Source organism: Salvelinus sp. IW2-2015, unplaced genomic scaffold, assembly GCF_002910315.2.
Source record: "Salvelinus sp. IW2-2015 unplaced genomic scaffold, ASM291031v2 Un_scaffold16510, whole genome shotgun sequence".
NCBI lineage: Eukaryota > Metazoa > Chordata > Actinopteri > Salmoniformes > Salmonidae > Salvelinus > Salvelinus sp. IW2-2015.
Genome location: NW_019957620.1, coordinates 19,632 through 91,720, shown reverse-complemented (window position 1 = coordinate 91,720; position 72,089 = coordinate 19,632). Strand labels below are relative to the sequence as shown.

The 72,089-nt window shown below is 43.9% G+C and overlaps 3 protein-coding genes across 5 annotated transcripts; 1 reads left to right on the top strand and 2 right to left on the bottom strand.

Moving 5' to 3' along the window:
* Positions 1-15,316: 15,316 nt before the first annotated feature.
* LOC112080796 (synuclein-like) lies at positions 15,317-27,094 on the bottom strand. Of its 3 annotated transcripts, none has more exons than XM_024146706.2 (6): positions 26,697-27,094; positions 21,502-21,543; positions 21,223-21,350; positions 20,297-20,350; positions 17,480-17,518; positions 15,317-16,916 (listed from the first exon to the last, which is right to left on the bottom strand). In XM_024146706.2, the coding sequence occupies exons 1-5, from the start codon at positions 26,815-26,817 to the stop codon at positions 17,480-17,482; spliced, it is 384 nt and encodes a 127-aa protein (XP_024002474.1). In that variant the 5' UTR covers positions 26,818-27,094; the 3' UTR covers positions 15,317-16,916. The 3 variants fall into 3 exon arrangements, with proteins under 3 accessions (XP_024002474.1, XP_024002475.1, XP_024002476.1); XM_024146707.2 differs by having other exon boundaries at positions 20,321-20,350; XM_024146708.2 differs by lacking the exon at positions 20,297-20,350 and having other exon boundaries at positions 26,697-27,085.
* A 16,516-nt stretch (positions 27,095-43,610) lies between these two features.
* Positions 43,611-60,398, top strand: mmrn2a (multimerin 2a). Its single transcript, XM_024146705.1, has 8 exons — positions 43,611-44,044; positions 50,225-50,347; positions 50,585-50,691; positions 52,799-52,882; positions 53,514-53,741; positions 56,144-56,577; positions 56,742-58,257; positions 59,235-60,398. Exons 1-8 carry the CDS (start codon positions 43,629-43,631, stop codon positions 59,642-59,644), a joined length of 3,318 nt encoding a protein of 1,105 aa, XP_024002473.1. The 5' UTR covers positions 43,611-43,628; the 3' UTR covers positions 59,645-60,398.
* LOC112080798 (bone morphogenetic protein receptor type-1A) lies at positions 60,264-65,929 on the bottom strand. The gene is given in 7 exon segments (XM_024146710.2): positions 60,264-64,082; positions 64,388-64,518; positions 64,739-64,914; positions 65,185-65,482; positions 65,765-65,870; positions 65,872-65,901; positions 65,903-65,929. Coding segments are annotated over 7 exon segments (894 nt in total). The 3' UTR covers positions 60,264-63,956.
* Positions 65,930-72,089: the final 6,160 nt, after the last annotated feature.

Here is a 72,089-nt window from a genome sequence, read left to right as displayed (position 1 = left end):
TCATCCAAAAAGTCCCACTTTTGACTCATCGGTTCATAGAACATTCTTCCAGGAGTCTTGATGGTCATCCAGGTGCTTCCAGGTGCTTAATGGCAAACTTGAGTTKACTTTTTGAATGACATTGGTCACATTATGACAGGGGAGCAAGTTGGAGGGAAACTGGGTATCAAACTTTCAATTATACTTCAAAAATGGAATGAAACTTAGATCTCTAATCACCAAAACCAAGAGCTCTATTTCCCTCTCACCTACTCCTTCCTCTGTTTGGCGTAGTCGGCAGGAACAGGGACTGGAGCATGGGAATTGGTTTTACTGGTATGGRATCTTTTTTAGTATTTATGTATCAGTGCATTTAGTTTTGGTATGCGGCCCTGGTTGGCCTTGGGTTTTAGTGGAGCCTTAATGTTTTTTGGGGTGAGTGGGATGGCGGTGTGCTGACGGGCACTCGGCCGGCACTTTGTGCATTGAATGTTTTGCTCATCTTTATTTATTTTGCCAAGACCTTTATTTTTTCATGAAGAAAATAACATTTACAATTAATAGCAAAATCACAAGAATGGCTTCAGATCAAAGTCTACGTTGAGAACGAAGGGAGCAAGGGTCTTCAAATTAAAGACCCAGGCAGCCTCTCATTTTAACAATAAATTGTCGGTCCCACCTCTCCTGTGTTCGATGCCGATATAACGTAGGAATGAGTTCGAGTGGTTAGCTTCCAAAAAGTGGTCCGCAACAGGGTAGGTCGTTTTTGTACCTAAAGGTGCTACGATGCTCTGAGATTTGTACTCTTAATTGTCGTTTCGTTTTACCCACAATTTTTGCCACAAGGACAAGTTATAAGATAAATAACTGCCTTAGTGGAGCATGTGATAACACCTTTGATTGGGATCTGTTTCCCTGTTTGGGGGTGTTTTTGAAGKATCTACATTTGTAAGTGCCATTGCATTGAGCGCAGCCATTACACTTCCAATTTTTTWATTATTAAAGTGGCTAGAGATTGAGTCAGTACGTTGGCAGCAGCCACTCAATGTTCATGACGGCTGTTTAACAGTCTAATAGCCTTGAGATAGAAGCTGCTTTTCAGTCTCTCGGTCCCAGCTTTGATGCACCTGTACTGACCTCGCCTTCTGGATGATAGCGGGGTGAACAGGCAGTGGCTCGGGTGGTTGTTGTCCTTGATGATCTTTTTGGCCTTCCTGTGACATCGGGTGGTGTAGGTGTCCTGGAGAGTAAGTAGTTTGCCCCCGGTGATGCGTTGTGCAGACCTCACTATCCTCTGGAGAGTCTTACAGTTGTGGGCGGAGCAGTTGCCGTACCAGGCGGTGATACAGCCCGACAGGATGCTCTCGATTGTGCATCTGTAAAAGTTTATGAGTGTTTTTGGTGACAAGCCGAATTTCTTCAGCCCCCTGAGGTTGAAGAGGTGCTGCTGCGCCTCCTTCACCACGCTGTCTGTGTGGGTGGAGCATTTCAGTTTGGGTCTCGAGCTTAATGACGAGTTTGGAGGGTACTATGGTGTTAAATGCTGAGTTGTAGTCGATAAACAGCATTCTTACATAGGTATTCCTCTTGTCCAGATGGGTTAGGGCAGCGTGCAGTGTTATTGCGATTGCGTCGTCTGTGGACCTACTGGGGCGGTAAGCAAATTGGAGTGGGTCTAGGGTGTCAGGTAGGGTGGAGGTGATATGATCCTTGACTAGTCTCTCAAGAGTTTATTGTAAAAGGTGTTGTCAAGGTGTTGTCTATGACTCATTTACATAAACTTTCCTGTCCATGAGTACAACCAACCCACCCTTATCAGCAGGGTGGGTAAGGACTGACGTATCAKATTGTAAATCAAGCAAAACTTGTTTTTCATCCTTAGGTATAWTATGGAAAGATATGTTCTCATGTTTGTTCTTAAGGAGATTATTAAAAAGCATGAGCTGGCGCACACCCAGAGAACAGTTTTTAATGTACAGGTGCCAACATCTTTTGTGTAGAGATTACCAACCTCTTTTTCAACGTGCAATATGTCTCAATAGTGATTGCGATTGGCTGGAAGTTTACCTTTAAGTAATTTTGTGTCCAGTGGTTTAATTTATTTTGTATCAAATGGGAGGACACAATAAGGGGGGAAAGTGCCATTCAAGGGTTCCCCTTATTACGTACTGGTCAGCGAGCCTTGGAATGACGGGAGCAATTGTGGTTAAGAAAGTATGTATGGAAAACAGGAATTATTGTACAGTGTTTTTAGGCGTTGGCGCCCATATTCCACCTAGACCTGCTCTCCTTCTCCCTGGGCATGCCCTCCGTGAGTGTTGCTACACATTACCATTGTCTGAGTATGTCAATGAAATGTATAAACCTAGTGTTAACAGTTGTATGGAGCTCCTGGAGCTGAAGATGCTTATTGTTATTAACTATTAATTGGAGATTGTGCCTTTTTAATGTTACATGGGGGGATATACACAATCTACTCCTGTAGCCGTACTATGCCACTTATTTATACGTGAGGTCCTCGGGACTAAGCTAAACATAACGGGTTTGTTGCATCAAGGAGTAGAGCATGGGAATCGGACAATATCAGGATGCAACAACCAATTTATTTTCAGCGTCACAAGGCCCAATCTCCATAGGCTTACATAATTTCCATACATAATTTCCATACATCATTTCCATACATCTTCAGCTCCAGGAGCTTCGTACAACGGTCCTACAAGACAGACCTCAACAGATAGCAATATCTGATTTCACAAACAAATATCACTAGGTTTATACGTTTCATTCACATAAACACAATGTGTTGCAATGCTCACGGAGGGTGTGCCCAGGGAGAAAAGCAGGGCTTGGTGGAATATGGGCGCCAACGCCTAAACACATGTACAATCATTCCTATTGCTGATACATACTTTGTTAAAATCCCCATCACCACTCCTCTCCTCTCYTCCCAAGGCACGCTGACCAGCACACAGTAAGGGGATCAATTGAATGACAAACAGGAAGGCTTTTATACAAAAGGCCATGCCCTTAATTAACAATCACATACACCTAGCAGAGGCAGACAAGGTCGTGTTCAAAATAGGTTGACGGTTCTACCGTTACATATGCAGTAGGTTGATAATGATATCAAAGAAATGTCAGACATTTCAAACAGAAAGAACAAGAGCCCCAAGGTTGCCTTGTTAAATTATTTGAAAGGCCGCCAATTGGAGATTGAGGGATTTTTACAGCCATAACTCAGTACGACCCAAGTGATCGCAGTGAAATGTTGATCTGTGATGAGGTATTGAAAATTGTACTTTGATTTGCAAAGTTTTATATTACCTTCTTAAGGGCCATCCAGACCAAGGGCGATAACGGTAACTATATAATGATAAACTATAGACAACTATAAAATGTTGGCGAGCATCCACACTAGAGGACAAGACGTTTTTTTGTATTACCGTAACCTACACCTGTCAATCAACTGATCAACACATTTTACTGCATGCATGCATGCTGTACAGTGCCTACAGATTCATACCCCTTGACTTTTTCCACATTTTGTTGTTACAGCCTGAATTTAAAATTGGATAAACTTGAGATTGTCACTGGCCTACACACACAATACGCCATAATGTCAAAGTGGAATTGTTTTTCGAAATATTTACAAATTAATAAAAAGGTATGTATTCAACCCCTTTATGGCAAGCCCAAACAACAAGTTCAGGAGTAAAAATTTGCTTAACAAGTCAAATATGTTGCATGGACTCACTGTGTGCAATAGTGTTTAACATGATTTTTGAATGACTACCTCATCTTTGTACCCCACACATACAATTATCTGTAAGGTCCTTAATTTGGGCAGTGAATTTCAAACAGATTCAACCACAAAGACCAGGGAGGTTTTCCAATGCTTCGCAAGGGTCATCTATTGGTAGATGAGTAAACGTTTTTAAAAAGCAGACATTGAATATACAGTACCTTTGAGCATGGTGAAGTTATTAATTACACTTTGGATTGTGTGTCACTACAAAGATAAAGGCTTCCTTTCTAACCCAGTTGTCGGAGAGGAAGGAAACCGCTCAGGGATTTCAACATGAGGCCAATGGTGACTTTAAAACATTTACAGAGTTTAATGGCTGTGATGGGAGAAAACAGATGATGAATTTAATATTTTTTTATTTAACTAGGCAAGTCAGTTAAGAAAAAAATCTTATTTTCAATGACGGCCTAGGAACAGTGGGTTAACTGCCTTGTTCAGGGGCCGACCGACAGAGTTTTACCTTGTCAGCTCGGGGATTCAATCTTGGATCAACAACATTGTTACTCCACAATACTAACCTAATTGACAAAGTGAAAAGAAGGAAGCCTTCCTCTCCGGCAACTGAGTTGGGAAGGACACCTCTATCTTTGTAGTGACTGGGTATATTGATACACCATCCAAAGTGTAATAACTTCACCATTCTCAAAGGTATATTCAATGTCTGCTTTTTTTGTGTACCCATCTACCAATAGTTGCCCCTTGCGAGGTACTGGAAAACCTCCCTTGTCTTTGTGGTTGAATCTGTGTTTGAAATTCACTGCACAAATGAGGGACCTTACAATTATCTGTATGTGTGGGGTAGAGAGATGAGGTAGTCATTCAAAAATCATGTTAAACACTATTGCACACAGTGAGTCCATGCARCWTATTTGACTTGTTAAGCAAATTTTTACTCCTGAACTTATTTTGGCTTGCCATAACAGGGGTTGAATAGTTATTGACTGATCTATAGACTCAGCTTTTAATTTAACTCCACTTTGACATTATGGGGTATTGTGTAGGCCAGTGACAAAAAAAAAGAATCTACATTTTATAAATTTTAAATTTAGGCTGTAACGAAAATGTGGAGTCAAGGGGTGTGAATACTTTCTGAAGGTACTGTAACTTACATTTKTCTGACAAAACCATCAAGTGGAGTTGAAATTCGATGGAAAACCATTTAAATTGTATTTTTTTATTTAGTACACGGGAATTTAACTGCAAGAGTTATTATGTGCAGCACTTCATCAGTCTTTTATGTTATAGAAACACGTCTCTGGTGGGAAAATGTATATTGTTTTTTTGTATTTTTCAGAATATTCGCATGAAAATCTGTCGCCAATAGGATGGAAATCTAGATACTGTAGCCAGCCTGGCTCCTGGTAGCCTACTTTTCACAGTTTGCAGCAAGTTCGAATCCCAAGTGAGATATTGTTGTTTCCTTTGAAATGTATAATCACATTTATTGTGATAGATTTGCGAAGGGACGCCCAACCAAAACCGTGTTAATGAAGATTACAAATATATTTAATGAGGAGCTTCTTGGAGTCCCTCTTGCGCTCATGGGATACTTACTCAAACGTGTTCTCAGAGCAGAAAGGATTATGATTAGTTGCGTCAGGCAACCAATGAAAATGGAGAGGAGGCGGGAATACCAAACAGCAGGCAAGGAAGGCAGTGGACATGTCTTTAGACGGGTTTCGAAAACATTTGATGGAAATAAATAAGGAAGAGGAGCAAGCAGCAAGAAATAGTGAAGCATTGAGCATTTCCAGCCAATTGTGTCAAATAGGGTCATTAATCGAGGCTTTGATCAACACGTTGTACACTAGTGGCACCTGCTGATCAAAATCATTTAGAATAGCCAAATTAGAATTGATGACGTCACACGCCGCAACGCGTGCCCAGGGTAGCCTTTTTGTCTTCTACCGAAACCAATACTAAACCAAGCAGGTGGTAGTTCGACAACACGAAGTTTCAGACGTCATTGATCACGTGCTTCTAATGAAGTGATTCAAGCATAGGCACACTGCTTCGAAGTAAACTGCTTAGTGATTTCGACGCATGCCTCGGARCTCCGGTATCAAACGTAACATCACTAGCAAGAAAGCAAAACAAGGTACATTGGCCACGACTTGCACTTTTTTCAAAGAATGCACAATCTGTTGAAATGAAAAAAATATTTTGGTATCCACATATGTATGACTTTGGTATACAGTTGAAAAAAAAATCCTAAAATGGCCCGGACAATATAAGTAGTTCAAAATAATTCGATTTCAAGCAGGTGATTCTCCTTTGCTTTGGAATTATACTCACCTGTTGTGAGTTGAAGGTGTCTGCAATATAAAAACCAACAATGCTGGGCCAATCACAGCCAGATGTGATTCAGCCTGGATTCGAACCAGGGACTGTAGTGACACCTCTGGCACTGAGATGCAGTGCTGCTGCGCCACTCGGGAGCCCATATGACTCCTCTAAGAGCAGTTTGAGTTAACTGGGTCCCCTGCTGTTTGGATGTTAAATGGCGAGACAGAGGCATTGATGCGAGTAACCAGTCTTGTTCATTAAGTTGCAATACATCCGGGTATCTCAAGCACACCGGTAAAAACACTGGAGTTGCAGTAATTAACATTTACCAACAGATAGCATCACTGTGCCATCTTACACCCATTAGATCTTCCCTTTTATGAAATAGGACAGGAGCTGTCAATTCACTAACAAAACAAACCTAGTAATAATTTCCAACATGAACAGTTTAGTTTTTTTTCAGGTATCAACTTAACACATTTTGATAGTCTTCACTTTTCCCAATTTTTTTAATGTATATCTCTGTCTGTCAACAATCCCTAACGGCAAACCTACAGTTCAAGTCGAGCAGAACTGTACTGTGTTAACTTGATGTTGCTGCTCTAGGAGCATTTTAGGTAAACTAGCAGCGCTGCTGCTCAACTAACCCTGTTTTAGTCAATTTTCTTCCGCTTGGTGCCTAATGAATATGACCCAGGGCTCAGATCCAAACTAACGGCATTCAGATCTTACATGAGGGACATTTTGTACGAAACTCCATGCCACCACGCCCATGATAATGGGTAGACTGGCAGCACACACCCTTCTCATTGTTGGCCGCCACCACCAGGGGAGGAGCAGGGACACAGATTAGTACACTGCACAGCACTGAAAATTAACCAACATCTTTTTAATCTCTATAGCAGTAACTTGTTTTTATATATACTGAGTGTACAAAAAATTAAGGCCCTCCTCGGGCCTTATTGCTTAAGTATAACGTTCCTGTACCACATTTCTTATGTAGGCTACATTTTATATGCATTATTATGATCATCCACTTCATCAGATATGCGTTATTTGTATTTCTTTACAAAAAAGCTTGATGCAAGTAGGCCTCGAATCTGTGATTAAAGTGCATTGATGTTTACAAGTCAAGTGCTTTAGTGGTATGTGGCAACAGGAAAGCAATGATGGACGTAGTAGGCTACATGACAGCTATTTGACAAGTCCATGAGGCTCTTTTGACTTTTTTTTATTAATGATGTAGGATGAACTTATATGTTGTATATACCTCTATCTTTTCTCCTTAAAATGTATGTGAAACAGATAAGCAAAGATGTGGGATTTTGTCACGTATGTGAAAACGATCTTTGTCTAAACGTAACAGTGGGTGCGTTCKTAAATTTGCTCTGGCTATCTGCTCCGATTTCAGAGCACTTTCGTCTGTGCCAGAGTGCAGAATAACTGCACCMGTTGAATATGGCCGGTGTCAGTAAACGCCAGCAAAAACCCATAATTAAATTGTTGCCAGTAGCACAGTTGGTACACCAACGCTCTGGATAACATGAAAACAGCATAACCAGCTCTGCTAGGGCAAGGAAAAAAGGTCAGAGTGAGGTGTTCTCTCATTTATGTCTGGAAGTAGTTAGCGAGCTAGCTAACTTTAGCCACTTAGCTTGGGTGCTTGACTGCCGCTGAGGTCAGAACACTTGTACCAACCCTATCAACCCTAGTGGGGTGGCAGGTAGCCTAGTGGTTAGAGCGTTGGGCCAGTAACCGAAAGGTTGCAAGATTGAATCCCAGAGCTGAAGGTATGAATCTGTCTTCTGCCCCTGAACAAGGCAGTTAACACACTGTTCCTAGGCTGTCATTGGAAGTAAGAATTTGTTCTTAACTGACTTGCCTAGTTATAAAAGTTAAATAAAATACTCCTTGGCCAGARCGTCCAGTGTGCGCTCTGAACGCTATGAGAATGAAATGCTCTGAATTTAGGAATGGACAATCTGACAAAGCTCTGAATTTACAAACACCCAGAGCACTCTCTGGCACTCCAGAGTGAATTTACAAATGCACCCAATAGTAAGCAGCCTTTCAACGATGCGTTGAGCATGCAATATTGACACTATACTTGAGATAGACCAAGTGAGGGGGAACAAAAGTAAACCTTGAATTTGGAAGTTTAAATTAATCCCTCTGGTTGCAGTGTTGACCAATTTAAAGAAATACCATTGGTTTGTGAATAAAAAGTTTAAGATATTTCATAGGCTGATGTGGAATTTGTTACAGGAAATAATCACTGCCACCTGGTGTGTCACGCGCTGACCTTAGAGATCCTTTTTATGTCTCTATTTTGGTTTGGTCAGGGCGTGAGTTGGGGTGGGCATTCTATGTTTTGTGTTCTATGTTTTATATTTCTGTGTGTTTGGCCGGGTGTGGTTCTCAATCAGAGAGCTGTCTATCGTTGTCTCTGATTGAGAACCATACTTAGGTAGCCTTTTCCCACCTGTGTTTTGTGGGTAGTTGTTTTCTGTTTTGTGTCTGCACCAGACAGAACTGTTTCGGTTTCGTTCGTTCTCTTTGTTGTTTTTGTTATTCAGGTAATGTAATGGGATCAGCTACTGTAACATGTAGCCTTTGAATACGTGCAACTACGTCAACGATTTTAATTGGCTGATACTTAAACAAAAACAACATTTTTCTTTTGTTTGCAAGTATGGCTAGCATGTGTTGTGCTTATTTTACCATTGATATTTTCTAGGCTATTTTGAGAGCATCAGATACTGCTGGAATGTCTACAAATGGCATGTCCATCTTTTTCTTAGAAATTACACTGATCTTTCAAAACATTTATAAAGTATAAAAAGCCCTCAATTATGATTAGCAAAATGGTTTATAAGAATCTATATTAACCATCTTATGAATCATTATTACCTAATTTATAAATGTGTGAATAACTCGCTTACTAACATTTACAAATCTGGGAGTAATGATGAATAAACTACCTTCTAATCCATTATAAATGCATTATTACAATGTGTTATTATGAAGTACTAACAAAAAAGTTACCAGATTATGAAATGATAGGTGGATCATTCCACGAAATTAGTCCCTTTTGTGTAGTGTAACTTGGGGAATTATTTACTTTTATTTCACAATTTTAACATTCTATCATAACCCTTACAACAATGGACCATGGTACTATGGTACTTTCATTCATACATGGTTCTACTATGGTACTTTCACCCATAGCCTTGAAGTATGATGGTACTGTCATTGTACCTAAATATCCACACGGTATGGCATCATTTATACCATGGTATAGATCTTAATCATGGAAATGTACAATGGTTTAAGCTTTGAAGTGTGATGGTACTGCCATGCATCTAAATAATACCATGGTATTGCCTAGTTTATACCATGGTATAGATGTGGATCATGGAAATACCATGGTTTTTAATGCACAATTATGCTAAATGTTACCAAACATTATATGGTCCCATTTTATTAATTGTGTTACCATAGTTCAATGGCAGTATAATGCATTAAATAAATAAACACCCCAAGGTCAAAAGAGGTTGGTTGGTATTATATTGAAGAATTTATATACCAGTATGGGCAAGTTTCTGATAGTCTGAGGCAGGCTACTATTGTTGGTCCTAATTTGTAACATGGAAGAAAAAGGGACATTGTTGGTATGAAAAAGGTGTAATTAATAGTACCTTTTTTTGCTCATGTCTGGGTTCCCTGTGTTGCCTACTTGAAATGTGGGAGAATGTGCGATATATTGTAGCCTAATCTTTATAATTTTGTAATAATTTACAGCATTTATAGTCAAGGGGTGTTGTGCTTGTTTTCGGACAGCAGAGAGAGCCACTCGCTCTAGTGGTTGCTTCGCCCGCTTACGCTACAGTGGCTCTCGCGCTAGCCTGCCTAGTCGGTGAGTCAGTTGAATGAGAGTCATGCCAACTGAACTGAAGAGAGAAGCACCAGATGAACGAAATATTTTGGGCAAAGATGCAAACGTCGGCTAAAGTTAGCTCCAGTCAAGCTAGCCTGTCATGGCGACAGGACCAATGCACGTTCACACAGTGTAAACAAAGGGACACATTGTAACTTGCTGTTTTTAGGGATATTTTGATAATTACATGATAAATGTATCTGTGAGAAGATGATAATTAAAACCTTTTTACAAATATTTGTTTTATTATAACTATTTTTATAATTGTATAAGAGTAGCCAAGTCAGAGCCAACTGAGAACTGTATTGAAGAGATCCACCAGATAAACATCACTATTTTAAATATTCAAAGTTTCAGATCCTTCATTCTTCCTTCATTCTTCTCACCAGTGGCGGTTCTAGCTTGTATGGCTCCCTGGGTTTACCCCCCCCCCCCCCCTCTTCAGCGCCCCCCATCCCAAAAAAGCACCATTCTGCACTAACTGTAATTTTTATTCAGACATTGGAACTCAAATAAATGATCATAACATTTAAAACTATATAAATATACAAATATATACAAAATAAGACTCATAAATATAAAAAAGAAGTAACAAAGACAAATTGAAACAAATTTGTTGAATTGGCACTCGAGCATCAATACATTACCCATCCCCCAACACTGTCAACCAAGCATCAAGACTAAACCAATTCACCTTGGTGGTGTGCAGACTGGTTTTATATTATTCTTAACAATTTCGCACAAACCAGAAAAAAATGCAACTGTCTGTGAAACTATATTCACAGTTATGAATGAATTGTGGTTTATTTGGTAGCATTTCATAGCCTGACTGATTTTAATCATTGCGTTAGTACAAAGTTAGAGGTGCGCTATTTGATAGATTCCCCTACCTTGGGCTTTCAGTGGGGAGACCTGAGGTCAACCTACCCCCGCCACATCTCGTACTTCTGAGTGGGAGACCTTTCCAGGCAGTAGCCTGCCTACCTCACAAACTAGAATCAGGGCACCCACTCCGACAAGGTTAATTGACTATTTAGTATAGCCCACAAAGATCTACGCCACGGCACAACCCAAGGGGGGGCGCCAACCAGACAGGAAGATCACGTCAGTGACTCAACCCACTCAAGTGACGCACCCCTCCTAGGGACGGCATGAAAGAGCACCAGTAAGCCAGTGACTCAGCCCCTGTAATAGGTTAGAGGCAGAGAATCCCAGTGGAGAGAGGGGAACGGCCAGGCAGAGACAGCAAGAGCGGTTCGTTGCACCAGAGCCTTTCCGTTCACCTTCACACTCCTGGCCCAGACTACACTCAATCATATGACCCACGGGAAGAGATAAGTCTTCAGTAAAGACTTAAAGGTTGAGACCGAGTCTGTGTCTCTCACATGGGTAGGCAGACCATTCCATAAAAATGGACATCTGTAGGAGAAAGCCCTGCCTCCAGCTGTTTGCTTAGAAATTCTAGGGACAATTAGGAGGCCTGCGTCTTGTGATTGTAGCGTACGTGTAGGTAGGTATGGCAGGACCAACTCGGAAAGATAGGTAGGAGCAAGCCCATGTAACGCTTTGTAGGTTAACAGTAAAACCTTGAAATCAGCCCTTGCCTTAACAGGAAGCCAGTGTAGGGAGGCTAGCACTGGAGTAATATGATCAAATTTTTTGGTTTTAGTCAGGATTCTAGCAGCCGTATTTAGCACTAACTGAAGTTTATTTAGTGCWTTATCCGGGTAGCCGGAAAGTAGAGCATTGCAGTAGTCTAACCTAGAAGTAACAAAAGCATGGATTAATTTTTCTGCATCATTTTTGGACAGAAAATTTCTGATTTTTGCAATGTTACGTAGATGGAAAAAAGCTGTCCTTGAAACAGTCTTGATATGTTCGTCAAAAGAGAGATCAGGGTCCAGAGTAACGCCCGAGGTCCTTCACAGTTTTATTTGAGACGACTTTACAACCATCAAGATTAATTGTCAGATTCAACAGAAGATCTCTTTGTTTCTTGGGACCTAGAACAAGCATCTCTGTTTTGTCCGAGTTTAAAAGTAGAACGTTTTCAGCCATCCACTTCCTTATGTCTGAAACACAGGCTTCTAGCGAGGGCAATTTTGGGGCTTCACCATGTTTCATTGAAATGTACAGCTGTGTGTCATCCGCATAGCAGAAGAAAGTTAACTTTATGTTTTCGAATGACATCTCCAAGAGGTAAAATATATAGTGAAAACAAWAGTGGTCCTAAAACGGAACCTTGAGGAACACCGAAATGTACAGTTGATTTGTCAGAGGACAAACCATTCACAGAGACAAACTGATATCTTTCCGACAGATAAGATCTAAACCAGGCCAGAACTTGTCAGTGTAGACCAATTTGGAACAAAAATATCATGCAACATTCATTGATTTTGCTGAGTTACAGTTCATATAAGGAAATCGGTTAATTTAATTTAATTTGTTAGGCCCTAATCTATGGATTTCACGACTAGGCAGGGGCGCAGCCTTGGGTGGCCCTGGGAAGGCCCACCCACTGGGGAGCCTGGACCAGCCAATCAGAATTAGTTTTTCCCCACAAACGGGCTTCATTACAGACACAAATACACCTCTGCACCCCCTTTCCCCACTGACAATCCCGCAGGTGAAGAAGCCGGATGTGGAGGTCCTGGGCTGGTGTGGTTACAGGTAGTCTGCGGTTGTGAGGCCAGTTGGACGTATTTCCAAATTCTCAACAATGACGTTGGAGGCGGCTTATGGKAGAGAAATTAGCATTGAATTATCTGGCAACAGCTCTGGTGGACATTCCTGTAATCAGAATACCAATTGCATGCTCCCCCAACTGGCGTTGTGACAACTGCACATTTTAGTGGCCTTTTATTGTCCCCCAGCACAAGGTGCACCTGTGCAATGATCATGCTGTTTAATCAACTTATTGATATGCCAAACCTGTCGGGTGAATGGATTATCTTGACAAAGGATAAAATGCTCACTAACAGGGATGTAAACAAATGTGTGCACAAAATTGTAGAGAAAAAATATAATAATATTTTTGGAAAATTTKGGGAATCTTTATTTCAGTTCATGAAACCAGCACTTTACATGTTGCGTTTATATTTTTGTTCAGTGTAATTTTTGAAAATGTCATAAATAATAAAAAATATATATAATTAACGACAAATCTGGTGTTTCTATGTCAAACAGTTATGTTATATTTCAGTCTTCTGTGATGTATATAAAGTGTAATATTGGGACGTTAACTCAAAATTGAATACATTTCAACTCTATCTGACATGGTACAGGTCTTATTTTTTTAAACCCATAAGCATGTGAGATGTATACTTTTTCCCCCCAAGACTACCAAGAATCACTCTGTGACCCTGATTTAGCCCAGTGTAGTAAAAGGTTAAAACGAGAGTTAAGTTCACGTAACCTTAAAATGAGGGACAGTTTTTTTTTGCCTTCAAATGAATCACTAATCACTTTAAATAAATAATAATCAATAACTAGGCCTTTACAATGGTGGTGAAAACATGGAGAAATGTTGGGGTTAAGTGGGTTAAAATCTTCTTAGAATTCACGTTGGCATTTTATCAAGTATTTATTCATATTTAAAATGAAATGTAAAACATTTTCCATGTGGTCAATATTACTGGGAACCTCTTAATATATTTGTAAATCATTTATATTTAAAATATCAAAGGGACTTGTTATCAGAGATGACGGGCGGCATCGTACACACATCGAAATATAGTCAACAACTAATTCTAAAACACAGAGAAATATAGACATTTCAACGATTTAGACATGACCCTCCCCTGGACTAAATAAAAAAAATACTAAACCTTCCCCCAGACTGAAATCGAAAAAGCATGACCCTCCCCGAAATTCCTCCATGTACCACATTACGTGAATTCCCGAAAGGTCCCTAAGAATATGAACACTTTGCAATATAAAGCCAGTATGATGAAAGCGCATTAAAATGCCTCTCCAGTTTAATTTCCTTGGAGCCCAGTAAACCCTGATTTCCTGCCAGTGTCATGTTGGAACATGTAAATTATGTGCAAATGTTATCGACCAAGTGAACACACTCTACAATCTCTGGCTGTGAGAGATGTACATACTCTGTGGCCTGTTTATTAGGTACACCCACCTAGTACTGGGTTAGACCCCCCTTTGCCTACAGAACAGCCTGACTTCTTTGGGGCATGCATTCTACAAGGTGTCGGAAACGTTCGTTGCTCAATTTGTATCAAGGGACCTAACGTTTGCCAGGAAAACCTTCCCCACACCAGTACACCACCGCCACCAGCCTGTACCATTGACAACAGGCAGGATGGGTCCATGGACTGGGATTTGTCGTACCAGGCAATGTTTTTCCACTCAATTGTCCAGTGTTGGTGATCGGGTGACCACTGGAGCCGCTTCTTGCAACATTCTTGGTAAACTATCGTGCATGAAAAGCCCAGGAGGGCGGCCGTTTCTGAGATGCTGGATCCAGCGTGCCTGGCACCAACGATCACACCATGCTCAAAGTCACTTAGGTCACTTGTTTTGCCCATTCTAACGTTCTATCAAACAGTAACTGAATGCCTCGATGCCTGCTTTATATAGCAAGTCACGGCCACATAATTCACTGTAGGACATTTTTATGAACGGGGTGTTATATCTAATAAACTGTATAGTGTATGTTTGAATGTGAGTGCATCGTGTGTGTCCGTGCCTCCTTGTGTGTGCACGAGTGTGTCCATTCATCCATCCGTATGTGCATGTGTATGTACTGTATGACACGTGTTCGAGGTATGTGTTCATGCTTTGAGTGGTGAATGTGTGTTTGCTTCTTCTCCTATCCTTGGGGAATCACTCTGATGCAAATGGAAGTGCAGGACATGTGGCTTAAATAAGTAATAGCTCTGTGGCTGTTATTAACAAAAGCCAAGCGCTCTGCTTTCACCACTCAACACCAGGTGGCAGTTGGGAGAGCGTGTGACGATGTTCTTTCTATTGCTGCCACTGCTCCTTTGCTGTTGGTCTCTCTGCAGATCAGTACAGCAGCCAGCAAGTCAATAGAATAGCAGAATGGTCATCCAGTTTACACTGTATGGTATTATTTATAGAGGCAGTAATTATGCTCCACTGCACAGATGTGTGTGTGTGTGGGGGGGGGGGGGGGGCTGAGAATAATAAAGGAGGAGCCAAGAATATCAGGCATGAGAAAAAGTGTAAATAATTAAATGAGCAGTCTAGGTACGTTTGCCCCAATTTGGTATTGTCTCAGGAAATTATTATCCCATAGTCAAAGATAATAAAAAAACAGAAATAAAGTATTTTGGATTTAAACAATTTATTTCAGTTCAGTTGTACTGTTTATAAAAGAGTCTGCTTTGATACCAACATATATTTGCATTTCTGTGTGAATGTGTGTCAGTGTCACCTCTAATTCTTGKATAAATGTGTGATATGTGCATTTTAATTTGTGAGGTTGTTTTTAGTACCAATGAATGTGTGTCTGAGTGTGTGTCTGGTTGTTAGTAAGGCAACATGCAGTCTCGTTTCAGATGGCGTCAAAGGGTAAACACTGTAATGGTTTAAAAGACCTGTTTTAGCCAGGAGAGCAGACACAGGGGAGGGGCCAGGGCACATTGTTGAGTGACAGGAGGTGTGGCTTGTATGACTGAACAGTAAAAGCATGACGAATGGGTGGAGAGATTTGTTTCCTCTGAGACCAGATGTATGGGATGTCAAGCAGTGGAGGCTGGTGGGAGGCGCTATAGGAGGATGGGCTCATTGTAATGGCTGGAATGGAATAAATGGAATGACCTGAAACCACGTTTGACTCCGTTCCATATATTCCATTCCAGCCGTTACAATGAGCCCATCCTCCTATAGCGCCTCCCACCAGCCTCCACTGATGTCAAGGTATTTCACCTGTCGACTACTTGCATCCACTTCTGAGGTAGGCCTATATACTGAATCTGTTGGGCCCTTTACACTTTAATCTGATCACATGCAAAAACACCTCAACAGATCTTATTTATTGCCTTTCATTGCAACTAGTCAAACAAATTATAAAGGCCATTGCAAACTCCTGATGTAACCTTTCTCTCTTTGATAACTCTTTAATTGCAGACCCAGGTTTGAGGGGAAAGACAGCTGGAAACACCAGACAGTATCTTTTTGAGATACATAGTTCCCTGTATGTACTGCAGCCCCATTGAAGGTGTGAGACTGGGTAACGTGATAGGTCACGTGAATATGGGGAGTAAACAGACAATATGATACTGTTAACCCATAACTCCACTTTCACTCTGACCCCTGATCTGTCATAATAAGGGGATGTCAGGCATTAAGACACAAGGGGTTAAATATACACAGACTTCAAACACATATTAATCAACAGACCTGACTAAAGCATACACTGATATAAGTACATCATAAGTACATCTACAGTATAAGTACAGGTGTTGTGTTAGATGACAGCGTGAACACTACCAGTAAGTCTCACATTGCCGAACCTCATGGGGAGAAAAAAATATATTGTTCTTTCTCAACGTTGTGGTGTATATGCGTGTGTGTACTGTATGTGTGGTAAGGTGATCTTGAGTGGGCACAGAGGATGGTGGGTGAGGATGGTCACAGTGGTAAGGTGGGTAAATGTCGGGGATGAGGTATATGGACGGTAAAGGCATTAGGGTAGGAATGTGTAGAGTGTTTATGGTGAGGGTTGTTTTGGCTGGGGAGGATCTTTTCAAATTTTTTGTTTCCATCGAGTCACACAAAGAAAGCATCAGAGAGGAGACGCTGGGGGCAGTAAGGTTCCCCAGGACCCTATGAGGTGACGATGGGAGACGCAGGACAAGCAGCAGCTCTTCTAAAACAGAAGACGAGGGAGGCCGCTGCTGATCACTGAGGTCAGGACCAACACTCCTGAGAGAGAGAGAGAGAACATTTTAAATATTGTGAGTGAGAGAAGCAGAAGTAACAGATTTCTGCTGCAGATGTATTCATCAAAATGGACTAGCCAACATGTGCGTTTTGGCAGAGTAGTGGATTATCTGGCAGCTTTGGTGCCACCCTAATTTTCGGTCCCCATGTATTAAAAGGTGTGCTTTCAATTTATGAGAACATGTAGTTCCTGCATTAGGATATGGTTGACTGATACCCAGGTGTRAAAAATCCCCTAGCTCACATCTAGCCCCATACCTGTCACTGTATGTCCATTATGACTCTGTGCGCTGAGGCTTTTTGCCATGGCCCTTAAAGTTAAACGCTTTACCTTTACATATCAGTAGATCGCCTGCTGTTATTTGGACACAGCATCAAATGTCACAGCAATTTTAGGACTCCCTCAAGCACATCAAATTAACATATCGCTATTTCAAGAGGATATACCACCTTGCCCCCTGACTATACGTAAACATTTGCACATAAATATGTCAACGCACACACACAGAACCCACCCCTCTATACAAGTACAAACACACACTCACCTACTGTCCGGCCTGCTCAGCTCCCTGTGAGAAGTCACTCTGTGTGGCACAAACAAAGAAAGCGGATTAGCATCATCTCTACTACTACTACTTCTCCAGCCGCCCATGCTGCTACAGAGGAGGATGGCGATGACAACTTCCTCTGATGTAATCTCCAGCTGAGCATGTGAGTAATGGATTTGGAGGAGGGTTAAGCTGGAGAGAAAGAGAGATGTTAGTGTTTTCAAACCACGGTTCTGGTTAATCGACATGCACAGGCACCTCTTTAGTACGGTAGTTATGGCTTCAGTGGCAGACAATGCATTGAGATATCAGGGGCTCAGGCACTCAGGAGAAAAGATCTTTGATAGTTTCCTCAGTTGATTCATGCCCAACAATTACCATCGCAATCATCTCTGTATTAGGGTAGAAATTATCATTCTGACTCCCGGCATGGAATTAGSATATTAGTTTGGTGAATAGTCTGGAGTTTGATTGTGATTATTCATGGAAGTAGCAATATTCCCTGATTTGGTTATAGAAATGTTAATATGATGTTATTGCTGTGGGAATAATTATGAGCTCAATCACCAATATAATTATTCTTATGATTAGAATTGGTGGGTAATCATTCTAGCAAGAAGTTGCCGCAATCATGTCCTTACCACATTCTATAACAGTGACTGAAAATGTGATGAGGATGATTTGTGCCATATCATAGTATGTCTACGGTTGTTTACTTTGATCTTGCCTCTACTGTACTCTCCTACAAAAGGCTTTTTAGTGCCTTTGAAAATGAACATATAATAGAGCCGGGAGAGAGATGGAGCGATAGGAGATTGAAAAAGGAAGGGGGTTGATTGCCTGCTGCGGTGAGGAGCGATGGAGAGATTGTTAGGGCTGTGGATTTAATTACAGATGGATCTTGCTTTATATTACAAAGAGCCTGAGAGAAGAAAGGACACACACATGTGCACACACGCACACCGGCACACGTACACTCACGCATGCCTGCATGTTCACCGACACCCACAAACAAGAACAAAGAACATATTTCAATTGAGTGGAATTAAGTAATGCTATCAATATGCTGCTAACAAACAAAGATGTTGTCCCAGAGTACACTCCATCTGTCCTGCAGCCATAGAGCCCAACCTGCTGGGTCAGAGGCAGGAGAAGCATGTTAATGTAGCGGGGACACCGCCATCTTTACTGCACTACAAATGACCACAACATACTGGAGGGCAGCTTTTAAATGAACCTTCATCAATTTCATATTTGAAAGGGATCTATACTSTACCTTTTAAATTCATTTATATTCATAGCATTTTTTCAATGGTCTGTATTCTTTAGAATTCATTTTATGATTTGGGGCTTGTTTTTGCAAATTTTTTCTCAATGGGGCTGATTCAGATTTAGGAAATGTACTCTTTTCCTACACACTTCTCTTGTGTTTGATATTCAGACTCTGCAGGTGTGGCAAACCTTGCGCGCTCTGAATACATTTCATTCAATCGCTAAAAACCCACTTGCTGGCCAACAGATCTTCTCATTGAGTTTTCATTCAGTAGAGTTTTCAGTACATTTATCTTAAGCCATGATATGATGTACCTTTTTAAGTTAGAATTTTTTCGACACTCACTAGAATATATAGAGAGAAAGGGTTCCGGATATTAGAGATCATTGCTAGAAAGCCATCTAAATATATGCATATTCGTCTTAGTTTCAGCACCAATTGGTAGATAAAACAATACTAATTTTGTAGATTATTTAGGTTTAGGAAATTATTTTTGAATCATACAGGTTTGAAGAGCCTTTAAGCACGAAAGAAAGAAAACAGTAGTTTGATTCATTCTGAAAATGTCCACATTTAGTTTTTCAACCCATGGTAATGTAGGAAGAAGTGTACAAATGAAGGTAAACGAAACAATGTAATTAAATGGACTGATAATGTAGGCTATACCAACTGAAGGGAACTAACAGTAAATTGGCAGTTGAATATGTGGTTATTAGGCCTGCAGATGGTCGATACTGATAGTGGTTAATATTTAACATGATAATTAAGACATAGTAATAAAAAATAAAAAATAAATGACATTTGAGAGTGCCCATCTCTGCAAGGTAGAAGGCCATACAAATTCTGCATAATGGCAGAGCGTTTCTTAAACTTTACTGTGGGAAAGTTGATATCCTTCAGTTTTCTGCCATATGACAAGTGTCATTTGTATGTATAATTCCCTTATCCAAACGCATTACTCATTCACCTCTTATCAAGTTGTAAATTATAGTGCATGTAGAATGGTGTTATTTCTATCGGAAAAAAAGGAGATACTTTTTCCGCATGGACCCGGCAGGTTCGCTAGACCTTATTCATGGTTTCCTTGCGCGTAAAAATTCAGTCAAGGTCAGAATAGGGTGTAGCTGTAGACACACTGCATTTATTCCATCTCCACCCCAAACTAATAGCGTTTGAATAGCATGCTATTCTCATGCTTAAATTCAAGGTCAGAAAACGCATAGAGAGAAAAGTGCATGAAAAGGAAATTACGTTCCATATCCCCACGTTTCACGTGGGTTGGAATTCTACCCAGTGTGAACATACACTCACAGCTTGAGGAAATATTTACTCATTTGGAGCTGAGCAGTCGCACATCCATCTGTCCTCCTTCAAGCCAACCAGCACCCAAACACCACTGTAGCCTACCAGCCAGCATCTACCTTGACTGCTAATTACTGCATATGAAGTCATGGTGCTTCAATCATAAGGCAATAAAGGCAGCAAGCATCATGCAGAGCATTCATTCATTTGTTTGTGCTACTAAACTCTCCACCACACACCCCTTCCAAACCAGAACCAGCCACCTCAGTTACAGCTTCTTCCTGTCCCTGTTCCTGCCAGACACCCCAGTTATGGGTGGAAAGAGAAGAAACAATACAAGTTACCAACAACACTCACAGACCAGAAATGTCCAAGTAGGCTTTGATCCTTTAACTCAGCATTCCTTATAACTGACAAGAAATTTGCACACAAGTCAACTTCGAACAATCAGTGTTTTTGACCAGGATAAGATTGCTGATAGAAGTGTTGAACACTCCTCTCCTGGAATCCCAAGGCTGATCTCAACTCTGTTATAACTAGGGTTGCAAAGGGGAGGGTATAATACTGGAAACTTTTGAAGTTTACCAGTAAACTACCAGAATTTTGGGAACGTTCAAGGAATATGACATTTTATCAGATGACATCTAGTGGCCTTTTTGGGTACTTCAGAGCATTTTGTAAGTAACCATCTGTCTTATAAAACCCTACCAAACGTAACATATCATACTAATTTGGATGTCCCCGGATTTATATTTACTTTGTTATGTCTAGTCTATGAAACCAGGCTGTGGGGTCAAACTGGTGAGAGTTGTGAAAAAAGACAATAGTTAGAAGAGTGCCATTGTTGATTATATGCTTCTTTCATTCATTAGGCTATTTTCTCTTGAACCCTATGGTCTATCCACTTGAAACTCATGGACAATATGGACTCATATGTATAGAACATAAAAAGGAATACTATAAACTAATGCATTCTGTATACGTTATTCAAGTATAAATTACCAAAGTTACCATACATGACCTGTTAATTACCGATAGCTTTGCAACCCTAGTTATAACTGTATATGGCTTTAATTCAACCACCTCCAACCGACCAGCCCACAGTTCCCTGTAGAGGAGAGGAGTTTGTCATCTTCACAATATGAAAAGGCAGGATGTGACACACCTGGTTCACCAATCCGGAGTTCACCGCCACATTCTCCAACCCCTCCACTGTTTGCTGAGACAGCTCATTGGCCCCGGCGACCGTTGCGTCCCCGACAATATTGGCCTGGTCAGTCGTTCTCTGGGCCACTGGGAAAAGGGGACAGGGAGTTGTCATACTCTGTCCTTGGACCAATGTTTCTCCTCAGAATTTGGTACGTGAAAAAACCTGTGTGAGTCTGATCCCTGTATAGTTAGAAATGTAATGCAGTGTATTTTCTGTGGGTAGTGTTGCGCTTACCTGTGTTCACACCTGCTACCATCCCGTCCTTTGTCTTGTTCCCTGTAGAAGAGAGAAACAACCTTCTCAAAAGGAGGTAGATGATTTATGTTTAAATAGCGTTTCTCAAACTCAAAGCGTTTAACATTGGATGGGGGTAACTCACCCCTTCCACTATCAATGCAACCAAAATCATTTGGTAACATGGAATAGCTCAGTAAGGACACCAAGTGTTGTACAATATACTATACACTCCACTCCCGATTTATTTGGACAGTGAAGCTAAAACGTTTAATTTGGCTCTATACTCCAGCATTTTGGATTTGAGATCAAATGTTTCATATGAGGCAAGAGTACAGAATGTCACCTTTTATTTTAGGTTATGTTCATACAATACACAAAGTTTAGTATTTGGTCCCATATTCCTAGCACCCAATGACTACGTCAAGCTTGTGACTCTGCAAACTTGTTGGATGCATTTGCAGTTTGTTTTGTTTGTGTTTCAGATTATTTTGTGACCAAAATAGAAATKAATGGTAAGTAATGTATTGTGTCATTTTGTAGTCACTTTTATTGTAAATAAGAATAGAATATGTTTCTGATCACTTCTCCATGAATGCTACCATGATTATGGATAATCATGAAGGAAAGTCACAGAGGCACAAAGATCATACCTCCAAGACAAGCTAACCTCTCACTATTACCAATAACAGGGGAGGTTAGCATTTTATATCATACCTCCAAGACATGCTAACCTCTCACCATTACCAATAACAGGGGAGGTTAGCATTTTATATATACCTCCAAGAAATATGCTAACCTCTCACCATTACCAAAACAGGGGAGTTAGCATTTTATATCATACCTCCAAACAAGCTAACTTCCTCACCATTACCAATAACAGGGAAGGTTAGCATTTTATATCAATACCTCCAGACATGCTAACCTCTCACCATTACCAATAACAGGGGAGGTTAGCATTTTATATCATACCTCCAAGACATGCTAACCTCTCACCATTACCAAATAACAGGGGAGGTTAGCATTTTATATCATACCTCCAAGACATGCTAACCTCTCACCATTACCCAATAACAGGGGAGGTTAGCATTTTATATCATACCTCCAAGACATGCTAACCTCTCACCATTACCAATAACAGGGGAGGTTAGCATTTTCTGGCGTATGATATTTATGCCTCTGTAATTTTCTTACTCATCATATTAACAAAACATTATTCATATACACAAACTGTAAAGGAATCCAACAAGTTTGTAGAGTCACAAGCTTGATGTAATCATTGCGTGCTAGGAATTAATCCACATATACGTTCATTTGTACAAATACTTAAAACACCTTCAAATGGAGGGGAAGTGGAGTGGGGGATACCTAGTCAGTTGTACAGATGAATGCCTTCAACTGAAATGTGTCTTCCACATTTAACCCAACCCCTCTGAATCAGAGAGGTGCGGGGGACTGCCATAATCGACATTCACATCTTCGGCGCCCGGGGAACAGTGGGTTAACTGCCTTTCTCGGACTATATTCATAAAAATGCTTTCATTTCTAAATAACAAATATGTATGAAAATACCCTCAAATAAAAGGTGACATTCTGTACTGCCGACTCATGAAACATTTGATCTCAAATCCAAAATGAGTATAGAGCTAAATTAAAAGTTTTACCTTTACTGTCCAAATAAATATGTAGAGAAGTGTACAAGCCCGATCAACATCTACAGGCTTCCCTAACACTTCAATACTTAATGATTTGGGCACAGAAACAGTCTCCCTCTCTCATGGTTATTTTATAGGGCCAGATCCTTGGTGTCTGTTTAAAGACCAATGGGTTCTGCTCAGCTGGTCCAGTACTGTCTGTTCTCTCCCATTCTCTCTGGGCCCTTTGGAGCTCAGCCCATCTCTGCCTCACAAAGACTCCTTGAGGAAAGAAAAGGTCAGTCATTCCACCAGCCACAGAACTGTATGGGTCGAGTCCTGCTGGCCAGCCAAACCCACTCAACGTTCTCAAAACAACTGGCATGGAGCATTGGAGTGGATTTCTCCCTGCCTCCCTCCCTCCCTCCCTCCCTCCCTCCCTCCCTCCCACTCAAATCACCAACACAACAAGCCTTACTCTGTTCTCCCTTCTGACCCTTTGAGCCGGGAGACGTGTTTGAAAGTCCCTCCCAGTCCCCACACATAAACACATTTCTCTTGTCAAGCGTGTCATTGTTATTGTATTCCCTTCACGACAATGGGCTAATTTAGTACTGGCGACGTAGAAATTGCCATGGGCTAAAGTCCTCCTGTCCTATGTAGAACACAGACAAACACAGACAGACACAGGAGCCAGGCTATTGTATTGTCAATGCTGTAATCAATACAGAGGAGGTAATATCGCCAAGCAACTATCGACGTTGTAACATGGTCAGTTTTGTGAGGAATCGAACAATCTGTGGTTACAAATACTTCCTCTGCAGCTGAGATGGTAGATACTGATAGTATAAYACATGACTACACACCCACAAAACACAATGTTAGAGTGATTACGAGCAAAGATAACAACTGAAATACAGCACCTCATTGTCTCATAAGAACGTGATAGCATCTTTGATTTTGTATGTAGTAATCTCTGCACCCAGAACCAGATTTCACATGCACGCTGGMAAGCTAATTGTTGAGTCTGTCACAAGAGAGATATTTAGCATCACATGAACGCCACACTGCACAACAATTATGTGTTTAGGTTGTTCATTTGAGATTGGTTCCATTGCATCTCTCTCTGATTAATTTACACTGTCGTAGTCTAGATTTCCTGACATCCTGCTATTTTAAAATGACACTTCTGTCAGAGACAGAAAAGGAAGTGAGACCAGAGGGAGAGAGAACAAAATGGCTAAGTGAATGTGGTGCTGAATGGAGAGCGGCACAATCCAGACATAATGGGATGATTACATACATACGAAGGTAACTCTGACCTCTCATCTGTGATTTTACCTCCCTCTTTCTCCCGCCCCTCCTCACACTCACCATCCTGTAGCACTGGGCCTCGTGAGTCTGCCACACACCCAGGAGCATCAGGCACACACACACTCTAAGGATTAGCACTCAGTGTAGATAGAGAGGCAGCAGATCAGGGACAGGGGGGGATTTGAGACGGTTCTCCTCTTTAAAAAAAATCCTAATCCATTCTCTCTCATACCGTAGATGACTCAGACAGTAAAGTGCTTGATGGAGGCCTGGTGGGCCTTTGCTGTGTGTCAGTACGCTCAGCACGCTCCACTGCTCCGACAGCACTGTCTCAGGGCACTCCCTCTTTTCTTAGCCCCGCAGCTAGCTCCCCTGGTAGGGCACTGGGCTCTCTCTATGGGTGTATGGCTGTCTATGTATATCTGCTTGCCTTTCCGGAGTAGAATGCTGCCACTCTTTTAGCCGTCACTCCAATCTCTGCCACCCCCACCTCCTTCATCCCACCACCACCCCACAGTCTACTTATCAGTGCTATCTGTCTGTCAGGATCGCTCACTGAGAAGAGATACAGGCAGTGAAGGAGAGCCACTGTCTCAAGACTGACAGTTGTTTGATCATAGAAAGGCAGATCTGACTGTCCCAGCCACAGTAAGTCCAGTGATGTATTTGGATGGGTATACAGGGATTCACACTTTGACAGGGATGGGGGGATTGGTACGCTGCATTGGCTTTCAGACGAAGGGGAGAGAACGACAAAGATTCAAAAAAGGAGACAAAAATGAAGCTGATAAGATATGACTGAGCAGTAATGTTAGAGGTCAGATGATCTCTTTACAGCGCTGTGAAGATCAATAAACCAGTGAAATGTGATGGGCCCTGCCCTCTGTGGCCAAATGGCTCCACCAGGTCCTTCAGCAGAACAGGGTGGATCCCCTGTGGTGGGGATGATTTTTGATTAATGGATAAGGATGGATACAGCCACCTCCTCTGTCTTTGCTTATTGACAGCCAATGAATGAGAATCCCACTAACTGTAATTATTGGAATCTGAGAGTGCGCCACCCATTCATTCATTCTCTCGTTACCTCATTCTCATGATCTCTTTTTCATTTTCTCTCTCTTCCTTTCGCTTCTCCCCTCCTTTTACCGGAAATGAAACTAGGAATCAGATGACTCCCAAATGTTCCATTCATTTGTTTATCGTTTCCCTCTCTTCCCTTTCCTCTTCTCCAGGTTGTCATCGCTGTAACAGGGTCACATGGCATTAAAGCGGTGAGAGACAGGGTCATGTTTCAGCGTTCTGTATGAATCTGTGTATGATTCAGTGTTCTAATGTGCCAGTGTTCTCTCGATGTCTCAGTGTTCTGTATGTGTTAGTGGTGCTCAGGGCTGCTGAACTGGCCTGTGCTGGGTTGGGTGGGGTTGGGCTGACGGGGGGTTCTGACCATGGGGCGAGCTGCATTAGTCACGCTCCGAGACGCCCATGATAAATCTCACTGCTGCAGCAGGCAGACAGGCAGGCGGGTGGGTGGCATAGCAGATTCACAGACCCCTCCCTCTCACCCCGGTACCACCATATTGTACTATCACACATACAAGCTAACAAGCACATACACACCCATCTAAATATGTGAAAACACACATATCTGTTCAGCTTGATAACACTGAGCAATATTATAGTACAATCACCTCCCCTGCTCTAAAATGTGTGTGTGTCACATGTAGAGAGATAGGAGATTGCATATCATTTATATGACCATCAATATTATTGACAATATTTTGTTGGCCATTATCCACTACATAATGCATAGAGTACCTCAGCACTGCTCAACCAGACTTTTCCTCTTTAATTAGAACATCTTGTGCCTGAGGCATGTGCAAATAAATATATATCTTCCTCTACCTTTCTTCCTCCTTTTTCTGCTTTTCTCCATTCTCTTGCCCCTCTCCTTCGGTCCTTCGTCATCTTTCTCTTTTTCTTGTTCAAAATTCCCTCCCGCTCTCTACAGTATCTATGTTTCCAACACTAGTAAGATTTAGCACATGCACTGCCTGGATGTCGATCCCATTTTATTCAAACCTCGCAGACAGACTAGTGCACTCACCCATCAAAAAACAAGCACAGCAGGCAAGCGTCATAGGATCAAAATGTAAACCAGATTATCCCACATAAAAACTGTGATGTACTATTTTCAGCTAACCACCTCTGTCTATCCTCCACACCCTTTACCATCACTCCTGTACTCACCCACATACATGACTCCCTCCTTAGTTTTGGCAGCTGCCTCCTCCACCCCTGCCTTGGTCTTCTCCGCTGCTGCCACGACGCCCTCCTTGGCCATTGAGAATCCTTTCTTCAGTGCATCCATGCTGGTCTGCTGCTACGGGGCTGTGTCTTTTAGCTGGCTCTGGCTGCGTCTTGGAGCTGGTCGATTAAGCTGCTCGGTGTGCCTGTCTGCGTGTGCGTCTGTGTGTGTGTGAGCGTGCCTGTGAGTCTGTATCTCTGCGTGTTGGGTGTGTGAGTGTGCGAGCGTACGTGCATGCGCTGCTCTTATGAGAGAGCGGGGCTGGACTGATCTGTACTGTTGAGGCAGATTGGAACACCCTCAACAAGGAGAGTAGCTGAGCGAATGAGAGGGAGAGAGGGAGGGGAGAGAGATGGAGAGGCTGGGAGAGAGGGATGGAAAGAGATGGGAGAGAAGAGGTAGAAAAAGAGAGAGCAAGTGGGTGAGGAGCAGAAATGCAGAGATGGATTCCACAAGACGCTGCTGTATTTCTCAGTTATGCTCCCTACGCCATTTCTTCTGCTATCGTGCACACAGAGGCAAATACAAATAGGATTAGTTCAAGAATGGATTTATCTGTGTGTCAACCCTGGAATGACACCTTTTCCATTTTATTCAACACCAAAACTGTAGTTATTATGTGGATTATAATTAATGGTACTTTTTGTAGGGGTTGATAATTTTTTTTGTAAGGGAAAATCAAGTCTGACATTTCAAAGTGGAAATTCCAAATTTAAGAAGCCTTTTTAAACCTCTAGTAAACTACAAGTAAAAAATGTTCTGCATTGTAGGAATGTTCTCCTGCAACAGGGTGATCAAATTAAGATCCTACATCTGTATTGTACATACTGTACATCCCACTACGCATAATGCATAGCCGGTACATATGTAGGATCTTAATTTGATCACTCTTTTGTTGCTAAGAATTTTCCTGTAGATGAGCTTCGTGATTGACATAAATTCACTGAAAACCCACACTAACACATGGTTATATTAACAGTATTGCACTTTTCATGTAGCCTATTTTTGGCCAGCTAATAGCCTAACCACCGATCAAGCAACATTATGGACCAAATATTCAAATACTGTTGCTGCAGGATTATTCTTGCTGTGACAATATATGTCAAATTAAGATCCTACATCTGTTTATACACCACACTCGACACTTACTCGTACATTGATCAGCAGGTTTCTCCCTGGAAATTGAGATGCCACTGTGATCTCTCATAGTAATAATAATAATAATAATACAGAAAACCATACAGGCAACTAATGAGATGTGTGTGGTCGCTCAACCGTATTGGATCTCATTAGCAGCAAGAGGACTGGGAGGGGGAATGGATCATGAAGCCCAGAGCTATAATTAGCGCTTGTGAAGCTAGTTACACATGGCTGCTAAAGCACATCCATTCAATACACACAGCATCCCCCCACTCTACATCAAAGTGAATGGCAGAGGGCCCTTTTAAGATTGCCTGACCTGTAAAAGCTATCCATACTCATGGTGCAGATAAAGTATTTTTAGAGATACAGCTATATAAATATACAGTAGTATCATTGTATATGTACATATGCTTCAGTTTAATACAGCTCAGGACTTTCTATAAGGAGAGTGCTGTAGTGCCGTTGAGGGAAACATTCAAACAGGGTTTATGGTCATCATGACTTGATGTTCTATCAGAGAAACACAACTTGTTATTGATGTCGGCTGCACTCGTCTCCACTCAACATTATCCAGCAAGAAATAGAGATCCAGACACCGTGTCACTCCCCTCTGTATCAGTAAGGAAATAGAGATCCAGACACCGTGTCACTCCCCTCTGTATCAGTAAGGAAATAGAGATCCAGACACCGTGTCMCTCCCCTCTGTATCAGTAAGGAAATAGAGATCCAGACACCGTGTCCCTCCCCTCTGTATCAATAAGGAAAGTAGGATGGGGATATATCCTGAGGTAGCATGGTATTACTAATGAAGCTGATTAATGTCTGATTCTCTGTACGATGCATGTGACGTGAATGTATGAACGAAACAGATAATTGAATGAGAAACACATGGAAAGGAGGGGCTAAGAGAGCGCTAAAAGATGTTGAGGTCAGGTGTATGGGAGATTGGGGACTTAACGTCTGCTGTTTTAGGGCTTATTGGGATGAGAGTGAATCGGTGACCCAGAGTTTTAGTCCCAGTGGTGTGGATGTCCATTAGAGTGTAAAGAGGAACCATCCTCAGGAGTAATGAAATGGTTCTATGGACCCATTCAGACAACCAATGACCTCATCTATTAATGAGAAACGGAGGATTGCCTACACTGTGATAATGGGTTTTACAATATGGCCTACTACTGCTTTGGCCTTTGATACACAGTGGTGGTACATAAGGTGTGGAGGAGATCATCACCTAGCGCCATTTGCGACCTCATATTATTAAAAGGTCAAAATTATACAATTGAAAATAATTATCCCTTAATATGTAACAAGATAAAGCACTTAGAATGTGAGAAAATATCTTCCCAGATTATATTTATATTCAGGGTAAGTGGCCAATTGGAAAATGAATTAAGAGCTGCAAATGGAGAGTGATAATTGGATCATTTTTGCACCATTATCTCGGCTGTAAATCAGTTTGTTGTCCGTTCGGTTCCCCTGGAGTCGTCCATTTAAACCCTGAACAGGCTGAAAAAAGCTGACGTTTCACCCCTGTGATCGGGTTTGTTGGCCAGACACCTTGCACAGTCCCGGATTTGCAGCTGCCTCCCTTCCCTTGTGTCCTGAATCCTGTGCAGAAAACAGCGTGACTCAGAGAATAACCTCTAGCAGGCAGACAACATGGCAGCCTGCCTGCAGCCCCAATACCCGACCAGCCTCCCCCAGCCACCTTTCTCCCTCCTCCCTGCAGCCTCCATCTCTCCTCGGATTGGCTAAGGGCCAGCGCAGGGCTATTTTTAGAGGAGCTCACTTCTCATATAACAAGGAGAGAATGCATAGTGGATCGGCTCCTATGGGTAGCTGTGATAGCAGATCGCCTGCTATCTGCAGGAGTGGAGTGATACGATGGTCAGAAGAGCAGTGGTCAATACAGATCACGAGACTCTCTGTGAAATATCTCCCTCTTTACACCCTCCCTTCCCTGTCATCATGTGCCAAGGCACATGACCATGTTGGGAGTGGCAGCAGGAGGCAAGGCCTATAGACCAGGACAGGAGAAGGAGAGTGATGGATGTCCACAATCTCCACATTCACCGCAGGCTGAAAGGAGCTGAAGTCCTTCATTAGGATTCAGCTTTGGCATAAAGGATGTGTCAGATGACCTACAGACAAAGTCTGCTAAATCTTAAAAAGCTCCTATTCTCCCCACCATGTGGTCTAAGCCTTTTATGTATTTTGTTTTCAGTGGAGCATTTCAGATACAGTACAACACCTCTGTGTTGAGAACCACAGCACCCCTACCCCGGCCAACAGCTCTGCACCCCCCACAGCAACTTGCCCATGCGCCCCCGCTTCTCATTCACCCAAATCCAGATAGCTGATGCTCTGAAAGAGCTGCAAAATCTGGACCCCTACAAATCAGCTGGGCTAGACAATCTGGACTCTCTCTTTCTAAAATTATCCGCCGCAATTGTTGCAACCCCTATTACTAGCCTGTTCAACCTCTCTTTCGTATCGTATGAGATCCCTAAAGATTGGAAACCGGTCGCGATCACCCCCCTCTTCAAAGTGGGAGACACTCTAGACCCAAACTGTTACATACCTATATCCATCTCTACGCAGACGACACCATTCTGTAAACATCTGACCCTTCTTTAGATACTGTGTTAACAAATCTCCAAACGAGCTTCAATGCCACACAACACTCCTTCCGTGGCCTCCAACTGTTCTTAAATGCTAGTAAAACTAAATGTATGCTCTTCAACCGATCGCTGCCGGCACCCTCCCGCCCGACTAGTGTCACTACTCTGGACGGTTCTGACTTAGAACATGTGGACAACTACAAATATCTAGGTGTCTGGTTAGACTGTAAACCTCTTTGGCCGCCTTTCCTTCCAGTTCTCTTCTGCCAATGACTGGAACGAATTGCAAAAGTCACTGAAGCTGGAGTCTTGTATCTCCCTCACTAACTATAAGCATCAGCTGTCAGAGCAGCTTACCAATTACTGCACCTGTACACAGCCCATCTGTGTATAGCCCACCCAACTACCTCATCCCCACATTATCTTTTTGCTCTTTTGCACTCCAGTATTCTCTACTTGCACATCATCATCTGCACATCTATCACTCCAGTGTTAATGTTAAATTGTAATTCTTTTGCCACTATGGCCTATTTATTGCCTTTCTACATTTGCACACACTGTACATAGATTTTTCTATTGTGTTATTGACTGTAGGTTTGTTTATCCCATGTATAACTCTGTGTTGTTGTTTTTGTCACACTGCTTTGCTTCATCTTGGCTAGGTCGCAGTTGTAAATGAGAACTTGTTCTCAACTGGCCTACCTGGTTAAATAAAGGTGAAATAAACAAATTAAGTTTWAAAAAATCCCAGTCCAGTCAGGGCGGTAGATACATGTGCTTTACTAAGATCAGGCAGCTTTTGTTTTGAGTTCTCTCTTGACCCAATTTAAATGTGTATTTTACCATATATAGACACATCCTATGTGTTTAAATCAAATCAACTATATGCACTGAGCTTGACTGATCCTTTAAGCACACCGCTCAATTAAATAATTAAGACACACAAATGACTAGAGGGAGTACGACCGCAATTGATTTGATTGTATTCAGAATTGCTGAGCTGTGTTAAAAAAAATTACAGCGAGTGACTTTGTGACTAGCACCGTTCTCTCTCGCTCCTCCATGCTGCAGTGACCACTACAGAACTTCAACAGTGTTTATCGCATTGAAGCTGCAACATAATTACAGCCATTTCTGACTGAAAAGTTCTGTTACCGAAATCCCTAATTTGCTTAGGAAAAACATTCCCTATTCCTTCAACCCTTGCTCTCTTAATGTGACACATGTATGCATCGCATGCACTTGAACAATAGGGCCTAACCTACAGAACCAGTCAAAGGTTTGGACACCTACAGTACTCATTCAAGGGTTTTTCTTTCTTTTTACTATTTTCAACGTTGTACATTGTCAAAACTATGAAATAACACCTATGGAATCATGTAGTAACCAGAAAAGTGTTAAACAAATCAAAATATATTTTAGATTCTTCCAAGTACTACCCACCCTTTGCCTTGATGACAGCTTTGCACACTCTTGGCATTCTCTCAGCCAGATTCATGAGGTAGTTGCCTGGAATACATTTCAATTAATAGAGCCAATCAGTTGTGTTGTGACAAGGTAGAGGTGGTATACAGAAGATAGCCCTATTTGGTTAATGACCAAGTCCATATTATGTCAAGAACAGCTCAAATAAGCAAAGAGAAACGACTGTCTTGATTTCCTGCAAGACAGGAATGTCAGTGTTCTGCCATGGCCAGCAAAGAGCCCGGATTGCCCCCCCCCTTTGTTCAGGGACACATTATTCCATTTATTTTAGTCACATATCTGTGGAACTTGTTCAGTTTATGTCTCAGTTGTTGAATCTTGTTATGTTCATACAAATATTTACACAAAATAAACACAGTTGACAGTGAGAGGACGTTTTCTTTTGTTGCTGAGTTTATATGGATGATTTATAAAGCCAGGCACATTTAACAGTTAGGTTATTGATTATAGATGTAATTAAGTTGTTGTTTATCTCCTCACTTTTCTTAGTCAATTAAGGCAAGTTCTGTTTTATCGTCTCCTAACTCCGCTGCTGCCTCCGCCGCATTGTTCTCAACACCAATATGCTGGTTATGCACATAGCAACATGGTCTAGGAAAATGCGCCAATTCAACAGCGCACTGATGTTTAAGAAAGGTGGACAGCTTCCGCTATACAACGTGGGGGAAAGCGCATTTATTATAAAATAATGTTATTTTTTATTAGTGGTGCACTGTTGTTCTTATGTAATATAACCATAAACAATTGACTAGTCGACTAAATGGGGTCAGTCCTAATCTCTACTAATTATATTCCAGAGGTAGGCCTACAATATGTAAAACATCAAATACTAGGCCTGGTGAGCTGCCATGGTTTGAAATTAGGGGATTACAGGCAACATCCGCATTGACCTAAAGGCTAGAGCTGCAACTTTCAAGGAGCAGGACACTAATCCGGACTCATAAGAAATCACGCTACACCCTCCGACGAACAATCAAACAGGCAAAGCTGCAATACAGACTAAGATCGAATCTTACTACACTCATTACTACGCTCATCGAATGTGGCATGGCTTGCAAACTATCACGGATTATAAAGGAAAAGCCAGCCGCGAGCTGCCCAGTGACACAAGCCCACTAGATGAGCTAAACGCCTTCTATGCTCGCTTCGAGGCAAGCTACGAACCATTCTTGAGAGCACCAGCTGTTCCGGACGACTGTATGATCATGTTCTCCATAACCGATGTGAGTAAGAACTTTAAACAAGTCAACATTCACAAGGATTACCAGGATGCATATTCAGAGCATGCGCTGACTAGCTGACAAGTGTATTCACTGACATTTTCAACCTGTCCCTGATGCAGTCTGTAATACCTATATGTTTCATACAGACCATCATAGTCCCTGTGCCCAAGAATTACCCAGGTAATCTGACTAAATGATTATCACCCTGTAGCACTCACATCTGTAGCCATGAAATGCTTTGAAAGGCTGGTCATGGCTCACATCAACACCATCATCCCAGACACACTGAACCCACTCCAATCCCCATACCTCTAAGAGGAACACCTATCGTAGAATGTTGTTCAATGACTACAGCTCAGAGTTCAATACCATAGTTCCCTCCAAGCTCATCACTAAGCTAAGGACCCTGAACACCTCCCTCTGCAACTGGATCCTGTACTTCTTGACGGGCCGCTCCCAGGTGGTAAGGGTAGGCACATCGCCATGCTGACCAACACGGGGGCCCCTCAGAGATGTGTGCTTAGTCCCCTCCTGTACTTCCTGTTCACCCACGACTGCATGGCCACACACAACTCCAACTCTATCATTAAGTTTTCTGATGACACAACGGTTGTAGGCCTGATTAACAACGACGATGAGACAGCCTATAGGGAGGAGGTCAGGGACCTGGCAGTGTGGTGCCAGGTCAACAACCTGTCCCTCAACGTCAGCAAAACAAAGGGGCTGATCGTGGACTACAGGAAATGGAGGGCCAAGCACGCCTCCATTCACATCGACAGTGCTGTAGTGGAGTTGGTCCAGAACTTCAAGTTCCTCAGTGTTCATATCACTATCGATCTATCATGGTCCACACACAGCAACACAGTTGTGAGGAGAGTACGATAACGCCTCTTCCCCCTCAAGAGTGAAAGGATTTGGCATGGGACCTCAGATCCTCAAAGTTCTACAGCTGTACCATTGAGAGCMWCTTGACTGGCTGCATCACCGCTTGGTATGGCAACTGTTTGGCATCCGACCGCAAGGCGCTACAGAGGGAAGTGCATACGGCCCAGTACATCACTGGGGCCGAGCTCCCCTCCATCCAGGACCTCTATACCAGGCGGTGTCAGAGGAAGGGCCTATAAAATGTCAAAGACACCAGCCACCCAAGAGTGTTCTCTCTGCTACCGCAAGGCAAGCGATATCGTTGCACCAAGTCTGAAACCAACAGCACCCTGAACAGTTTCTACCCCCAAGCCATAAGCCTTCTAAATAGTTAGTCTGGGTAGCAATTTGGTTAACTATTTAGCTATCTGCATTGACCCCTTTTGCACTAACTTTTTTGACTCATCACATACGCTGCTGCTACTGTTTATTATCTGTCACTTTATTCCTAGTTATACAGTGTCTGCATACACTGAGTTATCGTTACTCATTGCATATGTATTATTACAGGTTTTACTTTTCTATTATTTCTCTCTGCATTGTTGGGACGGGTCCAAAAGTAAGCATTTCAATGTCAGTCGACAACTGCTGTTTACGAAGCATGTGACGAACACAATTGGATTTGATGAAGTTAAAATGGTTGCCCTTTAGAAAGGAGAGAGAGGATAGAGCCGTGATACAGTACATCAGTGTGACGACCACTGCTTTATCCAAAAACCTGAAGGTGAATGACTGCTGGAGTGCTGCCTGAAAACCTATTGTTGACGTGTCCAAGATACATAACAAAACGTTTGCTTCTAACACATCTGCTGTGTAAATTTGTTACTGCCAAGACGAAGAATGGGGGGTCAATCATGTAGTTTAAAAGTCCTCTAAAAGTTTGCTGTTCGGGTTAGGGTTGATGTATTTTGGTTCACTGTTGTCATGAAAACAAAACAGGCACATGGAGGGTCATCAATATAGGACCCATGCATGTGGCCTCCCCCTCATTAAATGTCGAGAGAGGACATATTAGCAAGGGGGTGCTAAATTACACACATGGTGGTTGGTTGAAGCATGCCACTGTCTGATGTCCTCACCTAGGGTTTACTACAGTACATAGGCCTACACACTGTTATGAGCCAAGTGTATTGCACATGGAGACTGCACAGTCCCTTAAGTCCAACAAAACAAAGGCTATCAATGAAAGAGTGATTAAAATATGGTGTTAATCCAGTTAAATGATGATCTTGCAGTAGACATTAACAGTTGGAGTCAGCAGGATATCAATGCTGATGCCATTGGGACTAATCATACCCCTTTACACTGGAGCTCCCCAGGGGTGTGCGCTCAGTCCCCTCCTGTACTCCCTGTTCACCCATGACTGCATGGCCAGGCACGACTCCAACACCATCATTAAGTTTGCAGATGACACAACAGTGGTAGGTCTGATCACAAACAACAACGAGACAGCCTATAGGGAGGAGGTCAGAGACCTGGCCGGGTGGTGCCAGAATAACAACCTATCCCTCAACTTAACCAAGACTAAGGAGATGATTGTGGACTACAGGAAAAGGAGGACTGAGCACGCCCCCATTCCCATCGACGGGGCTGTAGTGGAGCAGGTTGAGAACTTCAAGTTCCTTGGTGTCCACATCAACAACAAACTAGAATGGTCCAAACACACCAAGACAGTCGTGAAGAGGGCACGAAAAGCCTATTCCCCCTCAGGAAACTAAAAAGATTTGGTATGGGTCCTGAGATCCTCAAAAGGTTCTACAGCTGCAACATCGAGAGCATCCTGACTGGTTGCATCACTGCCTGGTACAGCAATTGCTCAGCCTCCGACCGCAAGGCACTACAGAGGGTAGTGCGTACGGACCAGTACATCACTGGGGCTAAGCTGCCTGCCATCCAGGACCTCTACACCAGGCGGTGTCAGAGGAAGGCCCTAAAAATTGTCAAAGACCCCAGTCATAGACCGCATGGCAAGCGGTACCGGAGTGCCAAGTCTAGGACAAAAATGCTTCAACAGTTTTTACCCCCAAGCCATAAGACTCCTGAACAGGTAATCAAATGGCTACCCGGACTATTTGCATTGTGTGCCCCCCAACCCCTCTTTTTACGCTGCTGCTACTCTCTGTTTATCATATATGCATAGTCACTTTAACTATACATTCATGTACGTACTACCTCAATTGGGCCGACCAACCAGTGCTCCCACACATTGGCTAACCGGGCTATCTGCATTGTGTCCCACCACCCCCAACCCCTCTTTTTACGCTACTGCTACTCTATGTTCATCGTATATGCATAGTCAGTTTAACCATATCTACATGTACATACTACCTCAAATCAGCCTGACTAACCGGTGTCTGTATATAGCCTGTCTTTTTACTGTTGTTTTATTTCTTTACTTACCTATTGTTCACCTAATACCTTTTTTGCACTATTGGTTAGAGCCTGTAAGTAAGCATTTCATTGTAAGGTCTACTACACCTGTTGTATTCGGCGCACGTGACAAATAAACGTTGATTTGATTTATGACTACACAGGCTCCTAAACAGACCCTCTCACCATTCTCCAATGTTATATCAACACTAATGGAGTCAGCTATAGTCTCTTAACCCCAACTCCAAGTGCCAGAATCCATAGAGCAATATTATTGTGGTGGTAATCGGCTAACCACTTCATAGCTGTTACTCAAGTCTCTCCATATCATTCTCCACTCTCTGCTCCTCTTCAGGCAGTGGGAGAGGACAACCCAAGTGTCCTAATGTCCGTTAACCCTCTAGAGTCKAAGCCCTGTGTATGCCGGGGTGCTTACTGCTATTAGCCAATAGAAACGCAATGAATAAAAGATTCACTACATGGAACAACAGTCCCCAAAGAAATCTAAAGGGAGTTTGTTCTGAAGTGTCYGTCCTATATCTGRGCGAAATAAGAAAGATCAGGAAACTATATATATATTTTACATGTATTTATCCCCTTTATTTGTCTTCTCCCACTGCCTTATTTTAGGCACTGGTACTGGGTGAGTCTTCAGACGACAGAACGGAGAAAACCATAGTGTTTGTGAGAGTCTCAGCTTCAATAGAGTGGTCATAGTTTCTAGGCCAACCTTTCGGACGCTACAGACGTATTTGTGAGAAGACTGATTTTCGGGATGTCTCCTGGTCTGACAAACACCGCTCTAGCTCTGCCATCTTTAACCGCAGATGCGGATGCGCGATATCGGCAGATATAATCCTCCCCCTATTCTCAGTTCCACCAAATGCCTCCATTCAGGACAGTGATAAATAAAGTGCCAAATAGCGGGACTGCTGCCAGTTAGTTCCAGACAGACCCACCATGCAAAGCCTGCTGCCACCACACCTTGCAGATCAGTGCATCGCTGCAGTCCGTCCCATCATGCACCCGTGTATAGTCATACAGTGGGGGCCGAGCAGGAGGAGTAACGAGGCCATAAAAAAAATCTATGRCGCGAGACGCAATAGATATTACCTCAGAGCAGCCAGCCGTGGCACCAATACAGTCTGCTGACGGCGTCCCACTGTGCCTCACAGCAACATGGAAAGGGTCATGTCGCCACTTTAATATTGATATGGCTATTGGCCAAAGGACTATTATTCAGCACTCCCTGTGAAACAGAAGTCTAATATACCCTCAAAGAGATATTACGGTTTTCACCAATTCCTCTGATTCGATTTCCTCCCCCCAACCCTTTTTGGTGCGTCTTAACACTACAGTTCTATTTGAAAACTGCTCATGTGCATCATTTGACTGTTGTTTCCTAATTTTTCACATTTATCAGAGGGCTTTCCTTGTACTTTGACAATAATGGTCCAGTACCTCACATGGCCTCCTCATCCAAACAGCAAGAGGATGCTTTTATCCAATTAAYGTGGGGCCCAGAATGTTCAGTTTCAGTATGGGTGGGGTGTGTGTGAAACAAAAGTATGCCTGTTACAAAAAATCTTGGAAGTTGGACATGGGCCCGTGACATTTAGCTTGTCGTCAGCTTTGTTAGAAAACTGTTGGGTGAGTCACAGCCTTGGGTTATTTCAAGAATCGCCTGTACCAKGTTACTGATGTTTTCCTTTAGGTACTCAGACCCCACCGGGGTCCCACAGTAAAAAAAAAAGCTGCCTATTTCCTTCGTCATCGTATTTCTCAAGGAAAATCAAATCTCACTGCTTCTCTTTTGGAAAAACAAAAACATAGCACTAAATTGACAGTGTTGGAGTCCAGCTTTGCCAACTTTGATGTTGAGCTTGGTCTAACTCCACAGAACCCTCCAACCCCCCTCCCTCCCTGTCCCTTCAACTATGGCCCTGTGCTCTCCTTGACCTTTCGACATTTAGGACATTCATCATCGGGCCGGAAAGGCTCTATTCCCATGTCAACTTTAAACTTCAGTCACAGTTTTTTCTCCAAGCGACATCAATTTCTGTGATTTAAGAGGAAACTCATACATTGGGCCTGCTGGGTAAATCAATTAGCTATACACCCTCCCTCCTAAAGCCAATACATAATTTGCACAGTATGGGGAACTTCTGTTGTATGCATTCCACTTGAGTTTTGAAAGCAGTTGGGTCCCGTATGTGTATATATACGTATACATATACAGTGGGGCAAAAAAGTATTTAGTTAGCCCCACCAATTGTGCAAGTTTCTCCACTTAAAAATGAGAGAGGCCTGTAATTTTCATCATAGGTACACTTCAACATATGACAGACAAAATGGAAAAAAAATCCAGAAAATCACATTGTAGGATTTTTATTTATTTATTGCAAATTATGGTGGAAAATAAGTATTTGGTCAATAAAAAAAGTTTCTCAATACTTTGTTATATACCCTTTGTTGGCAATGACAGAGGTCAAACGTTTTCTGTAAGTCTTCACAAGGTTTTCACACACTGTTGCTGGTATTTTGGCCCATTCCTCCATGCAGATCTCCTCTAGAGCAGTGATGTTTTGGGTCTGTTGCTGGGCAACACGGACTTTCAACTCCCTCAACCAAGATTTTCTATGGGGTTGAGATCTGGAGACTGCTAGGCCACTCCAGGACCTTGAAATGCTTCTTACGAAGCCACTCCTTCATTGCGGCGGTGTGTTGTTGGGATCATTGTCATGCTGAAAGACCCAGCCACGTTTCATCTTCAATGCCCTTGCTGATGGAAGGAGGTTTTCACTCAAAATCTCACGATACAGTCCCCATTATTCTTTCCTTTACACGGATCAGTCGTCCTGGTCCCTTTGCAGAAAAACAGCCCCAAAGCATGAGATGTTTCCACCCCATGCTTCACAGTAGGTATGGTGTTCTTTGGATGCAACTCAGCATTCTTTGCCCTCCAAACACGACGAGTTGAGTTTTTACCAAAAAGTTATATTTGGTTTCTCTGACCATATGACATTCTCCAATCTCTTCTGGATCATCCAAATGCTCTCTAGCAAACTTCAGACGGGCCTGGACATGTACTGGCTTAAGCAGGGGGACACATCTGGCACTGCAGGATTTGAGTCCCTGGCGGCTAGTGTGTTACTGATGGTAGGCTTTGTTACTTTGGTCCCAGCTCTCTGCAGGTCATTCACTAGGCCCCCGTGTGGTTTGGGATTTTTGCTCACCGTTCTTGTGATCATTTTGACCCCCGGGGTGAGATCTTGCGTGGAGCCCCAGATCGAGGGAGATTATCAGTGGTCTTGTATCTCTTCCATTTCCTAATAATTGCTCCCACAGTTGATTTCTTCAAACGATGCTTACCTATTGCAGATCAGTCTTCCAGCCTGGTGCAGGTCTACAATTTTGTTTCTGGTGTCCTTTGACAGCTCTTTGGTCTTGCCATAGTGAAGTTTGAAGAGATTTTTTTTTTGCAAAATGGAGTGATAGCTTCCTTCTTCAAGATCCATTTTACCCTGTACAAATCTCCCACTTTACCACCACCAAAGCACCCCAAGACCATCACATTGCCTCCACCATGCTTGACAGAGGTCAAGCACTCCTCCAGCATTTTTTTCCTTTTTTCTGCTCTCACGAATGTTCTTCTTTGTGATCGAACACCTCAAACGTATGGACAGACGAATCTAACACTTTTTTCCAATTTTCTCTGTCCAGTGTCTGTGTTCTTTTGTCCATCTTAATGTTTCCTTTTTAATGACCAGTATGAGATATGGCTTTTTCTGTGCAACTCTGCTAGAAGGCCAGCATCCCGGAGTCGCCTCTTCACTGTTGATGTTGATGTTAATGACTGATTATTCTGTTTCTCAAACTAGACACTATGTACTTGTCCTCTTGCTCAGTTGTGTACCGGGGCCTCCCACTCCTCTTTCTATTCTGGTTAGAGACAGTTTTGCTTTGTTCTGTGAAGGGAGAAGTACACAGCGTTGTATGAGATCTTCAGTTTCTTGGCAATTTCTCACATGGAATAGCTTAATTTCTCAGAACAAGAATAGACTGACGAGTTTCAGAAGAAGGTTCTTTGTTTCTGCCATTTTGAGCCTGTAATCGAACTCACAAATGCTGATGCCCAGATACTCAACTAGTCTAAAGGCGGCAGTTTTATTGCTTCTTTAATCATTACAACAGCTTTCAGCTGTGCTAACATAATTTCAAAAGGGTTTTCTAATGATCAATTAGCTTTTAAAAATGAAACTTGGATTAGCTAACACAACGTGCCATTGAAACACAGGAGTGATGGTTGCTGATAATGGGCTCCTGTACACCTATGTAGATATTCCATAAAAAATCAGCCATTTCAAGCTACAATAGTCATTTACAACATTAACAATGTCTACGCTGTATTTCTGATCAATTTGATATCATTTTAAAATGGACAAAAAATGTGCTTTTTTTCAAAAACAAGGGCATTTCTAAGTGACCCAAAACTTTTGAACGTAGTGTATATATAAACAGTGGTATAAAGCACTTAATTAAAAATACATTAAAGTACTACTTAAGTAATTTTTGGGGGTATCTCTACTTTACTATTTATATTTTTGCCAACTTTTACTTCACTACATTCCTAAAGAAAATAATGTACTTTTTACTCTTACATTTTCCCTGACACCTAAAAGTACTCGTTAATTTTGACAGGAAAATGGTCCAATTCACACACTTATCAAGAGAACATCCCTGGTCTTATCCCTACTACCTTATTTGGTGATTCACTAAACCAATGCTTTGTTTGCTAAATTATGTGCTGAGTGTTGAGTGTGCCCCTGGCTAACCGCATTTACATTTGACATTTACATTTTCACATTTTAGTCATTTGCAGACGCTCTTATCCAGAGCGACTTACAGTAGAGTGCATACATTTTATTACATTTCTTTTTTTCTTTTTTTTACATACTGAGACAAGGATATCCCTACCGGCCAAACCCTCCCTACCGGCCAAACCCTCCCTAACCCGGACGACGCTATGCCAATTGTGCGTCKCCCCAYGGATCTCCCGGTTGCGGCCGGCTGCGACAGAGCCTGGGCGCGAACCCAGCCCAGCCTGGGCGCGAACCCAGAGACTCTGGTGGCGCAGCTAGCACTGCGATGCAGTGCCCTAGACCACTGACCACTGCGCCACCCGGGAGATAAAAAAAAATTGTGCCATCTGGTTTGCTTAATATAAGGAATTTGAAATGGTATATACTTTTACTTTTGATATTTAAGTACATTAGTAATTCCATTTACTTTTGATACTTAAATATATTTAAAACCAAAAACTTTTAGAYTTTTACTCAAGTAGTATTTTACTGGGTGACTCACTTTTACTTGAGTAATTTTCTACTAAGGTATCTTTACTTTTTCTCAAGTATGACGAGTACTTTTTYTACCACTGTATATAAACTACAATGCTGCATATACAGTTACGCAGTTCTAATAAAATAACAGATCAGTAATGACCAGAGCTCTCCTCCTTGCCCGTCCCGTCTGTGTGARGCAACCTCTCTCCTGGTGGGATGTTGATCCCCAGCCCCAGCTAGCCATAACGGCTGAGGTTACCTCTCCGCCCATAGAAGCTGGCAAAACAAGGCCCATCAGATTTCTAGGTGTAAAACTAGCACCACCTGCTGATGATCCAGTGAACACTCATTTATCTCTATGCTCATAATTTACCCTGGGGTCCCTCGCTGCTCCGGCTGCAGCCAAGAACACAAAATCAAGTCCACGATCACACAGACCACCCGCAGGGAGCGACCCCACTGCAAGTCCACGATCACACAGACCACCCGCAGGGAGCGACCCCACTACTAGAGCTACATCTGGAAGCAAACAAGTAAAGCACAACTCAGAGGATTAAGTTCTGATGGAGAAGAAGAAAAACATTTCCTTTCTTTTGTTTTCCTTTCAACGGTCAGAATCTAGGGCAGCAGACCCTACAATGTCCCAGCCTGTGACTCTACTGTATATGATCATGGTAGTCTGTCTATTTTAATGGGCTTCCACGGTCTGTCTCTCCTTGTATATAAGGGAGGCACTTCAGATGTCCCCAGGTCCTGCTGCTACTAAAGAGTTACAAGGCCATCCATGTTWAGGAGCACAGTAAATGATACTATAGCGAACAAGTCTGTCCCAAGCACTGGGGAAGATAAGCACAGTAACAGCACACATTCCAAGTCAACTCTTAAAGTTAATGTGACAATAACACTGTCACTGAGACTTATACAGAAGTGTTACCATGGTAGGTGACTTTCACTATAACCACTCAACTATTGGAACATCTGTCGYCATGGCGATACAAAACTCAAACACTGACTCATCCTTAAGCTAAACAACGTATTGTCATAACGTCATTCATCTCCTCTTTCTCACACTGCTGCCAGTGAAATGGGGAATCCCACTAAATATTTAATAGGTGATTACTCATATGGGCCAGTTTGTGATCCTGATGCAAAGAGACAGAGATAACCAGAGGGGTCTGAAGTCTCTCCCATGCAGATACATTTGACTGATTCACTATATCCTCTGGGTAACACCCCTTTACACTCCTTTAAAAACACGTCCAATCCCTCGCTCTCTCCCCTAACATCCTTTTCCTGCACTATGCCAATCGGAGGAAGAGAGACAGAGGCGAGGTGATAAGAACATTAGAATTCCAGTGACCTGCCAACTTGCCAAGAGAAATGGGCTGCTTCCTCACCGGCCCGGCTGGTGCGTGTGTGCTGCGTTTGTGCTTGTGTGTGTGGTGGTGGGGGGGATCCTAATAGCACCTCCAGCCTGTGGGCCTGAGAGAGGGGAGAGAGACACAGCCACACTCATTGTTCCAGGGCCTGCGACCTTTCCATAGGGAACTGGCTGGTGGGTGGGAGGCTCATTTCCGAGGATTGTTGGAGGGCTTTGAAAACTTCAGAAGGAGGGGAGGTGGTGTGAGTGCATGTGTTCTGCGAGTATATGTGAGTCAGGGGAACAGGGGGAGGGGACTCAGACTGGGGAGGATTTTTGGAGATGGGGCGGGGTATATCCAAAACCAACTCTTTTAAAACAAATAGCAGTCCCGGAGAGGCCTCAGATGCTTTTGGCAGCTAGCTATTTGGATAGATCAGGACCAGACAAGGAAGCAGACATGACAGCCGTGGGRGAACTGATGCTGCTGGTGCTGGGGCTGATGGTGACGGCTCACTGTGAGGTTAGGGCTAGAGACCCTGAGGTGGAGGAAGAGGACCAAGGCTTGCCTGTGGAGAGAGGAGGCTGGGATACCCAGGGGGTGGGTGTCCACCCAGGACCTGGGAAGTTTGACATCCCCCACATGAGTAATGGACCCCATGGCCACAGACCTGACATCCCTGGCTCTGCCCACCACCCCGTAAGGCACGGACCACATGGGCAACCCCATCAGGCTGGTCCTGGACAACACCCCCTGGGTCTGCTGCCCAAGGAGACTGCACCACCACCAGGAGAGGGAGGGAGCTACCCAGCCCGCACCGGGTAAGTGTTTGTTCACAGTAGCTAGCCACTTCTCAGCTGATAGGAAGCCAGTGCAGACAAGTATCTATAGGAGTAGAAAAATACACCACCTGTGGATCTACAAACACACACATGCACTTTCTCAGCATGCACATCAAACAGAACATTACATGTTTGGTTTACCAGCATGTATGTAATAGCAGCAACTACCCAGGTTGAGAACCTGGGGTAGCACACAAATGCCTARAAATATGTCTTTTATGAGGGCTGGGTTTCAAAAGGGGGTGTCTTCCTGCAGGCTTTCTCCCTCTCAGCACATTCAACTCTTTCTGACCTCTCCTATGTGGAAACATTTGGTATCTCTTCAATCTTCCTCTCTGCAATCKGCACGAAGCTTGTGCTCATGGGGGAAACTAAACAAAGGCAAAGTGGTTTAGCAAACATTTACATGTGCCCTCAGCAGAAGGAGTCCGTAAACAAACTGCTACGGTTTCACTGGCCGGGTGTGTCATAACTAGGCTCATTGTTTTCCTTACCCAAGCCTACTCAATAGTTATTCATCTTAATTGCAGAGAAAGCCATAAGACAGCCATAGGTTTCCTGTACTTTGTGCTCGAAGCCCAAGCTGCTGGCAGAGCGTGATCTTTGCTCCAGACAGTTACTGGACACCGTCATTATTCTAACCCAGATACATACATTACACCCCAAATTGTCTGATCCTCCGATAATGTGCTCCCTGAGGAGCTAGCCCAAACAGCCAGCGATTAGCCCTCCTTAAGAGCAGCCACTTAAACGTTTACTTTACGATGTTGTTCAAAGAATACCTTTTTCTTGTGTGTCACCCCAATTACTGTAATRGAGTGCAGGTTTGGGCCGGGGAGTGTGCGGTTGTGACCTGTGATATCTCTGATGGACAATTTTCATTGGAGGCTCTTGTGGCGGAGGAGGCTGGGGGTCAATGGGAGGTTCAACTTGTGAAGAGAGGTATATTCAGTCAGTGTGTGAAGAGCTCTTACTCTGCAATGGGAAAAGTATACTGTCTTCTGCTACCTCGGAATTCAACCCAGGTTCATGGTTAGATTGAATATGTGAAGGTATTCAGGCGAGTCCTTCCTCTTCATTGTTTAAAAATCTATGCACTTCGGCCTTGGAATCTGTAAAGGGAAAACACATTSGTTGTTAAGAATAAAAATAAATTAAACATTCTGCAAACTGAAATTTGTCAGAGTGAGCACTGACTATGCAAAGGAAAAAGTGTTACTTCTTCTTCTTTTTAAAATGTCAATTGTTTGTTGTTACAAACTTATATTTGTCCTCCAACAGTGTCTGAGTACCTTTAGCACATGAATAACACTGACAAACAGATATCTCAGTTTATTTTAGTGCTGAATGGTTTTCAGTACAGTGTTATTGGCATGTGTTCATCCCCAGGGTGTAACAGATCCGGTTGTTTTGGTGTGTATACTGCCTGAGAGAGTGCTCAGGGTCTAGGTGAGACGGATGTGTGTGTGCTACGGTGCTAGGATAATTCCCTCCGGTGGTGCAAACATTGTGCTTCACTGCTGGGTCTGAAGAGGTTTCCTTCTGCACACAATGCATTTGTAAGAACCAGGGGGTGGGCGATGAATGTGGACATGCGAGGGGCGTCGGGATGGACGGCTCACGGCTGACCTGAGGCTTTGGGCCATCGGGAGCTCTGAAAGGCCACAGACAGGGAGGGAATGTACTGTAGACCTGTGGACTACTACATTGCAGCTAGCAAACAGAACTATGTGGACGCAAAGTGGAGCCGGCCCAGACAACAGGCTAAACAACTCAATACAAGAACCCATGAACAAGACAAGTATGACAGAGGAGTAGTTAACTGCTTAAGCTGTTTTAATTCATTCTGCCCAGATATTTAAATGCAACACAGAGCACTCTAGTGTGTGATGGATGTACCATCTGTAGCATCATCGCTAATGGCATTGCATAATTAACTGTCCTTTTACGACAATCATACTTCACAAATGTCTTTCATTACGCACTATCATTACAATCAACATAATAGGAAGAAAAGCTAAAATAATGAAATCAAGACATGTTCAAGTCTAAAGCCTGGCCCTCCGGCTGGGGTCCRTAGAAGGGTTCTGAGGCTGTACTTACCCCCCTCGCGGGAGGCTCTGCCTTGGGCTCCGCYGATTACATCTCCCAGCTCCAGGTTCCAAAGCGGAAACTCCGTCCCATCCGCTCCCTTCCTATCTCTCAGCCGCCCGTCCCGGACCACTCGGAAAAGAGCATTCCAACCCACCACCAACGCAGCACGAATGGCTTCGTGTCTGGAATGGATGTGTGGCAAATTCTGCTTGTTGCTGCTATKCGCTCACTTTACACTCACTCTCTGACTCACTGTTATAAAATATGGCCTAAGGGAATCAGCTTTGATTCTCAGTGTTCTTGGCCTTGCCGCTCTTTCAGTGGCATTGGCACAAAGGCCTTTTGTCTACAGTCGGGTTTCAGAGTCCATGTCGACTCAATGGCTAACAGGGCCTCCATAATCATCTGGTTATTTTCTCTTTTGTTTCTGAATCAACATCTGCAGCAGTCAGGGTCCACACTTTGAACACTCTCCGACACAATGTGGCTTTTCTTGAACTAAAAAAATAAAAAAATAAAACGGCCACAGCGCAGCATAAAGGGGACAGTGTTATCCAGGCCAGCTGTACTGTATAAGCAACAAGCAAAGAGGAGTCTGGGCTTTGAAACCAAAAACAAAGCTCTTCTGTTAATATTAGTTCTTCCCTTATCTTGCAAAAGGAGTATCTGGTGTTGTTAGTACTATAAAAAAAAATCTGATTTAGCGTCATGACATGACTCTTCAACCTTGAACAAGACTACAGAGCCTCTTAGCTAACTTGACTAACCTTGTTTGGCAACCTCGGCTCTCCTCCCAGTCAGAGGCCTAATCAACCCCACTGACCTCAATGATTAGACTGTGGGAGAGGCCGGTGTCGCAGTGTGAACACAGCTCTAGTATCATATCACCATGATAGAGAAACTCCCCACCAAAGCTGTGTGAGGGTTTGGCAAATGCATTTGCAGTGGAAAGTGACTGGGGAAAAGGATTCGGGATTCTCACATCTTCCCCAGTGTGTGTATGTTGTGTGTATGTTGTCTGTGTATGTTGATATGCTGCGTGGCGGAGTGTCCCARGATGGAGTAGGTTGCGATGTATGAGAGCGTCAGAGACTTCCTTCCTGGTCGAAGCCAGAGATGGGAGCTGTAGGCCTACAGGAGGTAATTACACAGCTATTGTGCTCTCAGGGATGGCCCTCCATGATGTCACAGCAGACCAGGAGGAAGTGACATGGGGCAGATCTGACGCAGACCTGCCAAGCGAGTAGCACGCCGGTGGAGTTGAGCGTGGAAGGGGCAAGTATCGTAGAGGTCAAGAGGACATTGACAAATTGGAATTCACATTGAGAAATGTGAATTTCCAATGAAAATGTAACTGTTTAGCAAGCAGTGTATGAGAAACCTAATTCCTAGAATTTTATGAACCACATTGCCACTGCTGGGGGCTGGTAAGAATCCAGTATCCACTTTTTTCTCTGCCAGAAAGTGAGTGCACATTTCACTTGGGATGGCAGAAAGAGCAGCGGCCACCAGACCAATGTTCCCTTATTGTAAAAATGGCATAATATTGTTCTATTGTGAAATATCAAAAGATGAGCTCAAGTGCAGAACACCGTTTGTGACACACTAGAGGCCAAAATAAACTGCACGGGGGTAAATAGTCAAAGTATCAGTGACCCTCCAGTCATTTCACCAAACATTCCACACTCTGAGTTTACATTCATTCCTGTTGAACACGGATATTGCTCAATATTTTATCTGTTTGGCATTGGAAGGGAAACAATCTCCTTGTATTTGCTGTCTTACGGCGATCCTCATGTACTGAACATTAATTAGACGAGCTTGTTTGTTGTGGCACTGTTTAGTCTGTGTAGAGGTGAACACTGTGGTAGAGCTGGAGACTGTTAGAGGGGGATCAAGAGACCGTGTTCTCTCAGTTTATGAAATATGCGATTAGTGCTGGGTTATGTTGTGACACCCCTCCCACTAACTCTTTATTCAGCATGAGTTCCCCTCCTACAGAGCCCACACATTTATAGCTAACCTGGCCAAGAGAAAGACAGGCTTGGATCAGAGTGAGGAAAAGGTGAACCCTCTTGTTCTCCTCATCAGTAGAGGTCAAATGTCTCCGGTCTACACATTCTCGGGCTCTGCAGTCTAGAATAATTCTCAAACGAGCCGTGGCGGTACGTGTGTCTGTGCAATACATGAAGGACTTTGGCCACACTCCAATATCAGGGCCACAACGATGCGGCCACTTGCTTGTTAACCACCTGTTGTCTTGGAAACAGAGGGAGTATTTTGGTTTAATCCTCTCCACTCCTCTGCAGCTGCACCCCTGAAGACTTCAAAGGTCTTTGTTTGGTGTGGCCTGGACACAGAGGTGGTAGATTACAGAGCCAATGACACACTCATGTTGAGGATCTTCCAATACAAGGTCATGGTACCATGACTGAGGAACAGAGAGGGGGGATAAGGCTGAGAAATGCACATGCATACATAGCTACATCTAAAAGTGATTCTTAACCTTGAATGGTTGAGCTGGGTCAGATAGAGCTTGTCCTACTCAGGAAAACCTCGCAGTCAAACACACACACGCATAGTTAATTAACCCTTGACCGGCGTCCCCGCCGTACAATGCTACAGACCACAGTGGAAGGGAGTGGTTTGGCAAAACATAACAGCCACTTCACTTCGCCTCGCCTTTCCATCCACGTGGGGTCTCTGAGTCACAGGTTCAGCAAGGTGAGCCAGGAAAAACACTAAAACACCAGATCTGACGTGTCACACTCTAACTGCTCCCCCACCACACGCGTCAGTTCGAGGGGCCCCAGGGCGCCTGCTCGCCTGGTGTTTATAGTCAACTCTTTCCCTCGTTGATGACTTCACGTCTGGTCGTATCCTGATTGCGAGGGACAAGGGGGCGTGGGGTTTGTCTCAGACAGGGCCACCCAGGAGCGGTGAAATCCATCCCCCCTCCACACCTGTTTCACCTGGGTCAGGGGCCGGTGGAGAGATGACCCCTGCTGTGATGTAGACTGACCCCTGGCTATCCTTCATCTTCTCTAATGGGATGTTTGGACAGTCGGTCTGGAACAGGTTAGCACAGCTCAGTGCAGTGCTGGTTAGGCAGGGTCAGAAGGGGAGAGCCGCTGTAGCAAATTAAGGTCATGGGGGTCAAATGGAATACGACGGCATAAGTCTCCAGAAACTATCTGAGATAGATAAATAATTGTGGAATTAATTGAAATCAAACAATTCTGMTGGAAAATGAAAGGGAGTACCATTTCCCTGATTAGATATGCAGACAGCGGTGTGAAGGTCCGGAAAAGAAATCCAGCCCATAGATGTCTTTGGCCGGTCATTAGACGCTATGTACGTGCTGAGAAGGCAGAGTTGTAAGCAGGGAATCCTTTTTTCAGCGCTACCCTTGGGAGGAACCAGGCGGGTGAGTCACCATGCCAAGGCTCTGAAGCTGGCTGTAAAAGGCCCATTAGTAATGGGGGGTAGATAGGGGTCAGGAGGGGTCAGGAGGGAGACTGCACTAGGAGCGATAAGAGAACTCAACAACTGTAAAACTGAAAAATATTTGGGAAACATCTTTTGAAATGTAGGCCACCCAAACAACACGTGCTTCAAGAGTCTAACAGTCTAACAGCACCCAAACAACACGTGCTTCAAGAGTCTAACAGCACCCAAATAAGGTTGCATTAAAAGGCAGACGCTGCCACATGGATTTTTATTTTTGGCCCTGTTAACAATAAATCAAGATAAATGAAAATGAACACTATGCATTATAACTGTTAAGTTATGGGAAAGTCCAGTGGTCAGTGCTTCTCTGGAGCGGATGTTATGTTTGTAGCCCTGACCTGTAGAAACAGGAAGGATAACCACAGAATTGCAAACAAGCAAACTGTGAGACAGCAGTAGCAGTTAAGACGGAGAGAGCTGTAAACCCAGGAGGAAGATGGACCTTCACCCCTGGCAACCTGATTATCTCAACTATCTCCCAGCTTCCTGTTTCATTACACATAGATATTGCACAGTATCGATGGAATGACGCTGTGTGCTTGTGTCCTCTTCCAGAAACTGGTGTGCATTCGTGCACCGCCGCATTGAATCCATTGTTGAATCCTGTGGCACAGAAAAATACACCATCAAGTCCCAGAGCCCCTGTCCCAATGGCACACCTGACTGCCAGCTTGTCATGTGAGTTCAGCCCACTGTGCATTCAAACGTCAACTACATGTTAACAGCACACTGCATTACATTACAGATTGACAATGCACACTCAAATTCCCCACACATTGCTCAATGCAGCATTCTCATATAATAACAATAATAACACAAATATCTCCAACACACATCTTATTTACTATCCATCAGTTCAATTTCAGGCGAAATCCAATGTGTGCGTGTGGTTGTAACCTTGTTTTCTGTGTTTAGGTACAAGCTCTCTACCCGGCCAGTGTACAGAGAGAAGCAAAAGATCTTCACAGCCCTGTTGTGGAGGTGCTGCCCAGGACACGGAGGGGAGAACTGTGAGGAAACAGGTACTGAAACAGAGATACACACATGCTGTATACTTTAGGTCCCCTAGTAGTGGCGATTTTAGCATGTAAATCTTGGTGGGGCAAACTAAAAAAATTATGTTTAGATGTATGCCAGAAAAGGCACTACACAACACTAAACAATACATTAATTGCACTATAACGGCAACAAGTGGTGCCCACAAACTGTTAGGTCCTACATRAAGCTGTCTCAACAGCAGAGCTTTCCTTCAGCACCATGGAGTGAATCCTTACAACCGCTACAACCTGGCTATCAGCGGAGCCTTGTCTGGCGGYGAAACAGTTAATTGAGCCTCGTTTACTGCCTTTTAAAAAAACATACCTGATATGGCTGACTTGCTTAAACAATTGTGGGTTCTACTGACAATTGAGATGTACAAACTATGGCATAAGGGAAAGATGAGCGGATAAGAGGCATTCTGTAATTTCGATTAAGACATTAATGAGCGAGCTACGACGGACGTAGTCAATATAACTATGTGTTCAGCACTTTTGAAATGTACAGCGACGGAAGGCAGAACATGGGCTGCTCTTACAGTATTTTCCCTGTACACCAAGTCAGAACAGTTGGTATAAATAAAGGGGGCATAAAAGCAGACAATGAAACCTCGTTCAATATTAGATGACATTTCTCAAACAGGTTATAAGCTACATGTGCAGCACCACCGAATCAGAACAGTAACGTTAGGCGAAATTAAGAGTTGAAAATACACCAMATGATTAGGGTGAGGCACATGGGCTACGAACAGCTTACTACACAACATACACTTAGTATTACTTTCTTAGCTATAGTATACATATCCCCATTGTATATTACATAATTTACGCAGCAGCATACAATACATTTTTGGACTCACCTTGGCTTGTGATGTGCTCACTTAAACATGAAGATGCCGTGGCGGTTTTGTCATCAAAGTCTGTCATTCTCTGGATTTATGGTGGGAACTCTGGAAAAAAATAAACACAGCTACTCCATTGAATAGCAGGCTACTGTTTGCTTTGCAATGCTTGCAGTTAGCCACTGATTCCTTCCAAATGACGCATTATTGAATTTGCAATTTCCAACCTGTTGTGTAATCTTTATGGCCGATGAGCACCGATACATTTTATCTATAATTTCTCTTCATATGACAAGGATTAAAAAGGATTTGCCAGTAGATTGTCAACTTGATTCATGATGATGGCTGCTAGCTAAGACTTTGAAGGTAAGATGTTGACATGATCAGTCCAATCAAAGCTACTGTACATGTAATGTGATTTGACATAAAATTATCTGTGACCAATGACCTGGAGCCTTCTTGGAAGGCCACTTGTAATATAACTCTATGGCAGGACCCAAAGGGCTGAAATTTTGGATGTCTACTCTTAATAAGGACATAACCTTGGCGATGACGTAGTGTCCCCATGAGTGACAGAAMACTGAGCCAATCACGGCGATATGCTCCTATTTTTTGCTGGCTTGCCCCACCACCACAGAAAGCACTGAGCTAGACTGAAACACCTGCATTTTGGAGTTGCCTTATTCAAGAAAACAAAAAAGAGACCATGTGTGTATGCAGCTTTATTAACTGAAGGAGATTATATATATTTTATTTTATTTTTTACATTGCTTTCAAACGGATATGTGACATGTATTAATGCCAAAATAACATGCAAAACAGGCAAGCCCCCTCCAATTTTTTTTTATTTTGTTGCTAAAAATGTGGGGCTCTGCCCCACCTGCCCTGACTGAAGGGCTGCCACGGCCCCTAAGTCAATGAGCATCAACACGGTTGAGTGTTAGTAATTGCATTTTGGCATAAGAAGTAACCTTATGGTGCAATATGTCTCCACAGGCCTACTCTAGACTTTCTCCTGGATTACTTGATGAGTTTGGCTCTGACTCTTTTTACTAAGAGCAAGATTTAGGTTATTTTGCTCAGCGACAAATCTCGAACAGATTTCCCATGTGTGAAATGGCCCTTAACTCGGCGAGAGACACCGGCTGAGAAAGTCATGTGTTTACGAAAGCTGGTGGAACCAATAAAAGTAACATCCACTCCCTGCGCTCCTGCTCTCCTCTTTCCCTCTCTCCCCCTCTATTCCTCAGTGGCTGACGGCCATGTGTCTGACCCTGCGGACCCTACGGTGGCAGGACGACCACATTCCGGAGACACTGAGCCTCACCACACAGGTAGGTCTGCTCATCTGACCCGTCTGTTTACATGTTGGGGGGGTGACTGGGTGAGCTGGCCCTCAAACGCCCCGTGCCGCACTCTCTGCCTCAAACAAACTGAACAAACCGAGGAAACGCTAGTGCGCCAGGAGAACGAGCATTTGTGTAAAAGCTATAGCAGGCCGTGGGAAGTTCATCTCCCAGGGGAGGGAGGAAAGGGTGTGTGAACCGTTCTCAGGGCATCAAGCAAGGCTGTAAAGGGGGTGTGACCTAAAAACAACTAGGGACCTAAAAATAACCCTCTGCCCTTTTGGGCCAGTTCTAGACCAAAATAAAGACGTAAAGTCCCCAKTTATCGGCTGGTCCACTTTCAGTCCCTCCACGCCCCTCAGAGGGATTCCTAAACCGCAAAGGTCTCATAATTCTTGACCACTACTGGAGTCGAATAGCTATTGTGTTACACACACACTAATCAAGCACACAACACAGGGTTGGCTGAAGTGGGGTCAGAAGTGGGGGACAGAGAGCTAACCCAAGGCTATGGTTCTCATGGTCAGGGGAGAGAGACACAGCTACTACTCTGTGCCACTGTGTTGAATGAAAGCCTCTCCTAACATCCCATCGATCTGTCTGTTGTCTGTCGGTCTAGGTGCACAGTCTAGACTCACCCACCAGGCTGAGAGGGAGCAGAATGACTTCCAGGTGTCTGAGAATCCTCTGTACGAACTCCATGCCTCAGAGGCTGACAACAACAACAAACACACAGAGTCCCGAGAGTCCCCCTCATACCCTCGACAGGCCCAGGAGCACATCCCTCACCATGGCTACGACCCCCCCCACAACCCTAACCACCACCAGCGGGATTTCAACCATGGAGGTAAGTTGTGACCTTAGAATCACCAGTACTGTACTAACGTCATGTTAATCACAGTGGGAAAAAGTTAGGATGCCTGGTTAAATAAGTTAAGTTAGGACCACCAAGGCCAGGTTTGTGACTGTGCTTTAGGAGGTAAATCAGGGCCATGGAAAGGAGACAGGGTAATCACCCCTAAAATCAGGGCCATGAAAAGGAGGCAGGGTAATGATCACCCCTAAAATCAGGGCCATGGAAAGGAGGCAGGGTAATCATCAACACCCCTAAAATCAGGGCCATGAAAAGGAGGCAGGGTAATCATCAACACCCCTAAAATCAGGGCCATGAAAANCACCCCTAAAATCAGGGCCATGAAAAGGAGGCAGGGTAATCATCAACACCCCTAAAATCAGGGCCATGAAAAGGAGGCAGGGTAATCATCAACACTCCTAAACCCATGTATTATCCTCTGAGACACTCATGCAAAGACACATATTGGACACACCTGCTCACTCACTATCTCATAGTCAATCAAAAAAAGTCAATACAATGTTAATACAAAACTGACAGTGAAATAGTCCTATTTGTCTGGCATGTTAATACTTCCAGCTGTTATTTATGCACTACTGTCTGGTCAACTGCCTGTCTCATTCACATCCTCTGAGAGAATCGACAGGCTTTAGACTAGTGCAGTAAAAAACCCACAGTTGAATGGGGGAAGGCTTGACCAGGGAAAATACACGTACATCTATGGGGAGCATTTCCACGACTCCATCCCTCCGCAGTGACACCTCTAGCTTAGTCCCCCCCCCCACCTCCAACCCCCTTTATACTCATTACAGCTTCCTTCTCAGGAAATCCTCTCTTTTTCTGGGAAAAATGTCCCCCCCCATTACATTGTGTGTGTGGATGATGTAATCCGCAGTGGGATGGTGATATAGCGTGAGGTCTCATATTACAGCCACACACAGTGAAGGGTGCCATAGGTTTTKCTGCCGTGGTACATTCTCACTTCCTGTGACATATTCTTCTTGTTTGGGAAAGACTCAACAGGCTAAGGCCATGACGTAATGTCTGGATGAATAAATTACTGATCAGACTTCCATCAACTCAGACTAAAGACAATCGGCCTACATTTACATTTACATTTAAGTCATTTAGCAGACGCTCTTATCCAGAGCGACTTACAAATTGGAAAGTTCATACATATTCATCCTGGTCCCCCTGTGGGGAATGAACCCACAACCCTGGCGTTGCAAGCGCCATGCTCTACCAACTGAGCCACACGGGGCCTACATGTTATTGTTAAAGTTTCTCTTTAGCATAGCAGGGAAATGAGTGACGGGGCTAGCTGGAGGAGGTCAGCCTGCACATCTATTTGAAAACACTACTTTCCTACTTCTTTTGATCGGTGGGATATTTCTTTTTAGAGAACCTCTTCCAACTTTGTAAAACTCTCATGGTAGGGGGCGACCTGATTTCCTCTCTCAGTATGACCTCACTGTATCTGACCTCTTAGTGGGAAAGCATGAGGGAACAGTGTTTTTMTCCCTGAATTAATGGAGGATCTTTCCAATGTTATTAGAAAAACAAGCCCTAAATGACAAAAGGCCCTCTGATCACATAGATCACACTTTAAAKCAGAACAGCTTGGGGGTCTGGACTCTGTCCAGATACAAGGGTGACAGTGTCAGAACTGGGACTTACTCCCAGGGGGCATACATGTGTAGCCTCGCAAGTCGCCTGATCTCGCGAGCTTACATCAATGTTCGCTGCACAGCAGTAATCAGTCTGGTAATTAATACATGTGGGTGGGGGAATTCAATGGCAGACATAGACACACACACAGACAGTTTCTAGGAAGATGTGAAAATCCCTGGAGCCTGTATCATTATAATAGGAACTGCGTCCATTAGGGCTGTCTCTGGGGTGCAAAAACACTGCCATGAAACAAACCAATCCAACAATAAATCATTGGGCTTTCTTGTAAACAAAGAGGTTCAGTCAGGAAGGCCAATACATAAGGGAAATTAATTGTCCAAATATAGGTCTGAAAATGTTATTATTCCTATTTTTGGCAGCTTGGCATTTGACTTTGAAAACAATTTTTGGGGATAAAACCAAACACATGTTGAAAATGTCTTGAGAGACAAAAGGCTCTCATAACTGTTCCTAAAGAACTAATGGCACAACTGATATGAATGGCCTTTACAAGAGAATACATTCTAACAGGTATTGAAAAGGAGCCTTGCTCTGTTCCTATACACATTGATATGTGTGTGTGTATAATTGTTGAGGTGTCATCTCAGCCTTGTGCACAGTTACAAAGTGGATATGTCTAAAACTGAAAATGTGTCTAGTTCTGATGCTTTAAACCGATTGATGYGAGTAAATATTGTGCTCTGACTTCCTGGATTGTCTCCCAGATCCAATCAGGGATGAGGTGGAGGCTGTCCCTCTACTGCCCTACCAAGACTCCCAGTCTCCCTCTCTGCTCCACATGATGGACCTGCTAATGTCCCAGCTCCAGCCCATGTTGGATGGCTTCAACCGCACCTTAGAGCACCTAACCCAGGAGGTCGAGGGTCTGTCCCGGGATGTGGCTCTGCTCCGGAACCCCCAGTGGGAGGTAGAGGAGGAGGCCCAGCGTGGAGCAGGGGCTGGAGAGGGTCCCGAGGCCTTGGAGGCTAAGCTGGAGCAGGGTTTCCAAGACACCAAGGAGGTGAGGAGGGAACTGGAGAGACAGAGAGCTGAGATGGCAGACAGGCTACACTCCCAGCATGCCATGCTGCACTATAACATCACCAACTTCAAGACAGACATTGACGGCAAGATCAAACGCAACCACAAGATGTTACAGGTCAGCGAAATCCTCATTAATGTATCTCATGGCATGGTAACGCAACTATTTCATAATAAAAAACTTTTAGATTTAGTTCCTCACTCCTGTGTTAGTAACAGACTTTTAGACTTGCACATTAAGTGAGAAAAACATTCTTCATGTCTTTCATGGCTCCTGGGTAGGTTAATCTCCAGTCCATGAATGCCACCCTGTCAGACATGAAGCTGGAGCAGGACCGTCTGAGTGAAGTGCTCCAGAGGCACCTGACCAGCCCAGGGGCCAGGAGAGAACCCAGCCAGGTCCATCCCAGTCAGCCCCARCAGCCTCCAAAGGACTCAGCAGTGTGGGAGGCTATCGCCCGTCTGGACAACAAGGTTGTCAACAACACAGTGAGGGTAAATGCCCTGGTGGAAGACCTAGAGATGGCCAATGACAACRTCCTGGACCTGAAGAGGGGCTTCCGAGGCCTCGAGGAGAACATTGCCCAGACGGGGAGGAACAGCCAGATCCAGTTCATGGAGACGGGCCTGGAGGTGGAAGCGGCTAAAGTAGCCGTGCTGAACCGCGTCAATGAACTGGCCAACAACCTGACCATCCACTCGGAGCAGCTGCAGGAGATGGAGACTGACATGGACTACCTGTACACACAATTCTACCAGAACGTCAGCACTGCCGGAGACTGTGACTGCAAGGCATTCACCGCCTCCTTCTCCCGCCTGGAGCAGGGCCTGACCAACGTCACAGAGCTGGCCAACGACAATCGGCTGGCCCTGGATGGAGGTACCGATGCTGAGTCGGCGCACTGGGGTCCCTCTGTGGACGACGTCATGGCCTCCCTGGCCTTCGAGCAAGAAAAGAGCAGAACTCTCCAACACAACCTGACTCAGCTGATGACCTCAGTCCTGGACAGCCACAGGGACGTGCTCAGCCTGCAGGAGAGCGACAAGAGGTTGGCGGCTGAGATGCGCCACCTCTCCAGCTCCTTTTACTCTTTGTTGAAGGACGCCATCCGCCACACTGAAGTGCTAGAGATGCTCCTGGGGGAGGAGGTGATGGGGTTCATGGACTGGCCCCTCCACGAACAGGAGGCTCACTCCATCCCCGCGCTGCAGAAGAGGCTCCAGCACATGCAGCAGCAGATCAGGGGCCAGAACCTCAGCCTCACCACCTTGCTGGAGGCTGCCCGGGGAGAGGAAGTCCCGTCCTCAGACGAGCCCTCCGTGCTAGTAGACTTGGCCTCCCGCGGGCTGAAGAGAAGGAGTGGAGACCAGAGGAGTGACCACCTCATGGACTCAGCAGCCTCTGAGGACCGGCAAGACTACTCGGACAGTGACCTGTTGAGCCTTGAGAAAGCAGTGGAGGAGCTGGGGGAGAAGGTCAACAGGCTGGAGTACAGGCCTTGCCCCGCCAGCTGCAACATCACCAAAGACAGCGCCTCTGGTGGTGTGGAGGCCAAAATGCAGGTGGAGGTGGCCTGGCTGAGGAAGGGTCTAGAGAATCATCTGCGGCTCTTTAAGAATGTTTTCAGTAACTCAGAGGGGCTGGCCGAATCAGAGAGCACCCTGGACCTGGACCAGCTGTGGGCCCTGATGAAGAGGAAGGAAAGGAAGAGACAGAGGAAGCGCAAGGACAAGAAAGAGGGGATAAAAGATCATATTGGAGAGCGCGCTAACCTTCGCAGCAGGAGGGATACATCAGGTAGGCATCAATCTATAAAAAAAAACTAAAACAGACAATCGCATACCTACAGGGAACTGCCAAAATAAAGGAAACACTTGAGGGATACAAATTATATTGAAAGCAGGTGCTTCCACACAGGTGTGGTTCCTGAGTTAAGTAAGTAACATCCCATCATACTTAGGGTCATGTTTAAAAATGCCCAGTTGCTCATTATTTTGGCTAGTGGCTAAATCTCAGTGGCCTTTTCTCTACTGCATAATCCTCACGTCCTCTCCTTGCCTCCTTTTCAAAACCCATTGGAAGAGAAGGTCAGAGGGGAGGGACCTCTGGCTCTCATCCAATGGGTTTTGAGGAGGCGGAGAGGAGAGAGGACGTGTGAAGTATGCAATTGAGATTCTAGCAAAGACTTCAAAAGAGGGGACTGTTTGTCAGTCACCAGATCCCAACCCAATTGGAACACTTATGGGAGATTCTGCAGAGGTGGCTGAGACAGCGTTTTCCACCACCATCAACAAAACACCAAATGATGGAATTTCTCGTGGAATTTCTCGTGAGTTCCAGACACTTTTAGAATCTAAGCCAAGGAGCATTGAAGCTGTTCCCAGCCGTGGTAGCCCAACGCCCTATTAAGACACTTTGTTAATGCGTTTCCTTTATTTTGGAAGTTATCTGTACCTCTATCATGCTGGGCCACATTTCTTTCTAAACCTCCACTAAGACCAGAATGCACTTTAAACAAAGAAAGATCCTTGGAGATCTATACAGTGCAACACCCTCAAGTAAGTGTTAGCAATGGGTTAAAAGGAGCTGCTTAGCATGACTGAGGGTATCAACATTACCAGCAACACTAATAGACAACACAAGACTGCCCCCTGGTGATTTCTAAAATTTTTAGTTCAGGCTTCTAAGCATAAGTATAGTGAGTGTCTATGACAAGGGTTCATATGAACAGATAGCAGAGAACAGCTGACAATTCCCTGTCTCTTCTCTTTCAGTTCTATCCAAGCTGAGGGACAGTCCCCTGATGTTTCTGGCCAGAAGCATACAGCGCAGCAGACCAAGTGACAGCCTGCTGGTGTCGGAGGACACATCCCTAAACCTCGGCCAGATGTACTCCACTCACACTGGGATGTTCCAAGCACCTTTAGCAGGGGTCTACCTCTTCGTGCTGACACTGAACTTTGAACCTGGTCCCTCGCTATCTGGGCTGAGGAGAGAGAATGGGGAGCTGGCTGCCACTCTGCATCAGGACAAGATGGCATCGTATGGTCCCGTCACCCGTGTGTGTCTCCTACAGCTGCAGCAGGGAGAGGAGCTCCGGCTTGAACTGTATGAGGGGACTCTGGTGACCGATGACCCCAAAGACAACGCCTTCGCTGGGCTTCTGCTCTATCAGACCACCTGAGGATGCCGGGGCTGCTCTGTATAGTCAGAGGAGAGATGTTGGCCTGAGAGCAATCAATCACTAGACTGACAGCTACTATGCCACCTGCGTTTCAATCTCTTACATTGATATTGGGAGGAGCGTATATAAAAAGGTTAAGTGAGTATAAACATGTTTCCTTTGTCATACAGTATACCACTTAAAAGCGTTGCAATACAACTTCCCTGAAGTTATTGTAGGCTGTTATAAGGGAAACGGGAGCATGAGCATTCTGGACCATAAAACCCTATTCTATAGAAAACACTGACTCAGAATATAAGGTGGGCTCTTTAAGATATCACATGCTACAATAATAGTGTGCCTTCAGTGCTTTATGACTGCAACATTGCTTATACATGTATGGGGACCCGTGTATAGAAAAACCATTTTCTACAAGACACTGGCTCCATACAGACTTACAGTAAACATAAATCAATCAAGTGAAGGGACAGAGGAATTGATTGTGTGAAGAGGTGAACTCTATATTACAGTACATCAATATGCTGTAYGTTTCTCCTCCAGCAGACGGACGTGCTAGACACCTTACTAGGTTAAGCCTCATCAACAAAAAACAAGTAAATAACCCAAGACCAGACCAAAGTTGTGTACTAAAATAAGGTTATTTACTTAAAAATTGATACATTGGACAGGCTGTATACAGAATAGTTTTCTTTCCTTGGTAAACTCATAAAGGCCAGATGCTGTACAACAACACATTAAAGATTTACACATTAGAGATTATTCTAGTTGGTTTTCTTGCATGTTACAAACGACAGAAAAACACTAGTTACTGCTTGTGTGAAGTATTTTTCTTAAATATCTACCATGTACTGTTAGCTTAATTCACAGAGAAACTGTCCTGACACACACACACACTAGGATGCATGGGATTTCAGCRGACATGCACACTTAACCAACATAAGCACACATCATGAGCGCAAACCCACAAGCACTGCTAAAGCTATGCAGCATATGTTGTTTTACGCATTTGTATGGACAAAAGTGAAGCAAAAGCCAACATTAGATAGAAGAGACAGCAGACACAATAGGACCAGGGACTTGAAAGAGAACGTTTTAAGAATACACTGGCCAAAACAAAGCCTATGCAAGAGGTTGAACCATCACTTATCATGGGCACAATCTGTGACCAGGCTTCCTCGTCATCATCACACCGGCAAACAGACTGTCAAGAGGTAAGGACAGTGGTTCAGATGAGGGGACATTAAGTTATCACTTCATATTTCTCCTTTTCTGTCCTGTATGAAAACTGAAAGATCTAAAATGCAGTTCCTCTTGTGGTAAATGGTAATCAATGGGCTGGCTCTACCCTCTGCACTGGCCCACAGATAACGGCACTGAGGAAACCTGCAGATTTGTATATACAGTAGAAGTCGGAAGTTTACATACACTTAGGTTGGAGTCATTAAAACTCGTTTTTCAATCACTCCAAAACATTTCTTGTTAAACTATAGTTTTGGAAAGTCGGTTATTTTGTGCATGACACAAGTCACTTTTCCAACAATTGTTGACAGAGATTATTTCACTGTATCACAATTCCAGTGGGTCAGAAGTTTACATACACTAAGTTGACTGTGCCTTTAAACAATTTGGAAAATTCCAGAAAATGTCATGGCTTTAGAAGCTTCTGATAGGCTAATTGGCATCATTTGGGTCAATTGGAGGTGTACCTGTAGATGTATTTCAAGGCCTACCTTCAAACTCAGTGCCTCTTTGTTTGACATCATGGGAAAATCAAAAGAAATCAGCCAAGAAAAAAATTGTAGACCTCCACAAGTCTGGTTCATCCTTGGGAGCAATTTCCAAACGCCTGAAGGTACCATGTTCATCTGTACAAACAATAGTACGCAGGTATAAACACCATGGGACCACGCAGCCGTCATACTGCTCAGGAAGGAGATGCGTTCTGCCTCCTAGAGATGAACGTACTTTGGAGCGAAAAGTGCAAATCAATACCAGAAGGTACAAAAGTATCTATATCCACAGTAAAACAAGTCCTATATCGACATAACCTGAAAGGCTGCTCAGCAAGGAAGAAGCCACTGCTCTAAAACCGCCATAAAAAAGCCAGACTACGGTTTCCAACTGCACATGGGGACAAAGATCGGACTTTTGAGAAATGTCCTCTGGTCTGATGAAACAAAAAAAGAACTGTTTGGCCATAATGACCATCGTTATGTTTGGAGGGAAAAGGGGGAGGCTTGCAAGCCAAAGAACACCATCCCAACCGTGAAGCACGGGGGTGGTAGCATCATGTTGGGGGAGTGCTTTGCTGCAGGAGGTACTGGTGCACTTCACAAAATAGATGGCATCATGAGGAAAGAAAATTATGTTGATATATTGACGCAACATCTCAAGACATCAGCCAGGAAGTTAAAGCTTGGTCACAAATGGGTCTTCCAAATGGACAATGAACCCAAGCATACTTCCAAAGTTGTGTCAAAATGGCTTAAGGACAACAAAGTCAAGGTATTGAAGTGGCCATCACAAAGCCCTTGGAAAATTTGTGGGCAGAACTGAAAAAGCGTGTGCGTGCAAGGAGGCCAACAAACGAAYGGGCCAAAATTCACCCAASTTATTGTGGAAGGCTACCCGAAACGTTTGACCCAAGTTCAACAATTTAAAGGCAATGCTACCAAATACTAATTGAGTGTATGTAAACTTCTGACATACTGGGAATGTGATGAAATAAATAAAAGCTGAAATAAATCATTCTACTATTATTCTGACATTTCACATTCTTAAAATAAAGTGGTGATCCTAACTGACCTAARACAGGGATTTTTTTTACATGGATTAAATGTCAGGAATTGTGAAAAACTGAGTTTAAATGCATTTGGCTAAGGTGTATGTAAACTGCCGACTTCAACTGTACTCGCATGTGTCTCGAAACAGTCTAACTTCGGGGTCGCAATCTACTGCAAGTTCACTTTACTTGGCTGTAATTCTGTCTCACACCTGAGGAAGCTTGATGGATCAACAAACTTCATTGGCATTACAGCTCTAAATGTTTTTAGCACAAGTAACTGTCATTTACCATAGCATTGAGTAAGCTATATATTTGTACTTTAAGTTAATAAAATATGGCATATTTTCCAAACTAACGTGGACTTCTTCATTACTGCAGTCCAATGGCCGAGCTCACATGATGTTTGGCAATATGAAAGTTGGCCACTCATAGAATATCTATAACTCAACATGGAATTAAAAGCAATAGAGAAGAGCTGGAAGGAAATTCAGCTTCTAATATCTATGAACAAGACTCAACGTTTAGTGTTCTGGACATTCATCCCAGAAGGCATACCGTATATACACAAAGGAACAAATACGAAGAAGGGGTAAGCATWGAGACAGGACGGGACACAGATTGACTTCCTATTTACACATTTCCTTCTGAATAGAATTATGCATCAAATATTTTTCTCCCCAGTTGTCCTTTTCATGTCAAATGTGACAGGAGAAGTTACTGAGTTGAAGTTTGTTATAGGAAGCACAGTGAGTTGTTGATTTAAGGCAAGTCGAGTATCCCCCCTAACAATGTCCTTGGTTGTCTGGATTGCTCGTAGCTCTTGAAGCAGGTCGCGTTTGAAGCCCACTGGACGTGAATACCATTGCAGTATAGTTCTTTTTTGTAGGCACAGCATCTATCGATCCAATATACATTTACATTTAAATTCACATAATTATAGTACCTTATTTCATAATTACTCTACTTAAGAGTCAAGAGTTATATTTCAATATGGCAGGAGAAGACTGTCCTGAAGAGGGGGAAAAAAATTGGCATAAAACATTTACAGGCAAAAATTGAACATGATTGGCGGGAGGTGACGATTGCGAGGGCAGTGTCTTGGTTTGAAGTGTGGCTCTAAGGTTCCTACATAATGACTTTGTCCATCAACATGTGAGCAGACACATGTCCTTCCCCCTCCTCACACCATGTCATGTTTTGGCTTTCACAGAAAGCGTCAAATCACAGTACGTTGCTTCCTACAACCAAGAACTCCTCTGGCCAGGGAGGGAATAGGCGGGAGAGTGAACCTATACAGTTTCCTTTAGTCAAAAAACACCTCTGTAGCAGCGTCTGTCCATTGTGGTTATAGAGATTCATGAGTGTTGAGGCTCAATGTCCAAGTCCCTGTGACAGGGTCCCCCCCTCCCCCCGTTTCTCCTCCCCCGCCTCCTGAACAGAGGTGACATATTCTGCATCATGACATTARGACACACTGGGGAGTTCAGGCTCTCAATCGGGCTGTGTTGAGTACGTAGGGGTAAAATATCACATTTTGATGTCCTGTGATTCCACCATTTTGGCCAGGGTTTTCTTGACTCGTAAGATGGTAAGGCGTGAGGCGGGGTTGTGGGCCCAGCACTCAGACATCAGCTTCAGCATGGTTCTCAGACACTGGAGAAAACACACACACACACAATTTTAGGAGTTGTTTTTCCTTCTGCTTATGCATTGTTTTTAAAGTGCTGCTAAGCTTGCATATATATCACTCTGAAAAAGCACTACTTACGCTAATAAACACAAATGCATTCTCWCTAACACTGCTAGAATTGGATAATCGCCTTTGTGTAAATGCCAAGTATACGCTCTTCACTTTCTTTCTGAAGGTTGCGTGCAATCAAAACAATATTCCCCTGATAAATCATGTCCTCGCAGTGACGCAGGTGTTGACATTCGTGGCTAGCTCCACTCTGACTCACCTCATCACCGTTCCACCTGTTGGACACGGTGGGCCGCAGCCCTTTGACACACACCACCTCCAGCATGTCCTCAAAGGACGGGTCTGACGGTACCATCTCATAGTATGGCAGCTGGTGATCCTCCACTATACCTGAGAGAGATGAGAGAGAGATAACGGTGTGCGATAGAACACTGGTTCAACAATACCGTCAGTGTAGTGCTTTTCATAACCAGTTGAAATCTTAAGCCCATTATTGTTTTCGTAGTGACTGGTCTGGATTGCCAGTATCACGTGTACACAAATACCAGTATGCCTGTAGATTCAGAACTATAATGTGTGTGTGTGTGTAAGCGTCTATGTGTGTCCGTACCTCCTGTTATACAGCGGCGGGCAATCTCCCAGATGACGAGGCCGTAGCTATATATATCAGCCATGATGTAGGCCTGGAAGTGGTTCTTGTTCAGAGTCTCGGCCAGCACCTCTGGGGCCATGTACCTCCGGGTCCCCACCCGTGTACTCAGTGGGACGTCTACCTCGTTGGTATCACTGAAGACAAGAACAGGAATTCAGAATAATCTACAGGGAAATGGTCAATGGCGCTCCAGAAACAACAATTCAGAACTGTTCAGAGGAACGGCCATATGTGAAAACATGGGTTGTGTACATTAGGGCACACAAAGTGTTTTGTAACACAAAATGATTGCTGCTCATTGGACAAGCTCAGCTACTCCCCCTCCCGATTTGTCAGTTTTCTTTATTTTAGTGCCTAATAAATAGAACCTTGACTAAAATCTCCATTGCTGAGCAGCATCCTACCTGTTGAACTTGACGGCCAGGCCCAGGTCGGCGATGCAGCAGGTGCCGTTCTTCTTCATCAGGATGTTCTTGCTCTTCAGGTCTCGGTGGGCGATGGCCGGCTTGCCCTGGGTGCCGTAGATCTCCGTGTGGAGGTGGCACAGGCCGCAGGCGGCGGAGTAGGCCAGTCGCAGCAGGCTCTGGGTGTCCAGCGTGGTGAACCTCAGGTAGTCGTACAGGGAGCCGTTCTCATGGTAGTCTGTGATGAGGAAGAGCTGGGTGAAGGCCCCGGTACCCTTGATGTCTGCCGCTATGAAACCTGCAGACGTGAGAAGAGAGGTGAGGGGTGTTTAGTGCTGCAGTGAGATGTAGGCCTTGCCCCCTGGAAAAAAATTACAAATGACTTGGTTTTGAACCTCAAGCCATGTATTGTATAAGGGCAAATTGTAGGCCTAAGATCACATCACAGTCAATCAAGGCTCTCTACATTGCACTTAGATTGAGACTAATTTTAGAAAGAAAAACTGCAGTATATGGCTTAGATGGAGGGAAGAGACAGCTGTCGTCTTTGCTACATGTGAGTGGTAGGAACGGCACTTACCCAGTATGTTCTCGTGCCTCATGAGGCTGTCTGGTAGATCTCGGTCTCTTCTGAACCAGCTGGCCTCCTCCCGGGTGAAGAACACCTTGACGGCCACCTTCTCTCCCCCGCCAGCGGCCCCAGCACACCTCACCGTAAGCGCCCCTTGCCGATCTGACGCACCATCTGGATTCTGCTTTGGCAATGGTGCGCTGCACCTACAAGACACATCCAGGAGAAGAGGCACTGGACAATTTCATATCAGAATCAACAGTGCTTACCACAGATCATACCTTACTACAACCTTTACCATTTGTTCATTCTTTAAGGCGGTATTCGCTGTTGCAAGCCAGATATGCACGTTTTGCTACGTAAGGCCCATGATGTTATAATTAAGCAATAAGGCCCGAGGGTATATGGCCAATATACTACGGCTAAGAGCTGTTGTTAGCACGACGCAACGCGGAGTGTCTGGATACAGCCCTTAGCCATGGTATATTGGCCATATATCACAAACCCCCAGAGGTGCCTTTATTGCTTATTATAAGCTTGCTTACCAATGTAATGAGAGCAGTAAAAATACGTTCTGTCATACCCCGTGGTATACGGCTGTCAGCCAATCAGCATTCAGGGCTCGAACCATCCAGTTATAATTTACAAATTCACTTATAACCTAATTAATAACCGCCTATGGACAAGGACACAACACATAACCGCTGTTACTCTTTCCTGGAAAGCAGAAGTCACATTTTGACCGCACCTATTTATAACAACCATAGCTAAAGGCTTTTCCACCAGGTCACATGTTCCAAAGCCCCTCCCTTGTGCAGTGTGGGGTCCTTACAGCAGGGGGAGCCCAGAGCCACTGCCAGAAGACTGACACTGGTTGATGAGGTTCTTTGAGAGACCTCTCCACAGGATGAAGGCCTCGTCCTGCTCCAGGTCACGGTGGTACTGCTGCCGCTCCGTTGCCACTTGTACCTGCAGGAACACATATACAGATCAGTTACAAGGGCACACATGCTAAAGCTACAATAGATGAATGTCACGCCGCAGTACCGTAGCAACAATCTGCCTTTATCCCCAAACAGTCGAAAACAGTCCAACTTAGCATTTCTATGAATATTTCATGGTTTGTGACTAACTGACACCAACATGGTGACCAACTAATATTCTCCCACAAGTTAACCAGGACTCAATTCCCATATACATATGGGAAGAAAGTTGGAATCTCGCTTTGTGTCAGCTCTTCTCTGGAGTAGTCCTACCTGTAGTAACAGACTACTGTGATGCAGATGAGAGTGCAGCAGCATACGGTCATTGATATAAGGAACGCCAGCCAGTGGGCCACTGCCAAAGTAGGAACCTGCAAACACCACGAGTCCCCAAATGAAATGAAGTATCAGACCCTGACCACACCAGCACCAGAATACTCTTCTGGGGTAACTATACAGAGGAACACCAGCAGTAGAGTAACAAGAGTTGGCCTAAGCCTCACCCAGTGTCCCATTGGGGGAGGTAACCGTGGGCTGCAGGTCCCGATTACAGAAGTCCGTCCCGCAGCATTCGATCGTTCGCCTTGTCTGAGCCCTGGGCGAATCCTGAAAATAATTAAATAATTAAACAATGTTTTTTGTTGTTGTTGTGGCACTCAATTCAACAGGGGTTATTCAAACAATAACTCAACTATGAATAATAGCATATACACATATAATAACAATACTAGAACATGTTACACAATATAATTGACCACCCTGTGTCACAGTCCTGCTCCCTTCCATACAGACCACAACACACACTTACCTTGCATTGAAAATGTGACCCCTTCATACTTCATGCAGCCAGAGGTCAGAATAGCTTCTCCGTTCTCATCCTCCTCTATGATGGCAAAACATTGGCCATTCGTCCGCAATAAAAAAATTAAAATCATTCAATGAGTACAGTTCCCAAACACACTTACGCCTCGATCACACGACAGCGTCATTACGCAGCATCATTGTATATGTATGCAACAGAAGTTCAACATTCACCTTCTGACCATTTCTGTCAAGCCATCTACGTATACAGTTTGACGCATACGTATGTACCACAACAAACGAACGCACTGCAACGCAGCGAGGCAAACGAATCGTTCCATTGGAAATGAATGTACTTCTGGTGTACCAAAAGGCAATGAGATCGAGGAGTTAAGTCAGCGTTGACATTCATCACAGACCCAAAAGTCAGAGTTGAACAACAACATATCAATTAAGAATTTGGCCTTGGTTGGTCACTCACTCGCAGGTGTTATTTTTGTGGTCCTCTGGACAGTAACCCGAGCAGTAGCAGCTCAGAAAGCGGGCGGCGTCCTTGGGGCCACCGTGGTGTCGTCCCGGGCTTCCTGGACTCATGCTTGTGCCCCGTGCCGTGGAGCATGTGGTCTGGATTCTGACCAGCTGGATGGACGGAGGGAGAGAGGGGGGGGGGGGTGGGTTTAGTTTTTATATGACAGTGAAAATGTCACAATCCATCATTTTCCCCCTCCATCTGGGAGGACACTGTCTGCCGTCGCAAAAACACAGGTTTTCACTGCACACGTCACTGTTGCCAGAAATACAGAACATAAACACATTGTGTAACATTTTCATTCCGCCGCCTAACACAACATCTGGTTTGAAGAGTTACAGTAGTCAAATACTAGGCTATATATTCATAGTAAACACAACTGCCCTATGGTGGGTTTGATTTATCTGCTGTCCCCMCCCTCTATTTGTWTTTATATGAGAGCGGTCCGCTCCTAATTGTGTGCTCATGTGATAAGTCTGATCCATATATGGCCAGGGGCTATTTATACTCTGTGCTAGTGTCCAGTTAGAGCCATCACATGCATGAGCGTAAGCAGAGCAGAATACTGGCGGGCCAAGCCAACATCTGTTGTTCGCAACATTATCACTGTTGTCAATCTGATTGCAGTTACATATGAAATTGAAAACAACGGCATGGTTTTAACGGAGGAAAAACCTAATATTCATGAAGGCCATTATGTTGTGGTTCTTTATAATGGCAAGGTTTAGTACACAGAAAATGTTCACTGCTAAAATCAGTTTAAGCTGGTTAAACTAGCCGAGAGCGCACTGCCAGGACTCTGTATTAACCGCACCTAAAAAGGGGCATCGGCAACAAATCTACTGACATCTTAAGGAGCCAGTCAGAGCCATTAAGACTAGATACATGGCACCATGGATACAAAGCCAGGAAGAGGACATTTTACAGAGCAGCACACTAAYATAAGTCCCTAATGCTGCATTAAAATGTTGAGTATGAGCTCACTGTGTGACTCCTATCCTCACGTTACTGTCTGGTACTCCCTCCACCTCTTCTCATGCCCTTTCTCCTGATCTCTTTTCCTCTCCCCTTGCAATGCCCTGACCCATTTTCCTTATCAGTCCTCCTCTTGCCCACTTCTTTTTTTACAATCCTTTTGCTTCTCCTGTTTGTTGTTCTTCCATTGTCCTCCTTGTTCCATATCATTYTCTTCTTGACTTCTACCTCGTCCTAGCCCCTCCTTTCTCTTCCCCTCCCCCCTCAGGAGAGTGGACCTGGGCTGTGGGGCTCCTGTGAGTCGTGAGCATTAAGCACAAAGTGATGTCTGTGTGCAGCGCTCGGCGCGGCTTCGGCACTTCCTCTGGAGCATGACGCGACTCGAGCCTGCTCCAGTTCAGACATGTCTGCAGAGGGCCAATCACCTGCAAACCTACACTTTGAAATGTCTCGGCAGCAGAACGGCACCCTTTCTTTTTCTCTTCCCTCTCCCGGCTGCTTGTCTCCAGCTCCACATTCCTTCCCTAGACCCCATTACTGGCTTCAGGGTTGTCGTTCTTGTTTTCCTCAACTTTCCTCTTTCCTTTTACAACCGAGTGCCCTGGTGGTTCTAGATTCAGGCTGCATTCTCRGAGTAATTTTACATTTAAAAGGAGAGCCTGAGAGATAAAGGAGCTTCTGTTGGGCTTCGGTTCCTTTTTTATAGTTCATTTGTACGCTGATCATGTACTTACAGACTCACCGGCTTACTGACGTCAGATAGCCTAACAGTCGACCAGGACCACTACTTSTACGAACGCTTCACTTTTAGTGTTGTACTTCAGCCAATATAATCCCCCCCACCCCAAATGATGGAACCCCATAGGGTGGCAGACAAAAGTGTGCCAGTCTTAATAGCTTTTGACTCTAAAGGATCCAAAAACAAAGTTATGTAAAAACATAATAACTGCATCAAATTAAAAGCAACCGTTAGGCCTCTATATTCTACATTTCAACAACTAAAGCAAAGCAGACCAGAACTCTTCAGTAATATTTTATGGGTACAGAATAGACAACCAGGAAAGTGACTCACTACAATCCTCAATGTGGTCAACACTAAGGTCATATCACCAGAGCAGAGAKAAATCACTGTGGCAGGGGGTTGTGAGATCATAGCCGTATGCTTGAGCTGGGGTCCTCGGGGCATAGAACAAACCCTAATCTGTTGTACAAACAAGGGTGGCAGGAGTTATCGGTGGCGGAACTGATGGCAACACCCTGAAAAAAAATAAAGAGGCCCGAGCTGTTCTCCAGTGAGATAGCAGAGCCGGTCTCAGAAGCTGTGAAACCCGGGGCTTTTGATGTCCGCCTTCTATCAGTGAAGAGGAAAAGAACACACCGATTACAGGACTCCAGAGTTCCAACCAAACACTCAGACCAACATCCTCCTGGGGGGGAATAAACTCAGTCTCTTTACATGCTTTATACACACACACACACACACACACACACACACACACACACACACACACAATCCAAAGAAATAAAGCTCCTAAAAGGAGGCAGATAGTCTAGACCTCTTGCCGTTGATATTACACACAGGAGATTTAATCAAAATAATATCTGAAATTGTTGCACTAATAAACTAGACTTAAGTGGTGGCATGGCCCAGGGCCCAGTTTGAGCTGGGCTATTCCCCTGGCAATGTCAGATTGGCACAGAGCAGTGTTGGGAGGCAGTGTGGAAACTTATAAACACACAGCAGACTGGAACCAGATCAAACGGGCCAAGCCCCAAATAGAAACCAGAGAGCTGAGGGTAGATGGCTCTCTTTCTCCCTCCCACACTTCTTCTCTCTCCGCTCCTTCGCTCTCCCTCTGGGAGCTGTGTTCGGTCTCGACTGGTTTGAGTCATGTTTGAGGGATGGGGAAAGGGATTCAGGAGGCTCCMGGATGCTTTGATGAGGTGATGAAAGCCTCTTTGATAGTCCCTGAGTAAGCACATAAAACTCGGGACACGTTTTTACTGCAGTGACTGGGAGCGTCGAGGACTTCTGAGGTCTCTCTCCCACTGGAGTCTACAGAGAAAGCCATGTTGACAATACAAGACTTAAAGTTCACCATCAAACCCACAAAGAGCCTCAAGGCCCTTTTTGTTTCTATTTGGCTGGGCCTCGCTAGTGAAGACACAGAGTACCTCTCTTCCCCTCTACTAGGAGGCCTGTGATTGGCTGGGGGCCGTGATTGATGGAGAGCAGCGGCTGTCAGTGGGGCTGGAAATGGCTGCTGGTGCTCTCTCTGCCTCCACATGTGTGCTTAATTCTGCCGCCAGTCACGGCGGAGTCTGAGGTCTGGCAGAGCACCCCCAGTAATGAGCCTCTCCATCTCCAGTCAGCCACATGTTGCACTCTTAAAGGGCCAGCACACTCCAACGCTAACGAGCCAATCCATCTACTGGCAATGGAATGCAGTGCTCTTAAAGGGCCAGCAGCAGAGCCTGTTTTTGTCAGAGCCAGCCATAAGAGTGCAGCGACACGAGATAAACAGTGTTCTGAACTGGTTGTTCTTCTAACAGGACACACTGTGGAGGTGAGGGGAGTCATATATCTGCATACAAACACAGTCACTGAAACCTGCCCTCTCCTAAAGTCTCAGGCGAGAGAAAGTGAGTAAGAGAGTGTGTGTGTGAGAAGAACAAGTGAGAAGAAAATGAGAGAGCAAGGTAGAAAGAGAGAGAGATCCGTTCACAGCAACAAACCCCGGAGACGATCAACCTTCCTCTCTGACCTTGGGGGGGGGAGATCTGCACAGGGAGAGAAAGCTACCTGAAATTACAACTCTTGAAGTGGGTGAGTCGGCAAGAAAAACATAAGTATGGAAGTATTAGATGACAATTATATACATCCTTGTTAAAGATGAGCAAAAWTTACTGCATACAATAAATAATAACAAATACTGAGCTATATTGTATTCTCCAAAAAAACAGGCAAATTATTTATACTAATACAAATACTCAGAGAAAGATATTTTGTTTAACAAGTTGCAAAACATTTTCAAAAAAGGTAGGG

Excerpts from the sequence above, each read along its gene's own strand:
- LOC112080796 (XM_024146706.2), bottom strand. The coding sequence starts at position 26,817 with ATGGATGCACTGAAGAAAGGATTCTCAATGGCCAAGGAGGGCGTCGTG. Across the intron at positions 21,351-21,501 it reads GGTAGCAGGTGTGAACACAG|TGGCCCAGAGAACGACTGAC; the intron begins GTAAGCGCAACA and ends CCCTTTTCCCAG. Across the intron at positions 17,519-20,296 it reads CTGGTTCTGGTTTGGAAGGG|AGTGACTTCTCACAGGGAGC; the intron begins GTGTGTGGTGGA and ends TGTGCCACACAG.